The sequence below is a fragment of the Peromyscus maniculatus genome, chromosome 21 (genome assembly GCF_049852395.1).
Source record: "Peromyscus maniculatus bairdii isolate BWxNUB_F1_BW_parent chromosome 21, HU_Pman_BW_mat_3.1, whole genome shotgun sequence".
Taxonomy (NCBI): Eukaryota; Metazoa; Chordata; class Mammalia; order Rodentia; family Cricetidae; genus Peromyscus; species Peromyscus maniculatus.
Genome location: NC_134872.1, coordinates 626,526 through 698,614, shown reverse-complemented (window position 1 = coordinate 698,614; position 72,089 = coordinate 626,526). Strand labels below are relative to the sequence as shown.

At 38.9% G+C, this 72,089-nt stretch overlaps 4 protein-coding genes and 1 pseudogene across 19 annotated transcripts; 3 read left to right on the top strand and 2 right to left on the bottom strand.

Moving 5' to 3' along the window:
• Positions 1-25,709: 25,709 nt before the first annotated feature.
• Positions 25,710-26,585, top strand: LOC102921327 (olfactory receptor 12D1-like). The gene has a single exon (XM_015991204.2). It carries the CDS (start codon positions 25,710-25,712, stop codon positions 26,583-26,585), a length of 876 nt encoding a protein of 291 aa, XP_015846690.1.
• Positions 26,586-40,031: 13,446 nt separating this feature from the next.
• LOC102919485 (olfactory receptor 1f45-like) lies at positions 40,032-40,961 on the top strand. The gene has a single exon (XM_006998342.3). It carries the CDS (start codon positions 40,032-40,034, stop codon positions 40,959-40,961), a length of 930 nt encoding a protein of 309 aa, XP_006998404.1.
• LOC107400369 (olfactory receptor 11A1-like) lies at positions 40,847-44,821 on the bottom strand (annotated as a pseudogene).
• A 118-nt stretch (positions 44,822-44,939) lies between these two features.
• On the bottom strand, positions 44,940-50,767 carry LOC102919789 (patr class I histocompatibility antigen, A-126 alpha chain-like). 16 transcript variants are annotated; one of them, XR_006066861.2, is made up of 10 exons: positions 50,632-50,767; positions 50,156-50,425; positions 49,669-49,944; positions 48,437-48,712; positions 48,228-48,332; positions 47,279-47,311; positions 47,096-47,143; positions 46,639-46,838; positions 46,373-46,493; positions 45,016-46,045 (listed from the first exon to the last, which is right to left on the bottom strand). XR_006066861.2 is itself a non-coding variant. In XM_015991209.3 (8 exons), the coding sequence occupies exons 1-7, from the start codon at positions 50,702-50,704 to the stop codon at positions 47,100-47,102; spliced, it is 1,077 nt and encodes a 358-aa protein (XP_015846695.1). In that variant the 5' UTR covers positions 50,705-50,767; the 3' UTR covers positions 44,940-46,045; positions 47,096-47,099. The 16 variants fall into 16 exon arrangements, 5 of the variants coding, with proteins under 5 accessions (XP_015846695.1, XP_076414185.1, XP_076414182.1 ...); XR_006066860.2 differs by lacking the exon at positions 46,373-46,493 and having other exon boundaries at positions 44,940-46,045; XR_006066863.2 differs by lacking the exon at positions 46,373-46,493 and having other exon boundaries at positions 44,940-46,045; positions 46,639-46,714.
• Positions 50,768-61,541: 10,774 nt separating this feature from the next.
• Or12d3 (olfactory receptor family 12 subfamily D member 3) lies at positions 61,542-62,513 on the top strand. The gene has a single exon (XM_006998346.1). The coding sequence runs from the start codon at positions 61,542-61,544 to the stop codon at positions 62,511-62,513; it is 972 nt and encodes a 323-aa protein (XP_006998408.1).
• The last annotated feature ends 9,576 nt before the right edge of the window (positions 62,514-72,089 follow it).

Below are 72,089 nucleotides of genomic sequence, written 5' to 3'. Positions count from 1 at the left end.
TGAAGAGAGTGGACAGCCTTGTCTTGTTCCTGATTTTAGTGGATTGTTTTGAGTTTATCTCCATTTAATTTGATATTGGCCATTTGTTTGCTATAAGTTGCCTTTATTATGTTTAGGTATATCCCTTGTATCCCTAATCTCTGCAGGGCTTTTATATTGAAGGGGTGTTGGGTTTTGTGAAAGGCTTTTTCAGCATCTAATGAGGTGATCATGTGGTTTTCTTCTTTCAGTGTGTTTGTATGGTGGATTACATTGATAGAATTTCATATATTAAACCATCACTGCATCTCTAGGATGAAGTCTACTTTATCATGGTGGATGATTTAAAAAAAAAAACAAAACATGTTCTTGGGTTCTGTTTTGCCAGAATTTTATTGAGTATTTTTGGATCAATGTTCATGAGGGAGATTGGTCTGTAATTTTCTTTGTGTTTTGGGTATCAGGGTAACTGTAAGCTCATAAATAGAATTTGGCAATGTTCCTTTAGTTTCTATTGTGTGGAACAATTTGAGGAGTATTGGTGGTATTAGTTCTTCTGTGAAATTCTGGTAGAATTCTTCACTGAAACTATCTGGCCCTGGGCTTTTTTTGAGACTTTTAATGACTTTCTATTTTGTTAAGGGGTTATAGGTCTGTTTAAATTGTTTATGTGATTTTGATTTACCTTTAGTAAGTGGTATCCCTCAAGAAAACTCTGTTTCTTTTAGATTTTCCAATTTGTGGAGTACAGATTTTTGAAGTATGACCTAATGATTTTTTGGATTTCCTCAGTGTCTATTGTTATGTCCCATTTTCATCTCTGATTTTGTTAATTTGGATATTCTCTCTCTGCCTTTTAATTGGTTTGGGTAAAAGTTTGTCTATGTTGTTGCTTTTCTCAAAGAACCAACTCCTTGTTTCATTGATTCTTTGTATTGTTCTCTTTGTTTCTTTTTCATTGATTCCAGCCCTCAGTTTGATTATTTCTTGCTGTTTGCTCCTCTTGGGTGTGTTTGCCACTTTTTGTTGTAGAGATTTAAGGTGTGCTATTAAGTCACTGGTATGAGAACTCTCCAATTTCTTTATGAAGGTACTTGGTGCTATGAAGTTGCCTCTTAGCACAGCTTTCATTGTGTCCCATAGGTTTGGTATGTTTTGCATTCATTTTTGTTTTACTCTGGGAAGGCTCTAATTTCTTTCCTTCTCTCTGCCTTGATTCAGTAGTTGTCCAGTAGAGAGTTGATCAGTTTCCATAAGTTTGTAGGCTTATGTTTAACATAAGTTTCTTATTTCTGTTGTTGTTGAAATTCATCTTTAATCTCTGGTTGTCTGATAGAATACAGGAGTTTATTTCAATTTTCTTGTATCTGTTGAGATTTGCTTTGTGTCAGAGTACGTGGCCAATTTTGGAGGAAGTTTCATGAGGTGCTGAGAAGAAGGTATATTCTTTTGTGTTTGGATGAAATGTTCTATAGATATCTGTTAGGTCCATTTGTTTCATAATGTCTATCAACTCCCTTATTTCTCCATTTCCTTTTTTTCCCCCGAATGTCCTGTCCACTGGTGAGACAGGACATTTAAGTCTCCTATCATGTATGGGGTTCATTGTGTGATTAAAGCTTTAGTCATGTTGTTTTTACATGTGTGGATGCCCTTGCATTTGGGGCATATTGTTCAGAATTCAGACATCATTATGGTGGGGTTTTCCTTTGATGGATATGAAATGCCTTTCCACATTTTTTGATTAATTTTGGTTGGAACTCCATTTTCTAAGATATTACAATAGCTGCACCAGCTTGCTTCTTGGGTTCATTTGCTTGGAAAATCTTTTCCCAACCCTTTACTCTGGAGTAATGTCTACCTTTGATGTAGAGGTGTGTTTCTTGGATGGACTCTGTTTTTTCATCCATTCTGGTAGCCTGTTTTTTTTTTTTTTTAAATTGGGGAATTGAGTCAATTGATATTGAGAGATAGTCATGGCTAAGGATTGTTATAATTCTGTTTTTGGTTGTGTGTGTGTGTGTGTGTGTGTGTGTGTGTGTGTGTGTGTGTGTGTGTTGTTCCTTTCTTTTGGTTTTGTTGGTGTGAGATTATTTATTCCCTGTATTTTCATGGGTGGAGTTAGCCTCCTTGTGATGGAGTTTTTCTTCTAGTACCTTCTGGGTGCTTCTAGGGCTGAATTTGTGTATAGATATTGTTTAAATATGACTTTGTCATGGACTATCTTGTTTTTTTTTTGTATATATGGTGATTAAAAGTTTTTCTGGGTATAGTAGTCTGGGTTGGCATCTGTGATCTCTTAGAGTCTGCAAGACATCTGTCCAGCCCTTTGGCTCTTAGTCTACATTGAGAAGTTACATATAATTAAGTTACATATAATTCTAAAAGTTCTGCCTTTATATGTTCCTTGGCCTTTTCCCCTTGCAGCCACTAACATTCTTTCTTTGTTATGCATGTTTAGTATTTTGATTATTATATGCTGGTTTGGGGCTTTCTTTTCTGGTCCAATCTACTTGGTATTCTGTAAGCTTCTTGTACATACACAGGCATGTCATTTTTAAGGCTAGGAAAATTTTCTTCTATAATTTTGTTAGAAAGTATTTTCTGGATTTGTGATTTGTGATTCTTCTCCTTCTTTGATTTCTATTATTCTTACGTTTGGTATTTTCATTGTTTCTCAGAATTCCTAGATGTTTTATGTTAGAATTTTGTTTAGATTTAACATTTTCTTTGACCAATTTATTAATTTCTTCTAATGTATCTTCTCTACCTGGGATTCTCTCTTCCATCTCTTGAAGTCTGCTGATGATAATTGCATCTCTCGTTCCTGTTTGCTTACCTAGATTTTCCATTTCAAGAACTCTGTCAGTTTGTATTTTCTTTGTATCTTCTCTTTACATTTTCAGGTTGGTCTTGAATAGTTTTATTAATTTCCTTCACCTGTTTGTTTGTTTGGCTTTCTTTAAGGGATTTATTCATTTGCTCTAATTGTTTACTTGTGTTTTTCCTTTATTTTTTTAAGGAATCTATTCATTTCTTCCTTAAGGAGCCCTATCATCTTCATAAAGTTGGTTTTAAGGCTTTTTTCCTTGTGCTTCAGCTGTGTTGACCTATTCAGAGCTTGCTGTAGTAGGATAGCTGGGCTGTGGTGGTGACATATTGGCCTGGCTGTTGTTGATTCTTCTCATGCTTGCTTCTAGGCATCTGAGTTTGGGGTAATTGGACATTTAGGTGCTGTGTTATTCAGTGTTCTCTAGAGTCACAGAGCTTATAAAATTAATCACTCTCTTTATATATACATATATATGTATATATACATACACACATATACATTATTTATGGGAATTTAATGAAATGACTTACAGGCTTCAGTCCAACACTGGGTAGGTGTGAATGGAATATCCAAGAATCTAGTAGTTTCTGAGTCCCATAAGGCTGGCCATCTCAGCTGGTCATCTGTAAATGCTGGAGTCCTGAAGAAGGAGGCTCCAATGCCAGTGAAGGGATGGGTGTAATGACAAGGTGAGGGCAAGCAGGTGAAGAATGAATCATCCCTTCCTTCTTCCATTGTTCCTACATGAGCTTCCAGCAGAAGGTGTGGCTCAGATTAAAAGGTGTGCCTTCCCACCTCAAGATCTGGATTAAAGGCATGTGTCCTCCTGCCTCAAGATCTGGATCAAAAGCCTGTGCCTTGTAGCCTCAAGATCCAGATCAAAGGCATGTTGTCTTACTGCTTCAAGATCTGGATCACAAGTGTGCCGCCCATTTCTGGATTTTAGTTCATTCCAGATATGGTCAAGTTGACAATCAAGAATAGCCATCACAATATAGATGTTAATTTTTATACATACATAGTGGCAAATATTTTCTCCTGTTCTATAGGCTGTATCTTTATTCAAGTAATTCATTCCTTTGTTGCAATTTCATGAAGTCCCATTTACCAATTATTGATCTTATTTTTTGAGGAACTGGAGTCCTACTGAGAAAGTCCTCACCTATGCCTATATACGTTAGTGTTGACAATTTGACAGCATCTAGAATCAGCTGTGAGATGGACCTCTTTGAGGGTATGCCTTTGGGGGATTGTGATAATTAGGTTAATTGACATGGAAAGACTCTTCCACTGTGGGCCATGCCTTCCCAGGGATCGTTGACTGTATAGAAAGCATAAAAAGGGATGAACATAGGCATTCATCTTTCTCTGCTTCCTGACTATGGACACAGTGTGATTGTCTTGTTTTGTGCTCCTGCTACATTGACTACCCTGCAAGGATTGACCATGTCCTTGAACTGTGAGCTGGATTAAGCCATTTATCCTCTAAGTTATTTTTGATATTTTTATATATTAAAATATAATTTTAAGTACCAAAAATAATTAAGTTATTACAGAAACAGGAAACACAAGTAAGACAACTTATATTTTAAAGTGTGTCCCCTATTCTTTTCTCTAATTCTTTCAAAGTTTCACATCTTACATTGAGGTCTTTGATCTATTTGAAATTTCTTGAAGGGTAAGACATATGATGTAGTTTTATTTTACATATGGATACCTTGTTTTGAAACACCATTTTTGTCTAATGTGTAGTTTTGACATGCTTGTAAAAAACCAGTGGGTTTATATCAGGATCTTTTATTTTATACCACTGAACTATCTGTTTCTGTGTCAGTATTATGCTATTTTTTCCTATGGCTCTATAGTATAACTTGAAATCAAGTATGGTAATATGTCCAGCACTATTATTATTTTTTTATAGAATTGCTTTCCATGGGTCTTTTGTGGTTTCATATTCCTTTTAAGACATTTTTTTTTCTATTTCTGTGAATAAAAGTTTTGGAACTTTGATTTGGATTACATGGGATATCTAGTTTGCTTTTGGTAAGATAGCCATTTTTACAGTATTAATTCTTCCAATCCATTTGCATGGTTAACCTTTCCATTTTCTAGTGTTTTTCTCAATTTCTTTCTTCAGTATTTTAAAGTTTAATTGTAGGGCTCTTTTACATTTTTGGTTAGCTTTATCCAAAGATATGTTTTTTTGAGGCAATTATTATTATTTTTTGTTCAATAGGATTTTATTATTTCATTTCTTAAGCTATAGTTTAGATTTAGTTAATTTATTTGTATGCATCTAGTCTATTATAAGACTCTTCCTTGTATTTTACAATACCTTCCATCATTACGGTATTATAGTAATAGGAAACAGGGAAGTAACAGAATATGAAAAATGCTATCATTTCTTTTTGACAAATAAATAGGAGTGATGATTTCTAATTGGAGGTTTTTATAGCTGAACCTGTTATGGAAGATAGAGAATGCAATGAAAGACAGGCGTTCTCTCCTTCTTGAACTTAGAATAGTAATACATAAGAAGCCACCCTAGAATACAAGAATAATAATAGTTTAAAACATTTTAAACTGTGTGTTCCATCCTTGTAAATTTCATGAACATTTTATTAATAATACAAGAACAATTGCATTTACCTTTGAGAAAGAGAGGGAGAAGGGATAGGGAAAGGCATATTTTTACTTATAAATGCCTGGCCTTAGCTTGACTTGTTTCTAGCCAGCTTTCCTTAACTTTAAATTATCCTGTCTACTTTTAGCCTCTGGGCTTTTATCTTTCTCTGTTCCTGTACAACTTTCTTTGTTTCTTACTCCATGGCTTGCTGTGTAGCTGGGTGGCTGGCCCCTGGAGTCCTCCTCCTTCTCTCACTCCTTCTTCTTTTCCTCCCAGATTTCTTCTATTTATTCTCTCTGTCTGCCAGTCCCACCAGCCTTTATCCTGCCTCACCTATTGGCCATTCAGCTCTTTATTAGTCCATCAGGTGTTTTACACAGTCACAGTAACACAGCTTCACAGAGTTAAACAAATGCAGCATAAACAAATGCAATACATCCTTGCATCATTAAACAAATGTTCTACAGCATAAATAAACTCTGTGTATGATTTATTTGGGAGCTGGGTGGCAGGCCCTCCAAAGAGCTGAAGAGCCAAAAGAGCAAAAATAACCAACAACAACAACAATTATTGAAAAAATAGGCCGTACATTTAAAAGGGAGAAAGGGATTGGGGTGCTTCTAAATTCTTAACAAATCTTGAGGCAATTATTAATGATATTGTTTCAGTTTCTTTTCCTCAGCATGTTTGTTATTAGTATACAGGAAAGGTGTTTTTTTAAAATTGTTAGTGTTGTATCCTTCTACTTTGCTGAAAATGTTTGTCAGCTCCAACAGCATTCTAGTGGAGCATTTATGCTATCATTTATTTGAACTTTATCACCTGAAGATAAGCATATGTTCTTATTGGTACCTCTTTAATTTGCAAAGGGGACATTTTAATCAAGTGACCAGGCAGTCTACCAAATGGGAGAAAGATCTTTGCTAGCTGCACATTGACAAAAACCCAATAATAATAAACCAGTCATCCAATCCAGTCAATAAATGGTTTAATGAAATGAGCAGACAGTTCTCAGAAAATGACATACATATGGTCACTAAACATACGGTGAAGTATTCAGCTTCACTAGCCATTAAGGGAATGCAAATTAGAGCTACATCAAGATTCCATCTCACTCCAGTCAGGATGGCAATCATTAAAAAAAACACAATATGCTGGTGAGGACAAATAAGGACCATTATAAACTGCTGGTAGGAAAGTAAACTTGTTAAGAATTGGTTTTTAGCATAGAAAAGAAATGCACACTTAATGATAATGGATTGGTGGCCCTGTCTTCATGAATTAACTTCACCAGGTGCATTAGGTTTGTAAATGACACGAACTGCAATTTTAGGACTGTCTATCCTTCTTACGTCTTGTCCTACTCTCAGAGATCAAGAAGGAATATGGCTAACTTTACAACAATGACTGAACTTCTTCTGGACCTTTTCAGAAAACCTGATGTAGACATAGTATGTAGTGCACTTTTTTGGGCTTTAGATTTGGTGGCTTCAATTGGCATTATCTTCATTATTGCTATTATTTCTACAGACTACAGTCTCTGTTTACTTATGTATTTCTTCTTGAAACATCTCCTACTTGGATCTCTGCTACATTTCTGTGATGGTGCCAAAGTACACCTGCAGCTCATTCATGCACAGTGCCTGCATTTCCCCGTGGGAGTGAACACTGCAGGGTTTTGCATTCATGATCTGTAGTTGTACTGCACTGGCCATACTCACAGTTATCTCCTGTGACTGTTAGGTATCTGTGTGCTATGAAGTCATCATACATGTCAGCATATTCATACAGGGGGTATTAGTTATCTGGGCCAGTCATGCACACAGCTGTGACATTCTCCACTTTGCTATGGGCCCAATATCATTCATCAGTTTGGTGTTTCCTCCAGGTCTCAAAACTTTCTGGTTCCAGTGATTATATATTATATATGACACATATATTCTTTACTGTGCTAAGTATGACATTGGTGGAAAGCAGCACCAGAGTCACCTTCAGCAATGGAATACTTAGATTAACATTCCTTCAATCTCAGAAATGAACCATAAACCAATTCATGTTTCTGGGAATAATATTATTAGACACTATAAAAAAATAGTCACCAACTATTCAGGCTATACAAAAATATGGCACAATAACTGTTAAACTCTCAGAGATACTAATAACCCTACCCTTAAAATGGTTAACTGACAAACCTGACTGGGTTGGACAATGGCCTATGACATCAGAGAAACTACAGGCCTTAGACTAGCTGATTCAGGAGCAGCTAAATGCTCAACATCAACCAGCCCTCAGAATTCTCTATATTTGTTATTAAAAAGAAATCTGGAAAAAGGAGGATGCTGACAGACCTGAGAGCCATAAATAAAATGATACAGCCAATGGGCTCTCTACAACCTGGAATGCCTCTACCTTCTCTGTTACCTAAAGAATGGTCTATTATAGTTATTGACTTAAAAAACTGTTTCTTCACTATAACTCTATAAGAAAAGGATAGGGAAAAATTTGCCTTCATGGAACCTACTTGTAATAATTCTTAGCCTGTTAAGAGATACCAATGGAAGGTTCTCCCACAAGAAATGTTAAATAGTCCCACTCTGTGTCAATATTTTGTGTAAAAACAATTGGAAACAATTAATGTACAGTTTCCACAATTATATATATAATATATATATATAGATATATAGATATATATATAGATAATATCTTATTAGCTGATTCAAAGGTGGGTACTTTAGAAAAGATGTTTGAAGAAGTAAAAATTTTTGCCTCACTGAGGATTAGAAATTGCTCCTGAAAAAATACAGAGGAGATTAATTACTTAGGATATAAAATAGGCCTACAAAAATTAGACCCCAAAAGGTAAAAATCTGGAGGGATCAATTGTGGACTCTTAATGACTTTCAAAGATTGCTAGGAGACATTTCCAATTACAGCTCACAATTGGGGCAAGTCCTGATGAACTGAATAATTTGTTCAATACCTTAGACAGAGACAAAGACTTAAATAGTCCAAGAGAATCATCAGCTGAAGCTGAGACAGAATTGGCTTTGGTGGAAAAGAAATTACAGAGTCCATATATGGATCATGTGAATCCAGAGCGTAACTGCATTCTGGTTATATTATCCTCTAAGCAATCCCCTACAGGGATTTTGATGCAGATGGAAGATATTATATTGGAATGGACATTCATACCACATAGACAGAATAAGAAATTAAAGACACATGTGGAAAATATTTCTGATTTGATTTTAAAAGAAAAATTAAGACTTCATCAATTGACAGGAATGGACCCAGCAGGAATTATAATACCTTTAACTAATGAGGAAATTTCCTCTTTATGAAAAGATAATGAGTATTGGCAAAGAGCCTGCAATAATTTTTGGGGAGAGATTGATAACACTTATCCCAAAAGCACGAGAATTAAATTCACAAAAAGAACTTGTTGGGTCCTTCCTCACAGTGTATGGAGAACACCAATATCTGGAGTCCCTACATTCTTAACCATGCAAAATAAATCAGGAAAGGCAGGATATAAATTACAAAACTTAAACAAAATGTTTCAAAGCACTTACATTTTTGTACAAAAGTCAGAATTGTATACCATTCTTATGGTACTAATGGACTTCACAGAGTTACTGACTCAATACGCAAAAAGAGCTGTTTTACACATTGAAACCACTGAATCTATTCCTGATAAACAGAATTAACTTTGTTATTTATACAATTACAGGAAATAGTCAGGAATAGGGATCATTGTAGTTGGAAGTTTTTCTGTGTCCCAGCAGGTCAGCGGTTGGGACAAATCTCTCCCATTTGTGACCCCAAGTAAGCACACAGTTATATTAATTATAACTGCATATAATATAATATAATATTGAATTGAAAAGATGTCAGAGGCTTCAGAATTTCATAAAAAATGTCAATAGCATTTAAAAAAGAATTCTCCATCACTTGGCAACATTGTAAAAAAAATGTCATACTTGTTCCTTCTATAACCAAACTTCATTATCGGCAGAAAGTAATCCTAAAGTTATACATAGAAATGAACTTTGGCAAATGGATGTGTTTCATTTTATAGAATTTGGAAAATTAAAATATGTACATCATACAATTGATACACTTTCAGGATTTCAGTGGGCAATTGCTTTGAGTTCTGAAAAGGCTGATTCTATAATTATATATCTATTAAAAGTTATGGCCATAATGGGTATACCTGTACAAATTGAGACTGATAATGCTCCAGCATGTGTCTCTAATAAAATAAAAACCGGGGGCTGGAGAGATGGCTCAGTGGTTAAGAGCACCAACTGCCCTTCCAGAGGTCCTGAGTTCAATTCCCAGCAACCACATGGTGGCTCACAACCACCTGAATGAGATCTGGTGCCCTCTTCTGGCCTGCAGGGATACATGTAGGCAGAATACTGTATACATAATAAATAAATAAAATCTTAAAAAAAATAAAAAAAAATAAAAACCGTTTTTTGCATATTATAAAATAAAGCATATTATAAGTATACTGCACAATCCTACATGACAAGCAGTTATAGAAAGATCTAATCACACTTTAAAAGAAATGCTTAATAAACAGAAAAGGAGGAACTAAAACCCCCAAAGATAGATTGCATAATGCCTTATTAACCTTGAATTTTCTTAATGCTGATGAGAAATAAATAACAGCTGCAGAGAGACATTGGACAATAGAAAAAACACAGAAAAAATAGACTTTAACATAGAGTTAAATCAGCCTATGTACTTTAAAGATAATTTGATCTCAGAATGGAAACTGGGATATGTGTTATGTTGGGGAAGGGGTTTTGTTTTTGTTTCCACAGGAGAAGAAAAGCTATGGATACCATCAAAATTAATAAAGATTTGATTCGAACAGGAGAAAACTCTTGATAAAGAGAAATGATAGCTCATCCACCGATACAACAATTCTACAAATTGTAAAGAAAACTCACCAAAGAAGGATCAGGGCAGGGTTTTGTTTTTGTCTTTACAGGAAAATAGAAATACCCATCTTCAAGAAATCAAAAGACCTTGGATATCTAGACATCTAAATAAGAAGGGAAAACTTACAGAAAAAAATATAAGGCAAAGACAAATTTGACCTAATGCTACCTATATTATCTATGGGGTAAAATCGCACTACCTAAACATTCATATCTCCTTCTATAAAAGTTGTAGTCCTGACTCAATTATAGTCAAAGCTGGCCTTGGAACTGGAGCTTAGCTCTCTCCTTCTCTAAATCCAAGCATGTTGTTAAAAGAAAAAAATCAAGAGTTTCTGTCTCATATCAGAAGAGCCACCTGTTTGGGGACAGAAGAAAATCAAAACTCTAGGGACTATTGTTGTCAAAATTCTATTTCTCCTGATATTTATTTTTGAATCTTTGGAAATTTCTTTAGATATACTACTATCCTAAAATTTAAACTTTCCACTTTGATATTAATAATGTTTAAGTTTTCCACAGGAAACAATAAATTTTCCTAACAGTGATCTCTGAAGTTTTCAGAAGGAAGATGGGGCCCCACAACAATGATTTTATCTGGTTCATATGATGCCATGGAGCTGATAAACATCACTCAAAGATTGGTGTTGGACTATAAACTGTTCAGGACAGTTCCAAGGTGGGTCCACCATCTTACACATCTAGGGAGAACATCAGATAAGCTTTACTCATAACTCTGAGACTAGCTACAGCTAGTCCTAATGAGACTTAACCATTGTTTCAGTTTTTCACAGGATCCCACAGAGATACCATCACCCCTAAACAGCAGGAAGCAATTTTAAGAAAATGATGTCGCCTCTCCTTCTCCCAAAAGGTTTTGTTTTCTCAGGGTTATGGATAATTGTCATCTGTTATGAGTTGGTTAAAAGTTTTAATAGGATTGGGGAATGGAATAATAAAGTTTAGACTCAGGAATTTCATTTGAAAAAGAAAAAAAAGGAATACATAGGATAGGATAATAAGATAGACTAGTGTATCTACTTGTAAAATAATTTAGTAACTATTAGGTTTAGATAATTTGCATTGATATGGATTCTTGTATATTGATATAAAAGTAAAACTATTTTTGTATTTCTGTTTAAAATAGTTTGTATATTGATACAACTTCAAAACTATACATGTCTTATTGTACACATGTTCCTACTTCTGTTTAAAGTATATATATATATATATATTATATTTGTCATGCTGTATGTTTGTTCTACCTCTATTTAGGATATTTTGAATATAGATACAAATTAAGGAGATTGTTGTCATACCACACTATACATTTCTACCTTTTATTAAGATTTTTATTGTATATTGTCACAAATTTGAAGTTATTGTCCCAGTACTGTACATCTGTTTACAGATTGCTTATTTTATAATGTAAATCTTTAGTCTTTATACTATGTAGATTTACAGGTCAATAGTCACCCATGCTTGTCATAGTCATGTTAGCTAGGTTTTTTAGATATACAGAAATATATGTCAGATGGATAGGTAATCTTCAAACACTTCATAGACCTAGAGAATGTGTCATTTAAATCTTTTAATAACTTAGAATTCTGTTGAAATGAGATCCAATTACTACTGGCAGCACAGATCTACTCCCAAGAAGATGTTGGGCATTGAAGACACTTCATATGGAATTTGTCTTCTTCTTGGCACTAATGTCCTGTTAGGCATAGAACTGCCCTTGCCTTGGCTGCTGACAGTAAGCATGCTGTCCTTTCTGGACAAGCAGGACACCAGGAAAAGTGACTGCTGAACCTTGCCAAGATAGAGTAGGACAGTCTCTCAAAATTTCCCACTTTTGAAAATGGTCTGTCAGATATTCAAGGCCTGTAGCCAAAAGTGGATGCCCCAGTGTTACAGAGAAACATTGAGTGACTGTTCAGGCAGCCAGCTGTCTCTGTCATTTCTTGCATTTTTTGGAAGTTGCTTGCTTGCACTTCCTGTTCACCCAGGTAATATTATTTTCTTTCTCAGGTCTTTGATGGTGTTGAAGACTAGAATATTACAGTTACATTCCTCTCATATTCTAGCTTACAGTATATCAGATACTAGATTCAGATTCTCCAGGATAGGACAGCTATTGCAGTGATCTCTGGAATTTGCCATTTACCTATGGTCCTGACATTTAATATGTGTTTCTTGCTTGATGTTGTTCTTACTGGTTGTAGTTCCATTTTTGTTTATGTTATTACCATTTCTTTCTCCTGGACAATACTTGATAATTGTTCTTATTGTATATAGTTTTGTATTAGGTTTAGAACCTTCTTATTTAGACAAAAAGGGGAAGTATTTGGGAATTCACTCTGCCAATGACCTTAGTGTACCTGGCTTGATAGAGGTGTGTTTTTTCTCTGGGTAAGTAGCTGCTTAAAACTGAGGAGAGAGCATGTGCTCACACTCTCTGGTGGTGGTTGGATTTCAGACTGCTACTTCCATTCACCCTCAGAGTGGGAGCCTGTTCTCAGGTTCCTTGTGGCTTTACCCAGCAGGTCTGCATAGAGAGGATGATTAGGACCACGGGCTTGAGTGCAGGTGTCTGAGATGGTCTGCATTGGCTGTACTGGGGGGAGGTCTTTTGCTCCACCCCTTGGAGTCTCTATAAATACCCTGGGGCAGAGACAGTCAGGGCTGTTGGAATAGGTTCCAGGCCCTCTCGAGGCTATCCTTTATTTTCTATCTGTTTATTTCCAAAATCTAAATCCTTCTATCTAGTATTTCCTGCTGCTTGAACTCAAGAAAACTCTGGGGAACCGTGGGGTTGGTGGGTAAATGCCCCGCACCCCAGGCAGAATGGAGGACCATGGTGGCTGTTTACTTTGTTCTATATTTATAAGTACATTTTCTCTCCATTTTATATCTTAGTAAATCCTTGATACCCTTTTAACAGACTCTCATGGCTTACGTTTCTACTTGCCTGTGCCACATATCTGTAGTCATTTTGCTTATCCCTACCGGTGTCTTGGAGTTTCTAATCCAAGTTCAGAATCTCCAACTGTATTAGACTCTATACTTACTATTTTTTTTACTGTTATTCCCCCAACACTCAAGATGAGACTCACATGGTAGAAAAAGAAAACCAACTCTTGAAACTTGTCCTCTGACCTACACATGCTGTAGTTTATGTACACCCAAATACATACATATACATAGACACACACAAGAAATAAACAAATTTAATAAAATATAAAATAATCAAACAAAGTCATTGTTGTATTAATAGACTCTAAATAAGAAAAGGAGGGAGTTTAGAGCTATATATGTATACTCATAAACACAGTAGGTTAAAATCTCACAAATCAGATATGGAAAAAAGTAATTATCTCCAACTTTAAAGAATCCAACTTCTCTTCTTGGCTTTCTTGCCCCACACACCTCTTTGGGCAGAAAGCAACTGGCTGAAGCATGACTGTTGGAGGCAGTGGGCACCACCACCTGACGCTGCTGTTGAGGTCAGAGGCAACTCTTAGTACAGGCTTCTACATTGCCCTCTCCAACAGTACCATCACTGAGAGTTGAACTTACAAGATTTCTACCATGTGACTGCAGCAATTCTACTCTGGATATTACAAAAAAAATTCCAAGTCAGCATATCACATAGACACTTGCACATCAATGTGCAATACTACTCACAATATGTAAGTTATGGAACAAACCTAGGCATCTGTCTACAGAGAAACGTATAAAGAAAATGTTATATATCACACACACATATAAAGGAATTTTTTCAGCTATAAAGAACAAAACTATGCTATTTGCACAAAAACCTGGTAATTAGAAATAAACATTAAATGAATTAAGATAATGTCAATTGTGATTCTCATATATATATGTATATATATATATACATACATGTTATAAGGATACAGAAAATCATGTGTGTATATATGACATGAAACAGAAGCAATACTATCTAGACTCTAGATTCTAGAGGAACCAGGGAGAATAATGGAAGGGGGCACAAGGAAGAAAGAATAGAAGCATAGGAATGTTTAGGACAGAGGAAGTGCAACAGATATCACCTATTTAAATGAAAAGATCCTTAAATAGCCTAATGCATTCAGTGAATAAATACTACTGGAAAAGAATTTAGAGTAAATATATGGGTTAAAGAAATCTACAAATTAGAGTCAACTGTGGCTGATTAACTCATTATATAAAAAAATAACTTGAAATGTGTAGATGTAACCAATCGTATTATTAAAATAAGAAACACAGAGCCAAGGTAAAAGAGAAAAGCCCAGAGGTCAGAGCTCAGAGATAAAATCTTACCTCCTGCAGTGCTCCTAGCTTCCCCGAGAGAGGGAGGTACTTCCTGTGTCCCTGTTTAAATATTCTTTCTGTTCTGCCTTCTCATTGGTTGTAAACCCAACCACATGACTGCCTCATCACTGCCTGTAAGTACCGCCCTCCAGGTCTTAAAGGCGTATGTCTCCAATACTGGCTGTATCCCTGAACACACAGAAATCTACCTAGCTCTTCTAACCACCACGCTCTTACTATGGCTCTAATAGCTCTGACCCCAGGGCAACTTTATTTATTAACATAAAATTAAAATAACATTTCAGTACAAATAAAATATCACCACATTTCCCCTTTTCTATTTTAATAAAAAGAAAAAAGGCAAAAGGTTATAACTAACAAAAGAAAAACTATATACAAAAGTACAATAACTATATACAATATATACAAGTAACAAATACCTAAACGATGTCTAGTCCATTTGTATTTGACAAATCAGAGAAAATAATTCCCTTATCTATCCTATTTTAGTAAGTCCAAAATGTATCTAATTCACTTTCTATCCTAATTAATCTTCAACTATAACTAACTAATCTTCAACTCCCTCAGAGACCCAAGAAGGAAATAATATTAGCTAACAAAAATAAAAACAGGAAGTGCACAAAAGCAACTTCCAAAAATTTTGTGAGTTGACAGAAACAGCCAGCTGCCTGGACAGTCACCTGAGGTTTCTCCACAGTGTTGGGGCATCATCTTCAGCCTATAGGCTTATGGTATCTGACAGACTCATTTGTGAAGTAGGTTGTACACAAGGTCAACAGTTCAACCTCACACTGGGTGAGAGCAGTCCATGTACCAGAAACACCTGAATTCCACTAGTGTCATGTCATGATTCAGGATTTTAAATTCTGGAAATTGTTGATGGTTTTTGAATTCAGCTGTCCATTCTTCTTGGCTGTGTATATATGGCTTCATCTAAGCATGCCCTTCTCCACATCCCTCTATTAAATGCCAGTCTACTATTGAGAGGCGTGAGCTTTCAGTTGCTGTTCCATTGCACAACAGAAGCCATCCGCCCACTGCCTGTTCAGCTGCCTTCAAAGAAAAGGGCACTGTACCTTTTCCAGATTGTGAAGGCCACTTCAGGGATGGTGCCATATTGTCCTGGCCTCAGAAGATGCCGTCTGATAAAGCCATAACCACACTTGTTTTGGCAGGAATTGGTAGTCCTTTGTTTCGTGTTCTGTCTGTCCATTTTTTCTGTTGATTTGAGGATACTTTGTTGTCCAGTGGCTAACTTTTGCCACAATGAAAGTTAACTCCATATGCAGTTTCTTCAATGCCCATATTTTCTCTGAAGTAGATTGGTACTGCCAGGAGCCGACATGTCTCAAAAAAGAAAAATTTCTAAGTTATTAAAACATTTTAAATGCCATATTCTGTAGATCTCTGAAGGGTTTGAAGATGACCTGTCTAAAATATATCTGCTCAATTTTTAAAACATATCTAATATGACTACAATTTCTATTGTAATGTCTAACTACTAACTTTCATTTCTTTATATCCTAATAGTTGGTAATAATGTAAAGTATTTAAAACTAGTAATTGTCTTTTTCTTTTCTTTCTTTCTTTTTTTTTTTTTAAACAAGAACCTTAAATCTAATCTCCTTTGCTTAGCCTTTTTCCTAACCCTTGACAACTTGTAACCTACCCCCCTAAATAATGAAAATTATCCCAGACCCAAAACCCATTAAAAAGAACCAAAAAAAAACCACCCGCCCCACACCACCTCTTTGGGAATGTGGGCGTCATTCTTAAAATTGCTTCCTGCTGGGTATGGGCGAAGTTATCTTTATTCTGAAAGAAAAATTTAGGTTAATTGTCAAATTCTAGGAAAGGTAACTATATCCTTCATTATTATCCAGTCTGTGTATAAAGCCAAAGTTCAGGGTTTATCTCAAGTCCTTATTCAAGTAGTCTTTGAGACTGGATCATCTCAGCTAGTCATCTCAAAATTGCTCTGAGCACCTTGTAGTTCAAAGCTGATCTATAGATGATGTTTGTCAGTTCAGTGATATTATTATTGTCCACGTGGAATTGTTGTTGTTGTGTTTGTTGTTGTGGGGCCCCATCTTCTTTCCGGAGACTTCAGTTGATGTTAGGCCTGGCCGTGATTTCCTGCAGAAAACTGATAAGAGACTCGAACACAAAGACATATATATGCAGCTAACTGAAGCTTTTTTTCTAGAATTAGTTAGTACTCTATATGATCATTCATATCTTAACAAAGTTTACAATGTATATATATATTAATCTTGTAAATTTTGATATAAAATTTATACTTTAAGAAAAGTTTAAAGAATCAGAATAGAATCAAAGAGTTGAGATTAGTAATAGAATAGTCCCTTAATTAATTTGGCTTTTGTCCTGTCCCATAGCAGAAAATGGCTCTTTCTGGCATGATACAGGGAGTTTGCGTTTTCCTTTTAACAACATGCTTGAGTTTGAAGAAGGAGAGAGCCATTCTCCAACTCCAAAGTCAGCTTTAAATTTTAATTGAACTGGGACTATTAGAAAACCAATAGTGTTAAATCTTTAGAGAAAAGCAGAAACAAACATTTAAGAAGACATAAAATTTTTCAGATAATATATACCCATATGCCATATACTCCCATATACTCTGTTTCCTGGGATAGATGATTTGTCCCTTTTCTTCAGTTGTCTCATTTGTCTTGTGTCCTTCAGATTCCTTAACCTTCATTCTCCTAAAAGACAAAAACAAAAACCTTCCCCCAAGACTAATTTTGGGGATGTTCCTTTTTGGCAAGTTATTATCTGATTAAATGAAAAGACATGTGTTACAGGTACAAGTTAGTTTAAATTGGATGTTCATGCTGATTGATGAACTATCACCTCCTCTAATTAAGAGGTTTTTCTTGTTCAAATCGAACCTTTATCAATTTTGATGGTATCCACAGCTTATCTTCTCCTGTAGAAACAAAAGCAAAACCTCGTCCCCAACGTAATACATACCCTGGTTTCCATTCTGAGGTCAGCACATCCTTAAAGTATATAGGCTGATTTAATTCTGTAGTTTTTTCTATTACCCAATGTCTCTCTGCAGCTGTTGTTCCTTTCTCATTGGCATTCAGAAAATTCAAAGTTAATAGAGCATTATGCAGTCTATTTCTGGGGGTTTTTGTTACTCCTTTCTGTTTATTTAGCATATCCTTTAGAGTTCTGTTTGACCTTTCTATAACTGCTTGACCTGTAGGATTATGTGGTATACCTGTAATATGCTTTATATTGTAATAAGCAAAAAACTGTTTCATTTTAACAGAGACATATGATGGAGCATTGTCAGTTTTGATTTGTGCAGGTATACCCATAATGGCCATAACTTCTAGCAAATGAGTGATTACAGAATCAGCTTTTTCAGAACTCAAAGCAGTTGCCCATTGAAATCCTGAATAAGTATCGATAGTGTGGTGTACATATTTCAATTTTCCAAATTCTGCAAAGTGAAACACGTCCATCTGCCAGATTTCATTCCTCTGAGTACCCTTTGGGTTACATCCTGCTGGCAATGGCGTTTGATTATAGAAAGAACAAGTAGGACATTTCTTTACTATTTCTTTGGCTTGTTGCCAGGTTATGGAAAAATCCTTTTTTAAACCTTTACTATTGACATGATGTTTTTTATGAAAGTCTGAGGCCTCCAGCACATTTCCTATCAATAATTTATCAATCTCATCATTGCCTTGTGCTAGAGGGCCTGGCAGACCAGTATGAGATCGGATGTGAGTTATATATAAAGGATGACTCCTTTTCCTGATTGTATCTTGTAATTGAATAAATAGTGAAGTTAATTCTGAAGCATCAGGGATAAATTCTGCAGTCTCAATATGTAACACCACTCTTTCAGCATACTGAGAGTCAGTTACTATGTTGAGAGGTTCTGAAAAATCCATTAATACCAACAGAATAGCATACAATTCTGATTTTTGCACTGAATTATAAGGACTTTGTACCACTTTACTTAAATTTTCTGATTTGTAACCTGCCTTTCCTTGTTTGTTGGCATCTGTATAAAATGTACGAACTCCAGATATGGGTTTTTGCCGTACAATTCGAGGCAAGATCCAATCAGCTCTCTTTATAAAATCAATTCTGTTGCTTTTGGGATATTTGCTGTTAATTTCTCCCAAAAAATTACTGCAAGCTCTTTGCCAAGGTTCACTTTCTGTCCATAATTTTTCAATGTCCTCCTTAGTTAAAGGTACGACAATTTCTGCTGGGTCTATTCCTGCTAATTGACGAAGTCTCAATTTTCCTTTCCAAATCAAGTCAGAGATTTTTTCCCCATAAGTTTTTAATTTTTTATTTGGTTTATTTGGTAAAAATATCCATTCCAATATAATATCTTCCCTCTGCATTAATATTCCAGTAGGGGAATGCCTAGAAGGTAAAATAACCAAAATGCAATCCAGCTTTGGATCAATACGATCCACGTGCCCTTCATGTACTTTCTTTTCTACCAAGGCCAATTCTTTCTCAGCTTCAGGTGATAATTCTCTTGGACTATTTAAGTCCTTGTCACCTTCTAAGGTTTTGAACAAATTAGTCAGTTCATCATTTTTTACCCCAACAATAGTTCGTAGATGAGAAATATCTCCAAATAATCTTTGAAAGTCATTAAGAGTCTGTAGTCTATCTCTCCTAATTTGCACCTTTTGGGGTCTAATTTTTTGTAGCTCTATTTTATATCCTAAATAATTAATAGAATCTCCTCTTTGTATTTTTTCAGGAGCAATTTGTAATCCCCAGCAAGGCAAAATTTTCTTTACTTCTTCAAACATTCTTTCTAAAGTATCTGCATTTGAGTCAGCTAGTAAAATATCATCCATATAATGATAAATTATAGATTTAGGAAATTTTTTACGTATCACTTCCAATGGCTGTTGTACAAAATATTGGCACAGAGTTGGGCTATTTAACATTCCCTGTGGGAGGACCCTCCATTGAAATCTTTTAACCGGTTGAGAATTATTATAAGTAGGCACTGTGAAAGCAAATCTTTCTCTGTCTTTTTCTTGTAAGGGTATTGAAAAGAAACAGTCTTTTAAATCAATAACTATGAGAGGCCATCCTTTTGGTAACAGAGTAGGCAAAGGAATTCCAGATTGTAGAGAGCCCATCGGCTGAATTACTTTGTTAATTGCTCTAAGGTCTGTTACCATTCTCCATTTACCAGATTTCTTTTTAATAACAAATACAGGAGAATTCCAAGGGCTGGTTGACTGTTCAATATGCTGAGCATTTAACTGTTCTTCTACCAGCTCTTCTAAAGCCTGGAGTTTCTCTGTTGTTAAAGGCCATTGCTGAACCCATACAGGCTTGTCTGTTAACCATTTTAAAGGTAGAGCTGTTGGTATTTTTGGAAGATTATCAGTTGTTGTGCCCTGTTCTTGTATAATATGGATGGCTGGTGACCACTCAAAATAATGCCTTCTAATATTTCTCTCAGAAACATGTGCTAGTTTATGATTTGTTTCTGAGATTGGAGGGATTTTAATCTGAGTATTCCATTGTTGCAACAAGTCTCGACCCCACAGGTTCATAGCTATGTTAGCCACATATGGTTTTAATTTTCCTCTCTGTCCTTCTGGACCTATACATTCCAGCCATCTTGCACTCTGTTTCACTCCAGATAATGTCCCAATTCCTAACAGTTGAACGTTTACCTCCTGAAGAGGCCAAGCTGGATGCCAAAATTCTGGTGCAATTATGGTAATGTCCGCACCTGTGTCTACCAGACCAGACAACAAAACACCATTTATTTTTATCGTTAATTTTGGTCTCTGTTCATTAATAGAAGTTTGCCAAAAAATTTTCTTTATGTTTTCTCCTGAATTTTCTATTCTCTCTTTTTCATCATCCTGACCAGCATGATTTATTCCAATAGTCATTTGGTTATTTAATCGCTCAGAGCAGGGATTTCCTCTACAGCTGCAGGAAAGGTTTGAACTGGTTTTGCTATGGGGGCCTGCCTGAGGCCCCTCCGGGAGTTTCCCGAAAACTGAGGCAAAGGATTACCCTGTCTGTCCTTTGTTGATCTACATTCGTTGGTCCAGTGTTTTCCCTTACCACACCTTCTGCATACTCCAGAAGGAAGGGGCATTCTGTTGCCATTGTTCCTTGAAGAAACATTGCTTCTAGGAATGACCTGTTTACAGTCCCTTTTAAAATGTCCTTGCTTTCCACACCCAAAACATCTAACACTCCTCAAACCTTTTGAAATTACTTCTCCTACCCACGTATCATGCTCATCAACCTCAACATTAATTGTTTCTCTAATCCAATCTTCCAAAGGTGCAGATCTTGCCCTTAACGGCCTGATTATTCTTTTGCATGCTGCATTCGCATTCTCAAATGCCAAAGCTTCAATTATTGCCTTACTAGCTTCTGATCCTGAGACCATTCTGTTTACTGCTGAAGCCAGTCTTTCTAAAAAATCTGTGAAAGATTCTTTTGGGCCTTGCATAACCTTTGTGAATGACTCATGTTTTTTTCCTGGTTCATCAACTCTGTCCCATGCATTCAAGGCTGCCATTCGACATAAAATTACGGTTTGAACATCATATAAACATTGTGTTTGTATTGAAGCATATTGGCCTTCTCCAATAAGCTGATCCTGACAAACTTGTATTCCTTTATCCCTCCATTGTGTTTCTACGTTTCTAGCTTCCTCCTTAAACCACGTTAGAAATTGAATTCTCTGGCTGGGTTCCAGAACAGCTTGTGCAAGGTCCCGCCAGTCCTGTGGTATAATCCTATTATATGTTGACCAAGAGTTTAACATTTGCTTTACATATGGGGAATGCATGCCATAAGATACTATTGCCTCCTTAAACCTTTTAAAATCCATCAGTTCAATTGGAGCCCAGATATTTTGTGTAGCCATTTGATCAGGCATCTGCTGTACGGTTACAGGATAAATTAAGGATGACTGTGTGAAAACAGGCTTTCTTTCTGTAACCTTATGATCCAAACTTGAACCAACTTCACTGTTAAAATTAACAGGTTTTTCTAAAGCTGTTATCCTGGCACTTAAATCGACTATCTTTTTAAATAGTAAAATGAGAATAAGCATGGTGATTAACTGCATAATTCCCATAATACTAATCTTTTCATATAGTTGTTCCATTGTCAGACTGCCTAAAATTTCAAACAAAACCCAATTTTTTTCCAATGTACACAGGAAACCCATTTTTTTAAATGTGGAAAAAATTTGTCTTTTAAATAGTTTCCTTTATGACTTACCAAATCTGCGTAGAACAGTAGAAATCCGAGCGAATTTCAAAAAGGCCACCTAGAGTCCTAGGTGTAAATCCAGAGAGAGAGAGAGAGAGAGAGAGAGAGAGAGAGAGAGAGAGAAACAGAGAGACAGAGAGAAAGCAAAAGCGAAAGCGAAAGCGAAAGCGAAAGTGAAAGTGAAAGCGAAGGGGTAGCTGGCTAAAGCTTAAAGCCAGCCACTTGTTCCCTCTTGAGCCGAGTCAAGGCTTGGCTTTACAGCCAGGGGCCCTGTTTAGCAGGGCAGGCCTGAGCTGTTTGTAGCACTGGCTTTAAACAAGCAGCTCACAGTCCAGCCTGAGCCCAGACCTGGGCCGGGGCTTGGGAGCCGGCTGCTCCGGCTAGGGAGCCAGCCCCAAGCAGTTTTTAATGGATTCTTGTCACGTTGGGCGCCAGATGTAGATGTAACCAATCGTATTATTAAAATAAGAAACACAGAGCCAAGGTAAAAGAGAAAAGCCCAGAGGTCAGAGCTCAGAGATAAAATCTTACCTCCTGCAGTGCTCCTAGCTTCCCCGAGAGAGGGAGGTACTTCCTGTGTCCCTGTTTAAATATTCTTTCTGTTCTGCCTTCTCATTGGTTGTAAACCCAACCACCTGACTGCCTCATCACTGCCTGTAAGTACCGCCCTCCAGGTCTTAAAGGCGTATGTCTCCAATACTGGCTGTATCCCTGAACACACAGAAATCTACCTAGCTCTTCTAACCACCACGCTCTTACTATGGCTCTAATAGCTCTGACCCCAGGGCAACTTTATTTATTAACATAAAATTAAAATAACATTTCAGTACAAATAAAATATCACCACAGAAATGACTTGAACTTTAGCATAGCAAATATAATTGTTCATGTAACAAATGGAGAAGTTGCAACATTTGGAAGACTAAGGGAAAAATAAACATGAAGGGCCCCATGCTAAAAGTATTACTGAAAATTTCAAGATGATGTCCACAAAGCACGAGGCTTAGCTGATGTGGCTCATAGGGCAGGTGCCCATGAAGCTTGTGAAAAATGGAGGACCACAGAGGAATTGCCCTAGATTATGCCTTTCTTTTGCAAGCTGGGGAAAGTACCCTGTTTATTTTCATATCCACTCTACTCAGTACCAGGGGACATGCTCCCTTGGGGTTTTTTAATGTCTGCAGATCTGTCTTATTAAAACACCAGCAGAATTGTGAATGTCAAAGGGTTTCTGGAGAGGAAGTGTAGGCCAGAACAACAACATGAGCTGTTACTTCAAATATTTTACAACCTGTGAAATTTGTGTATATAAACCTGAGAATCCTTTGGTCTGAATAATCAGCCAGGTAAGAGAATCATTAGCAGTAAACTTGAAAGTTTTCTGTATTTTCTGTTCTTTAGGGGGTGGTTTGTCTGTTTACAACATTAAACATCGATACCTGGAGTTCAGAGTTAGTTTCCTGTTTTGAGATGGACTCTTTTCTGTGTGTGAGGATTGTGAAGGTTCTTTAGTTTTTGTACAGAATTACCACATCTCATCTCAAGTCACCCTCGTGGTTACTTTAATACCCTAAAGCCAACCTGAAATCCCCAAATATTGAAAGGTCTGAACAAAATCACTGGTATTCACTATTCCATTTGCTATTTTTCCTTAAAAATTAGGTAAATTGGTTTTTTGATATATAATTTTAGAACTGTTTTGTTTTTTGGTCCAAAGACTCATAAGTAATCTTGGTCATATGGGTTGAATTTTTAAAAAGAATGTCTGTTGTGTTTATAAACAGACAAAATAATCAAGACTATCAAAGAAACTACCCTGAGTTGTTTGAATTACACTAATGATTACATCATTTCTCAGATTCTCTTCCAGCTATAAAGTTTAGAACCCCCTGGGGCCCTTTCAAGTTTTCTCTAGTTCATTAATTTTCTTTCTTTAGATGAACAATTGTTTTCTTCACCCAATGATTTCTTACACCTTGAGTAGTTCACTATTTGTAGGAATCACCCCAGTGTCAGCCTCTGTCCAAGTCCAGTGCAGCTTGGGGATTCTCTCAGTGTCTCCCAGCAACATGGGCCTTCCACACGCTGATTCTGATTCTTCTCTTCTGTACACAGAGTGGATCCAGCACATCATTAAATGAAAGGAACCAGAGGAAGTTACTTCTCATAGCTATGTCTGCTCTGACCAGTGTACCTCAGGGAGGTAATTCAGGTACTTTCCTAACATTGAGGAGAAAAGCAATTTTAAAAAGTTACTTGTCTTTTAGTAAGTGATTATTGTACAATTAGATATGAGATCTTTGCAATCAACTTATTCATAATTCTTCAAAAATTTTAACATTTATTGAAAAATACTGCTATTTTGATTATGCTAGTAAAATGAAAAGTATTCATTTATTTAGGAGAAAGTAAGACTTTATTTGGTAGGAAGGAATGCCAGGAATTAATTTCATAGAGAGGAATCAGTCTTAAAATGAAGAGAGCTGAACATTTTTGGTAACTTTGGAGTAGGTTGATTTAAGGCCAGAGAGTTATTAACCATGGTCCCATTAGTGGAGCTAGAAGAGAGGCAAGTAAACCTTCTCAATATTTGAATAATGAATTTAAATAGATAATAGAGAAGACAAGATTTCAGAGACTAAAGCCATAGGGATTGGCAGTTCCTCCTAATGAAATGACGGAGGGATTGCTGGGTCCACAGAGACAGAGGTTTTCTTATTCAAATAATTTGGGATCAGGAAAAGGTTTTCTTTAGTCTTAGGATAACCAGGAGAATAGAAATGTCATGAAATGCAATTTATAATGCAAAAAGTTCATTTGGTCAGCATGGCAGTATGACTATAACTCCAGCACTCAAGAAACTAAGGCAGGAGACTGCTTGAGTCACCGTGGTCTTCATTTGCAGACTCTGTCTCAAAAAACATCTTAGAAATCTATTTCTAAAGTTCTTAATGGTTCAGATTATTGGAAGACACTAAGCCCATCATCTGCTACAGCACTGAAAAATGTTATGCACTTATCTGGTCAGACTCTTGAGGTTAATATGGTCATGTTTCTTACCTCATCTGGCTCAATGATGTTCTTACATCTTCTGGCTTGATTATGAATAAGAAACAAATCAATACAAAGATGTTTCTGCCCCTTGTACATTCTTAAGATAAGGTGGAGTTACTATGTTTTGATAAAGCTGTCTATACTTTCTGTAAACTCTGTAATTGAAACAAATTCATTTCTGCCTATTTTCTTCATGTTAAAGCCCTTCAAGATTGTTCTTACTTCTCAGAGGTTGTTTGCCTGGTAGAATATTTTAAAAGCTGCTCCATGTTAGAGACAACTTAAGGGATGAAAAGAAAGTTGCTCACAACTGGAGAAAAATGGTAGGATGATACCTGCTCTGAATCTTTAATAAAAAGGCATTATTAATGAAAAATATAATAAATGAAAAGATGTTTGAAAGGAATATACAACAGAAACATAGACTTAATATTTATTGGGCTGATAGGCAAATATTATATAAGATCTTCGCAAGATCTTTGTGTGGTTATAGAAAACAATTTTCATAGACTATGTTTGTGTTGGCAAGAAAATTACTGCCTAGAAAGACTGATGGACATGAAGGTTAGTGTTCCACAAACTATCCTATCTTTTCTTTTAAGTGTTATTGAATCAAACCTTAGTCACTGAATTTCTCCTCTTGGGAGTGACAGACATGCAAGAATTGAACCCTATTCTCTTTGCCATATTCCTTACCATGTACTTTGTCAATGTGGCTGGAAATGGAGCCATCCTGATGATTGTCATCTTGGATTCAAGACTCCACTCTCCTATGTATTTTTTCCTGGGAAACCTAGCATGTCTAGATGTCTGCTACTCCACTGTGACAGTGCCGAAGATGCTGGAGAACTTCCTCTCCACCAGCAAAGCAATTTCCTTCTTGGGATGCATAACACAGCTTCATTTCTTCCACTTCCTGGGGAGCACAGAGGCCTTGCTGCTGACAGTGATGGCATTTGATCGCTTCATGGCTATCTGCAAACCACTCCACTATCCTTTCATCATGAATCGTCAAGTGTGTATCCAGATGGCTGTCACCATTTGGGCCATTCCTTTTCTCCATGCTCTGCTTCACTCCATAATGACATCTCGTTTGAACTTTTGTGGTTCCAACCATATTCATCATTTCTTCTGTGATGTTAAGCCATTATTGGAGCTGGCCTGTGGTAACACTGAGCTCAACAGGTGGCTGCTTAATTCTCTCACAGGTACCATTGCCATTGGCCTCTTCTTTCTGACATTTCTCTCCTATTTCTACATTATCACTCATCTGTTTCTCAAGACTCGTTCTTGCAGCATGCTCCACAAGGCACTGTCCACTTGTGCCTCTCACTTCATGGTTGTTATTATTTTCTATGCCCCTGTTCTCTACATCTATATCAGTCCAGCTTCAGGGAGCTCCCTGGAAGAGGACAGGATCATTGCTGTCATGTATACTGTGGTCACTCCTGCACTCAATCCACTGATATACACTCTAAGGAATAAGGAAGTGAGAGGGGCTTTTAATAGAAAAATCAGAAAACAGCTTTGACTTGAGGAAATACAGTAAATTCTTCTGAAATACAATCAATTAATGCAAACACTGAAGTGTGAAATTACTTGATTCTGCAGTTGTTTATTATATATGACAGAAATGACCAGGTAAAAGAATACATATATGAGAAAATATGGCTCAATTGTATTTAAAATCACAAACTATATAAAAAAAAATTGAAACAAACCAGGTACTTAATATAAATGCCAATGCAGAATTTGTTTGGGAGATAACAATTGATGAAAATGATTTGGTATCCTTTCATATATATTGTATATAAAATCAAGTATGCAAATATATCTGTATTGCCCATGTTTTGAATAGATGGGTATGAATAGGTACATTATCTATAAGGCTACTTTAATTTAACATCCTATAGTGTGATTAATACAATCTCTTTAGAAAGCAGTAAGTACTGGGGATTGAAACCCATCCTTCACACATGCTATGCCTGTGCTTTGTTACTGAACTCTCTCCCTAGCCCTCTGTTCTGTGTTTTTCTCTCTCTCTTTTTCTCTCTCTCTCTTTCTTTCTTCCTTCCTTCCTTCCTTCCTTCCTTTCTTTCTTTCTTTCTTTCTTTCTTTCTTTCTTTCTTTCTTTCTTTCTTTCTTTCTTTCTTTCTTTCTTTCTCTCTTTCTTTTTTTGAGACAGGGTTTCACAAAAATTTCCAGGCTGTCCTGGAACTGACTGTGGCCTAGGAAGACTTTGAATATGCTGTTTTCCGGGTCAGCCTCTCAAGTTGATAGAAATATAGTCCTTGTCATTGGATCTATCTACAATCAAGAAAATATAATTTTTGGAACTGGATGGGGCAAAGAAGAACAAAGTATAATGATATATGCATATGAAGATCACAATAAAACCCATTACTTGTACACTCTAAAATATGATAACATTATAATGATTTTACATTTTGAAGATTTTAATGTAAAGACATTGCTGTTCAACTAGAAACATAAAGTTCAATTTGACATAGGACTTAAGGGTTAATTTAAAAAGTATGTCCTAATTTCATATTTATAAAATAGGAAGGCAATTAAGAATTGAGATAAGTGGCAGAGTTTCCTGAGAGGTGAATGTGGATTCAGATTTGAAATCTGAATTTTTTTAAGTTAATTTATTTGAATTTCTGCAACCATCCACCTGCCCTCAGTCCATTTTGGGTCATTTCTAAATATAAACCTGTCAATTTTAAATTTCTTCTTCAATTTTCATTATGTGTTGTGAGGTTTTGTCCTTAAAAATTAATTTTTTTTAAATTTTAATCCTTAATTTTTTTTTTTTTTTTTCGAGACAGGGTTTCTCTGTGTAGCTTTGCGCCTTTCCTGAAACTCACTTGGTAGTCCAGGCTGGCCTTGAATTCACAGAGATCCGCCTGGTTCTGCCTCTCGAGTGCTGGGATTAAAGGCGTGCGCCACCACCGCCCAGCTAATCCTTAATTTTTTAATGTTTCATGACTTTAGAGAGTCTGTATCTGGGCCACAAACCACATGTAATGTGAAATTTGGGGATTTGTATTTCCCGGTGGTTTCCCACCAGCAATATCCACAGCCTAGCCTCACCTTGTCCATATCAAAACATTAAAAAAAAAAAAAAGAAAGAAAAAGAAATTAAAAATTTCAAGTTACATCGAGAATTTTGGTGTTCTATGGTGGAGATGTGTAAACTGAAAAGTATTATTTCATACATGATGGCGGAGATTGTCTTATTTCTCCACAGAGAGAAATTCTATAGTTTTATAGAGTTGTATAAAAAAAAATTGTGAATATCTACAAAAATGTGAAAAAAATGAGATTTTAAATGGAGAAAAATATTTAAATTTTTTTTTTTTTGTTTCTTGGGCTTCTATTGATGCGGGGTGCCAACAACCTGGAGATTTATGATGTTGCAAAATTCTGGGTTTCATTTCAATTTTAATTCAATTTTAATTTTGCCTTAAGCGAGGATAGAAGCGGTATGTGGCTGGGTACATATGTATAAAGTTTTCAGCATCATTTTTAATAATAAAACATCATGGTGTTTTCTATGTTGAAAAAGGAGAATTGAAATAGGTGACAGAGAGAATTGTAAATGGTAGATGTTAAATAATTCTGGGCATATTCACAAATCTGAGGCAAATCAAGTGTTACCCTCAGGAAGAGGTAGACATGGTACAAAGGTTCGGGAGTGCAGTGGTGAACAGTAGGCAAATAGAGAGAGCAGAGAGCAAATAGATCCAGAAATGTTGAACTCAAGGTCTGTAAAAGAAATAACAGACTCCAACATAGGATGCTAATCAAAATGATGGGAAAGGGCACATTTCTCTTCAACAGTGGAATTTTAAGCAAAAGACAAAAGAAAAGCCTCTGTGGGCTCCACAGGTACACTATCCGACACTTTAAAAACACAGTTTAAGATCTACTCAGCAAGAATATGCAATAGAACAGGACTTTGGCCCTTCCTAGCTTGCTCACTGGTGTTATAGAGGTGTTCACTTTGAGAAGTCTCACAGTAAAAGCCTTTGCCCAGGGAGAGCAAAAGCCCCTATTTTTACACCTCCAAGCTCTAAAGACCTTCAGAGGTCTTTGGATTCTCTACTCACTAAGTGATAGCTCTGAAAGTCAGGGTGAGCCCAGGAAACTGTCTGTGATGTGGCTTAGATTCACAGATAAAGATATATGTGGTTGGAAGTGCAGACTATGCTGCAGAGGGAGACTGAGGGTAGTTACATTTGGCAACAGCAGATCAACTTCTGGGAGGAGGAGAAAGAGCAGCTGTGTGGTACTATTTGTGAGGTGTTCAGGGTGATGACAGAGACAAGCACTGAGTGATTGTGAATTCCCTGGTGATGCCTATAAAACTTCTAAAGACTAACCTTCACAATCTATCCCTTGTAAGCTTGACACAAGACACAACGTTTATACCATAACATTCCACCCTAGCCCCTGAAATCTCACATTCATAACGCAAAAGCACCATTTTGGGGCCTTTGAGTTTCAAAAATGAGGCCACTGGCATGAACACATGATTTTCAGGCAATGGTACTGTTTTGAGAGGCTGTGGAAACTTTGGGAGGTAGAATGAAGCTTGAGAAAGTAAGTTTATAGAGATGTGCCTTTGATAGTCACTCCAGTTCCTACTCTCCCCTCTTTCTGCCTTCTGTGACCACAAGGAAAGAACTTCTTCCACCACTCTCCTGCTGTCACAATATTTTGCTGAAATGACAGAATCAAGAAACTATGCCCTGAATCCTCTGATCCTCTGAAACTGTGAACCAAATTTCCTTCTTCTTCTTCTTCTTCTTCTTCTTCTTCTTCTTCTTCTTCTTCTTCTTCTTCTTCTTCTTCTTCTTCTTCTTCTTCTTCTTCTCCTCCTCCTCCTCCTCCTCCTCCTCCTCCTCCTCCTCCTCCTCCTCCTCCTCCTCCTCCTCTCCCCATGTCTCCTCCTCCTCTTCCTTCTTTAACCAGCTTAGGATACTAACTAACTTTCATTGACTCCAGGCTGAATAATTCCCCTAGGTTATCACAGACCCTGTTTAGCATCAGAGGAACAGATCTGTCTGGGGCATGGAAAGAAGAATCCTGAATCCACATGCCAGTGGAGAGGAAAGAACTAGAAAGTGAATTGTTTTAATATTTCCAGAATATTTGATGAACTGACAGATATAAGTAAATAAATGTGGAATATTCCTTTACACTATGTGACTATATGTTGCTGTGATTGGTTTAATAAAGAAGCTGACTAGCCAATAGCTGGACAGAGGTTAGGTGGGGCTGGCAGACAAAAAGAGAGTATGAAGAAGAGAAGGAGTCTCAGGAGTCTCAAGGAGATGGAGAGGAATCATGAGATGAACTTGCTATACTGAGAAAAAGTACCAAGCCACATGGCAGAACGTAGATAAGAAATATGGGTTAGTTTATGTTGTAACACTTAGCTAGTAACAAGCTTGAGCTATTGGCCAAACATTTATAATTAATTACAAAAGTCTCTGTGTGCATATTTGGGAATTGGATGGTGGGACAGAAAAGTCCATCTGCTGTAAAGCAAAGGATAACTAGGCTATAATCAATAACCTCAGAGAAGCTAGGTAACAAGGAGGACCTTTAGAGAAACATACATGGATTCCCCCCTAGGAAGGGGAAGTAGATAAGATCTCCTAAGTAAACTGGGAGTGTGTGGGGTGAGGGGGAGGGGAAGAAGGGGGGAGAGACAGGAACAAGAGGGAACAGGATGGTCGAGTTGGGAGAGGGACAAAGAGGGAGAGCAAGGAAAGAGATATCTTGATAGAGGGAGACACTATGGGGTTAAGGAGAAACTTGATGCTAGGGAAAGTCCCAGGAATCCACAAGGATGACCCCAGCTAAGACTCCAAGCAATAGTGGAGAGGGTTCCTGAACTGGCCTTCCCCTGTAATCATATTGATGACTACCCTAATCATAGAACCTTCATCCAGTAATTTATGGAAGTAGATGCAGAGATCCACAGCTAAGCACTGGGCTGAGCTCTTGGAGTCTAGTCAAAGAGAGGGAGGAGGGATTAAGTGAGCAAGGGAGTCAAGATCATGATGGGGAAACCCACAGAGACAGCTGACCCGAGCTAGTGGGAGCTCAAGGACTCTGAACTGACAGCTAGGGAACCTGCATAGGACTGAACTAGGCCCTCTGAATGTGGGTGCCAGTTGTGGGCTTGGGCAGTTTGGGGACCCCTAGCAGTGGGGCTAGGATCTATCCCTAGTGTATGAACTGGCTTTTTGGAGTCCTTTCCCTAAGGAGGGATACCTTGCTCAGCCTGGATGCTGTGGGGAAGGGCTTGGTTCTGCCTCAATTTGATATGTCAGACTTTGTTAACTCCCCATGGGAGGCCTTAACCTTTCTGAAGAGAGGATGGGGGGTGGGTAGAGTGGGGGGGAGTGGGAGGAAGGGAGGGAGGGGGAAATGTGGTTGGTATGTAAAATGAAAAAACACTTTTTAAATTAAAAAAGAAAAATCCATCTACAATAAATAATAACTAGCCTAAGTTATCTAAAGTGAATTATGCTCCTTGTAGCTAGCAACATAGCAAGAAAATCTACTCCCCTTCTCAGTGATTCACTCCTCATTTTATCTACACATGGAGAAGATGGAACTTCATTGACTTGTAGCACATCTAATTTATACTGTCTAATTTATTACAGTTGTAAAAGCTTCTCTATCATGGCCACACCTTGTCCATGCATAAAAGAATCCTTCACAGATTCTGTTAAAATAACTTACCTTGTATGACCTGGACCAGAAGTTCCATCTTAGGGATTGTTTCCTGAGGATGAGGAAAATAAAGAAGACAAGAAAGTTGAGGTTAAGAGATTTTTCATGAGCTGATGGATCAGGCCAAGTAAGTTTATTAAAAATTGTAACATTTTATACTTGCAAGGTAAAAATGGGACAGAGGGCAGAAGAAATCCATCACATAATGAGATGAAGTCAGTCAGAGCTAATCAAGCAATGTTGCACAATGAAAACAGGGCCTATTTCAAGTATATCACAGACCAAACGTACAGCATCTTGGGACTGGTAGCCACAACTCTTCCTGGGGGAAAATGTCAGGTTTCCAGTAACTGAACCATAACTCCTTCAAGGCCCTGACCCAAGTCCTAGACTGCACCTTGCCAAGTCCATCCCTAGGCAAGGCCTTTCATCAGGGCCTCTGAGAAAACTTTGGATTGGCTTGACTTTCGACATGTTAAACTCTGCATATAATTCAGTAGCTTATACACAGCTCATTTTTTTCCCTTTCCAACCTAGTATCTAAGTAGCTGACCCACTGCTTCCATGGTTCACTGTTTCCTCAGGATGCCTCCCATGCCATGCTAAATGTACATCAAATAAGTTTTACACATTTTCGTCCTGTTAATCTGATCAGATCAATTTGATTCTTGAACTCAGTCATTTTTGTAAGAGGATGGAAGAAGTAGGATAATTACTGGAACTTCATGGTTCCAGCAGGTGATCAGGTGCTCAGAATATACAGGAGATCATGGTCTTGGGGATGCACTAGCTCTTCTCTATGCTACTAACCTCTGGATATCTTTTTCTTTCCCTTTTTTCCTCCCTCCCTCCCTCCCTCCCTCCCTCCCTCCCTCCCTCCCTCCTTCCCTCCCTTCCCCCCCCTCTCTCTTTCTATCTCTGAGACAAGGTTTCTTTTTGTGTAACAGCCCTGACTGTCCTGGAACTCACTCTGTTGACTAGGCTGGCCTTAAATTCACAGAGATTCACCTGCCTCTGCCTCCTGAGTGCTGGGATTAAAAGCATGCACAACTACTGCCCATCTGGATATCTTTATTAGAGAGAAAAAGAGACTTTTTAACATATTGTCTTGGTAGTCCCTAATAGTTAAATATGATTCCTAGATGACATCAATGAATGGTACACTGTAGAGCTACTGGTGAATTGTGAAATTCATCATCAAATATGGTAAAAATGGAATGAAAAATAATTAGGAGAATGGACCAAGAATTCTCATTTAGAATTGGGTTTGCAATACTGTCAGAATCTAGGGGTAGGTGATTAGTGAGTAAGACAAATTTTGAATCTATATTTATTTAGAAAAGTGCAATTTAAAACTCATACATCAGAGTGGTTGTTTTTTGAAACCAGGAAATATTATGCTCACATGTACACTATTCAAGTTTTCCATAGTCAAGGAGGTACATCAATGACTAGAAAAAGACCATGAGTTTCAAATATCTTTCTGATTTCACATCTGAATCATGGTCAGTATTTTACCACTGTTTAATTAGTGACTTTATTCTTCAAATACATCAACAGGCAAATTTCTCATTGGAAATTTATTACAGATTTTCCACTAATGAGTAACTCTGGGAACTGGCTCTCAAAGGCCAAGAAAGATTTATTCTATAGGTGAACCTTTTCTGATCCCAAGAGGCATAATACAAATAATGCTAGGCTTCCAGACTTCATCATCTCTGCTTTCATATATGACCTCAGCAATGTAGGCAAAGGGCAGAATGCTCTTAAGTCTAAGAACATTGGGTAGAGTGGATGTTTCCAAGTCCATTATTTATTGGTGGACATTAGAGATATTAGAAGGTAAGTGAGAAATGTGGTATTTTATGGAGTAAAATGAGCTCATATTTCAGACTGGAACACAGAAAGTGTAGTATAGGACATCATTCTGTTTGTATGTTAGTTTCCAAAGTTACATGTAAATAACTCCACCTAAAAGAAAACATCTTTCACAGTAAAATTGCTCCTACAAAGATATATATATATTATATATATATAATATAATATATATAATGTAATATATATATAATATATATATTACAGACACATTCATCTATCTATCTATCTATCTATCTATCTATCTATCTATCTATCTATCTATCTATCATCTATCATCTGTCTATCATCTGTCTGTCTGTCTATCTATCTATCCAATCTAGAGTTGAGGAAAGAAGCTAGAATTGAAAACTTGAACAGAGTGATTTGCTTACAGATATGTGAAGCATGAAACTGGAAATAGAAAAGAGTTACAACAATGAATTTAAAATAAATTTAAAACAGGAAGAGAAACCAGATAAGGAGACTGAGGATGAGTCAGAGAGATCACTAGAAACCAGGAGACTTTTGTGGGTAACTTGGAAGTCAGACAAAGAAAGGGTCTAGAGTAAGGTAAAGAGGATTTTCAATTGAGCTGTCTTTTTGAGAAATTAATAACTTAAGGACTGAAATTTAAAACTGACATTGATGAGTTATTTTGGGAAATATAAGTGTAAGTATTTGCTTTAAGATGGTTCAAGAAAGCATGAACGGAAAACTATTGAATTAGAAAATAACTAGTGATTGAGATGGGAGTTTTCGGATGAATATGATAAGAAGTAGAAAAACGAGGCAATAGTTCTACAAGCCAAGAGACTCATCCCATATTACCATGTATCCCATCTGAAGCTATGTCTTTAGACACAACCATAGATGCTGAACCAGTTTTCAGATAATCTCAGTACTGAATCTCAGTTGCTCTGAGAGCTGACATGATCTATATATTTTAATAGATAATACAGCAGTGAGAGTATTTAACATGGGGGAGTGACAGCATGAGAGGCATGTCATTGCCTGATGGAGGGGAGGATTTTCCCTAAGAAATGAGAGTGTAAGAGTAGACTTCATCTTGTATGAGAATAATCTCCCCATTCCCAGTACAAAGGGAAAATGGGATAGATGGGAAAGTGAGTAATGCAGGTATGACTGACAGAACACTGCCTATTTTAAAATTCAATATAGCTAACTTGCAGCATCAGCATGTTGGAAATACAGATTCTCCTATCTCGGCCCCGGTCTCCTCTGTCAGAATCTCTGGGGTGGAGTGTGATGCCTGTGACTTAACAGCATCTCCAGATGAGTGTCAGCTTTGTGAAAGTTTGAAGTTCTCTGTTTTCATTTAAAAGCATATTCAAGGAAAAACTAATGCCTCCTTATTCTAAAACATTTGTCTATTAGGACATCTATATACTGTGAGCAGCTAGAAGTTAATGAACATATAAATGAAAAGAAAAGTGCAAAAAGAATACTGTGGTCATACTACATGGATTTTTTGTCTTTCAGATATAGTTTATCATTTCCAGTTAGCATAACATGACTCAGCTGCTTTTAAAAGTTTAATTCTTAACTTATATGCCTTTACTGTACAGCACAAAGTTACAACCAGAAACAACTAAAATTACATCTTCCAACTAGGACTCAATTCCCCACATTTTTTGAGTGAAGAATATGTGCTCCTAAAGCACCACAAAAACAGTCATTCTCTCTTTCTCTTAAAAAAAATTCTGCTTGGGTCCTCTTTATGGTATTTAAGGCTTTATCTACATACATTTACACTAATTCAAACACTTACATATGTACATTACAAGCTAGAATCTACATTTGAGGAAGAATTGAGGCTTTAGCTTTTCTGAGCTCATACCACTTCATTTAATATAATAATTTTCAGAACCATTACTTCCTTGAAAATTTTATCTCATTATTATTTATAGTGATTACAATCTCATTATGCACATGTACCATATTTTCTTTCTTCATTGAAAATAGATCCTTCTTTCATATAATACATCCCGACCACACTTTCCACTCCCTTCGTCTTACCCTTCTCTCCTCTCCACTTCAGAAAGGAGCAGGCCTACAAGATACAATAACCACACATGACAAAACAAGATACAATAAGACAAGGCAAAGGCCCTTATATCGAAGCTGGACAAGGCAACCAAATAGGAGGAAAAGAGTCCCAAGAGCAGGCAAAAGAGCTAGACACACACCCACTCCTACTGTTAGTCCCACAAAACATTAAGCTAACAACCATAACATAGAGAGGACCTGGTGCAGACCCATGCAGGCCCTGTACTTGCTGTTTCATTCTGTGAGTTCATGTGAGCCCTGCTTAGTTGATTCAGTTGGCCATGTTCTCCTGTGTCCTCTATCCCTTATGACTCCTAAAATTTTTCATCTCCTCTTCCATGGGTTCCCCAAGCTCCAAGGGTAAGGATTAGAGGAAGATCTCTAGTTTAGACTCTCTCTGCATAATGTCTGGCTGTGGGTTTCTGCATCCACTCCTGTGTGCTTCAAGAGAAAGCTTCTCTGATGATGACTGGACAAGGCACCCATCTATGTGTATGGTAGAATATCATTAGGAATCATTTCACTGATTTTTTTTGTTTTTGTTTTTGTTTTTGGCGAGTCATGTTTGGCTCTACTCTTGGTCTCTGGGGCTATCCAGTCTCTGGTTCCTGGCCATCCAGGCAGTGTTGGGCATGTACTCCCTTTTGTGATGTAGGCCTCAAGTTAAAGCAGCCATTGGTTGGCCACTTCCATAAGTTCTGTGCCACCGTTGTCCTGGCACATCTTGCAGGCAGAACAGATTGTAGGTTGAAGGTTTTGGGGCTCAGTTGGTGTCCACATTTTTCTTTCAGTAGCCTGCAGAATATCTTCCTGCATCGAAGAAATTGAAACATAGGGATGAAAGTTTCATGTACATATCAGCTTAACCTCTCTACATTCAATGAGATGCGTGGATATTGTCCTTGCCAGTGGGACCCTGCTGTCAGTTTTCTGAGAGTGACCCTCTGTCTTTGCATCAGCCTGTGTTGTTTGGGGAGTCTCCCCCTTGGCCAACAACTCAACCCCAGGCTTCCACTGGAAGCCTTGCCTGGCTACAAAAGATGGCTAGTTCAGACTCCATATCCTTCCTTACTAGGAAGAAAGAGTAAAAACACAATTAAGTAGAAAATACAGTAAAGCAAAAACACTGCTGAGGTGTAAAAAGAAGGGGAAATATACAAAAAAGAAAGAAAGGAAGGAAGGAAGAGAGAAAAAACAAAGAAAAAGAAAAAATGATAAAATAGATAAAAAATAAAGAAGATAAAATGGGACAAAGTGTTGGAGCAGCCTCTCTGTCAGCTTACTTCTCAGTAGTGCATGATATATTTCCCCACACTTTAAAGGTACCCTTTCATTTCCTTGGTGGGTTTTCAAAGTCATTATTTTCTTTGGAACAGAATAACATTTTTCTTATTCTGACTTTCCTTGACAAGATCATATGGAGGCAACTTCCAGACTGACATCTTATACTGAAGACCAGTAATACTCCATACAAAAGGCATGCATTCATTGACTTTAAAAAAATAAATTATGGTTTTTATTTTCAGGAAATTCACAACTTAACTGAAAAGAGAAAATTTATATGTTACAGTAATTGGAAAACCCCTTCAGACTATATCAACATAAGCACCAGATCATCCTGTCTATGTATTTAAGAAGAGATAAGATAATAAAAGGTAAAGTATTAAATAGTGATTTAATCATGGGGAAGAAGATAAAATTATAACATAGTCTTGAAGCCCTGGTAATAATGGGTTCAGGTTAACAAGAGTGCATGATGTCAGGAATGACAATTAGTGAAATGATGGGTGACCAGCCAGAAAAATACTGCCTCACTCGCGGTGGAAGAGGTAGGCAGAGGCACACATAGGAGTTCCTGGTAACCAGGCAAATAGGTATGTAATTAATAGGAAACAAGAGATGCTAGAGGTATTTGAGCAATAGAAAATCAAGGCAAAAATAGAAAGTACATAATTCTGTAAAATGTTTGCAGCTTGAGTTATAGTAGTCTGCCTACAATGAGTGTAGCCATTTATACTGTTGGTGTAATAAGCTTTGAGTGAATTAATGAGAAAATATCCAGTTAAGGTAAGAAAAGAAAAGGTGAGCAAGGGACTTAAATGAGGAAAATTTTATAACACTGAAATGTTATAACATCGGAGAACAATGTTATAACACTGTCTAGATATGAGAGAATGAAAGAAATAGATGCACCTATGTTTTCAAGTCATGTTAGCAGGACAATGCCTAGAACAAAGGTGTTTCTTTCCTGAATTACTAAAATAAAATGAACCACAGAAGAGGACAGTGAAATTCCTACTTCTGCCTCTAATCTCTGTTAGCCAATTTATCCATTTCTTGGTAAGTATTTTTTTTTATAACAAGCATTTTTTTTAATGACAAGCACTTTGAAGAGGCAAATAAGATTTTGCTCTTCAGCCGGGCGGTGGTGGCGCACGCCTTTAGTCCCAGCACTCGGGAGGCAGAGCCAGGCGGATCTCTGTGAGTTCGAGGCCAGCCTGGGCTACCAAGTGAGTTCCAGGAAAGGCGCAAAGCTACACAGGGTAAAAAAAAAAAAAAAAAAAAAAAAAAAAAAAATTTTGCTCTTCAATCATAATATACCTCATTTCCTTGGGAAGGAGACACATACTAACTTAAAACTTACTAAATATTTAAACAAAATATATATGGTTACTTTCTCCCTATCACACTTGTGGTAATCTGTGGGGGCGCATAAGAAGACATCCCAGGAAAGAAACTGAGCTTGTAAGGATGAGCCCTATGGTTGAAACCAGGTGTTTTCTCTTCAAGTCATCTAAAAGCTCAGTGAGGTACTGAGATGGTGGAAACTGAGTCTGACTGTGGTAGAACTTTTGGTTGTCTCTTGGATTAGGTAAACACACCATGATTAAATAATAATGGCGTAAGAAGAGCTACCAGAAGTCTTTCTCTCTCTCTCTCTGTCTCTCTCTGTCTCTGTCTCTGTCTCTCTCTCTCTCTCTCTCTCTCTCTCTCTCTCTCTCTCACACACACACACACACACACACACACACACACACACACACACACACACACACACTTCCCACATCTTGCTGTGTGTTGCTCTCGCTGTCTCAGACTCCACCAAAATGGGTTCTCCTATCTTTTTCCTTGACCTATGATTCAAAATAAATCTTTTTTTGTTACTTAGTTTGCAGCATTTCACTAGCAACAGAAACTGACCAAGATGGAAAACTGGTAACGAGAGTTGCAGTTAAGAGTTTTTTGTCTGGCCCATGGTCAGGACAAATCTCTCTCACCCGCCAGTCCTGCAGCTGCTCAGACCCAACCAAGTAAACACACAGAGACTTATATTACTTATAAACTGTATGACCATGACAGGCTTTTAGCTAGCTGTTTTTATATCTTAAATTAGTCTATTTTTATTAATCTATAAGTTGTCACATGGCTCATGGCTTACTGGTGTCTTAACATTTTTTTATGGCAGCGGCTGGCAGCATCTCTTTGTCTCTGTCTTTTACTTTTTAGAATTTTTTTCCCTTGTCCCATTTATATTTTTTTTTGCCTGGCTACTGGCCAATGAGTGTTTTATTTATTAACCAATCAGAGCAACACATTTAATATACAGAACATCTCACAGCAGAGAGTTGTGACTTGCTGATGACACATTGAATGTGGACAGTGAGGTATGATAGAGTTGATAAGACATCCCCAAATCAAAACACTGAGACCGTTAGAAGTCACACAAAGACTAATAAAGTCTCCTAAAAAGTATAGTTACCCAGGTAACTGCTTGTAAGCAAGTAAGTTATGTGATTCTATTTTTTGAAGGAACTGTCTTGGCAGCACTGTGAACAACACGTTAGATGAGGCAACTGTGGTCACAGCAAGTCACTCAGGAAAACAGCAGTACTCTCCCTAATCAGCTGGAGCTGCAACCAGAGCGATGACTCTGTGGATGGACACTGTGTGCAAAGCACTGTTAAGTACTAAGATGTAGCCTCTGCCTTCAATGGAATCAGAGTAAAAAAGATTCACAGGAAAGTAGTTATTCTATCACGTAACACACAGTTGAAAAAGCACAGCTTTCACCTAGAGAATTCCAGGAAGCCACTGCCCATCCACAAATTGTCTTATGTCTCCCCATTTTTAATGAACTCCAAGTCATGTCCTTGTTAGCTATTTTAGTTTCCACTGCTCAGTTGGTGCTGTGAGAGAGACCCATTGCCAAGGGACCAGGTCTGGGTTGATGTCCATTTTTGCCCCCAGTGAGTGAATTGTCTCCATACCAATTTTTTCATGAAACACAAGACTCAGTATGAACTGCAGTCAGGCTCCTGGCTTTATCCTCTTAGGACTGTCCAGAGACCAAGAGAGATGGCAGCCTCTCTTTAGCATCTTTCTAGCTCTCTACTTGCTGGGCCTCCTAGGGAACCTGCTACTTCTATTAGCTATTGGTGCTGATGTCCACCTCCACACCCCTATGTATTTCTTCCTCAGTCAGCTCTCCCTCATTGATCTTTGTTTCATTACTACCACAACCCCCAAAATGCTGGAGACTTTGTGGACTGGAGATGGATCAATCTCATTCTCTGGATGTCTGACTCAGTTGTACTTCTTTGCTGTTTTTGCGGACATGGATAACCTACTTCTGGCGGTCATGGCTATCGACCGCTATGCTGCCATCTGCCACCCACTGCACTACCCACTTCTAATGACTTCTTGCAGATGTGGGGTTCTGGCTAGTGGGTCATGGGGAGTAGCTCATTGTGTGTCTCTGGTCCATACCTTGTTGATCTCCCAGTTATTTTTTCCTAACAACCAAGAGATTCCTCATTTTTTCTGTGATTTTGGCCCTCTTTTACGGCTTTCCTGCTCCAATACCCAACTCAATGAGTCCCTGATGATGGCTTTGGCTGGGGTTTTAGGACTAGGTGCACTTCTCTGCATTTTAAGTTCTTATGGTTGTATTTTCTATGCTGTGGCTAGGGTTTCATCAGCACAGGGGAAAAGGAAAGCCCTGGCCACATGCAGTTCCCACCTCTCTATGGTCCTCCTCTTCTACAGTACAGTCTTTGCCACATACCTGAAGCCCCCATCTAGTTCTCACTCATCTGGGGAGGTGGTAGCTGCTGTCATGTATACCCTGGTAACTCCCACTCTGAACCCCTTCATTTATAGTCTGAGAAATAAGGATGTTAAGAGTTCACTGAGAAAATTTCTGAACATGGAGAAGTCTCAGGGCTAAGGATCATCACTCAGAAAGGATCACACCCCACATCACTACCACACATGCAAAGTGAGTCAGTTAACACAATGGCTCATGGGAGAATTGTATGATTGCTATGACTAATCTTCAGTGTTAACTTGACTGGATTTGTAATCATCTAGAACATACATATCTGGGCATGTCTGTGAGGATTCTCTGGAGGGATTTCACTGAGGAGAGAAGACTCATCCTGAATGTGGGTGGCATCACTTGTTCCATAGAATGGTCCTGGACTTATTATAAAGAGCAAATGGAAAAACCTACCTTAATGTCATTATATTCACCTCTCTTTGCTCGTTGACCACAGACATGACCTGCCACCCCATCCTCCTGCTGCCAGGCCTTCCTCATTCTCATGTACTGTATTCTTCAAACCATGAGTAAAATAAAACTTTCAATCCTAAATCACTTCTGCCAGGTATTTTGTCACAGCAACAAGAAAAGTAACAAATCAATGATCTATTGGAAATAACACTATGTTGTGTTTGCCATTCTTTGTCTTACACTCATGTTCTTGAAGCATGAATATCCACTGCAACCAGTACAATCATTTGCTAATTATTAGAATTTCTACCAGTGCTTTAGTAACAACATCTCCCTGATATCCTTATTGTCCTGAAATTGGATGCTACTGACAAATCATGTTAAAGGGAGCTGTAGAGTTCACAGAAATTAAATCATAAGTAAGAGGCCAGGAAGCTGGTGAGGCTGACCATAACCTAGGTCAATATTGGAGAATATCTTACAGGATTCCTTTTAATATAATTTATTACTGTTGTTGTTGTATGTGTATATGTATGATATGTGTAAAGTTACTTATGATGTAACATTTTGTGGGAAAGCAAATTGCAAATTCCATCATCAAATTTGCATGCTCAAACCCAAATACACACAATAGGAAAGAACACTTCTGTGGTGGTATTTTATTTGTACTGAAATGTGATTTTCAATGTATGTTAATAAATAAAGTTTCCCGGGGTCAGAGCTATTAGAGCCATAGAAAGAGCGTGGCGGTAGTGGCGCACGCCTTTAATCCCATAGATCTCTGTGTGTTCAGGGATACAGCCAGCATTGGAGACATATGCCTTTAAAACCTGGAGGGCTATACTTACAGGCAGTGACGAGGCAGTCATGTGTTTGGGTTTACAACCAATGAGAAGGCAGAACAGAAAGACTATATTAAGGACAAACACACAGGAAGTAGCTCTCTTTTCACAGAGGTAGAAGCACCGCAGGAAGGGTAAGGTTTTAGCTCTGAGCTCTGACCTCTTGGCTTTCTCTTTTACATTGGTTCTGTGTTTCTTATTTAATAAGATAGTTGGTTACATCTACACACATCAAATGTCATACTACAATAATATAAATGAGCATTGCTCTAGATTTGTTTCTGTATTGGTGTTTTGTTTCTATAATTTTCCTTTCACTAATTATTAGTAGCAGTACCACATATAGCAACAGGCTACAGAGTGACAATTTAGTACATGTCTACACTAATGATTGAATCAGTGTACTATTTATGGTGTATCCAATAAACAACTCAAAGTAGTTTACATAATTTTTTAAATTAACATTTGAAAATTGTTGAACTATTATCTTTCTCTTGGGCATAATTCAGAAGACCTAAAGGGAAATTCTGGGAAAGAATGAAGTACTCATCCCCAGCCCATTGTGGGAGACTTTTCAAGCAAGACCCTTAAAGTCCAATAGAAAATCTTCACTGCTCTCCTTAGGTCACTTCAGTTGCTTTGCAGTAGAGAAGCCTTCTTAGTGCCTGATGTACCTCCTGGTTCCTCAAGGTATAGATGACGGGGTTGAAGATGGGAGTGACCACTGTGTAGAGCAGGACAACAACCTTGGTGAGGAGCTGGGAATGGACAATGGGCACAATATGAAAGACCATGAGTGTTCTATAGACTATGGACACCATAGTCAGATGGGAGGAGCATGTAGAGAAAGCCTTTGTTCTTCTGGCTCCAGAGAAGCCAGACTTTCTTTGGACCAACAGCTCCCAAATAATGACACAGAGACTTCTTATTAAGTATGAAAGCTTGGCCTTAGCTTAGGCTTGCTCCCAACTAGCTCTTATAACTTAAATTAACCCATTTATATTAATGTACATTCTGCCACTTGACTCATTACCTTTCTTCAATACAGCTTATGTCTGACTTTCACCGAGTCTCATTGGCAAATCTCTTATACCAGATTCTTCCCCCAAGTTCCTCTCCCTCCCCAGAAGTCCCACCTATCCTCTCCTGCTTAGCTATTGGCTGTTCAGCTCTTTATTAAACCAATCAGAAGGTGCCTTGGCAGAGACACATCTTCACAGTGTACAAAAAGATTACCACACAACATAGCACAGTCACTACAATCTGAGCATAGGATATCAGAACCTGCCCAAAGGGGACAGTCAGGAAGAAAACAGAAAGAACAAATGTAGTCACCTAGGCCACTCCAGTATCTGAGCAGGCCAGGACCATCAAAAGTGAGAAATCATAGTAAAAGTGGTCAACTTGGTTGGGGCCACAGAATCTCAGGGGGACCACCATAGCAACAATCAGTCCTACTATGAAGCCAGACAGCCAGACTATGAGCACCAATCCCAGACACCATTGAGGCCCCATCAGGAGTGGGTATTGTAGGGTAGTGATCAAATACCACAGACAGAAGAAAACACTCATCCATAGCCTGAAAGCCAAAGATGAAGAACTAGAACAAGCAGCCGGTCACAAAGATGGCAGACTCCTGTAGGAAGCCCTCCAACATTTTGGGCACCACTGTGGAGGGCTAAAGGATCTCAAAGGACAGGCTCACCAGAAAGAAATAAATGGGGGTGTGAATCCTCTGAGAACTGTCTACCACCACTACAAAGAGCATGTTCCCTGTGATGGACGCATAGATGATAATGAACACACAAACCAGAGGGTCTTCATGGAAGTCAAGGGATATAAACTCAGTGATAGTTTAGTTTCTTGTGGAGACATTTTCCATGGAGTCATTCAGTTTTCTGCTTGATAGTAACTGGAGAAATTTTAGTGTATCTCTGCTTTCCATTGCAATCCTATAACTGATAGGGCTACAAGATGATGCAGAGAATGTGCAAAATGAGGATGGCTTAACTTACCTTGCACCTATTCCTGTTCTTTCTTTCTTCTTTAATTTTTTTCCTTTTATTTTATGTACAAGAGGGTTTTTTTTGGCCTGCATATATGCCTGTACATCATATATGCATGCCTAGTACCTGGAGACTAGAAGAGGGTGTCTGGAGTTACAGATGGTTGTGAGCTGCTCCATGAGTGCTGGTAATCAAAACTGCTTCCTCTAGAAGAGCAGTCAGTGTTCTTAACTGCTGAGCCATCTCTCCAGCCCCACATCCTTAAAAAAAATTACTGCTTCCCTAGATTTCATCCTTCCTCCAACTCTTTCATTGTATAAACTTCTTGTTTAACCAAACTCATAATTCTGGTATTTCCAGACCTTTAAATGCAATTCTAACACCATAATCTGTATAGTCAATCACAGTTTCCTTCATGTATAACTTGTAACATCTTCCAAATGCCCACTAAATGTATCTCTCAACCACAAACTTTCACCTTGCAAAAACCACCCCCAAATGTTACAAGTGAATAAGAAATTCTGCTGAGATATCATGGTCACTGTTTCTTAGTCATCTTTACTTCAACAACTTCTCTGGACTCCATGTTGTTGTTGCTGAAGTCTCATCAACTCCCTTGACAATGTCTCTTGTCTTTTTCTTTTAAAATAGGTTTTTAATTGAAATAGAACTACATCACTTTCTTTTGTCCTCTTCCTCCCTTCCAATGGTTCTCAACCTGTGGGTCATAACATGACCCCCTGGGGGTTGCATATCAGATATCCTGCATATCAGATATTTACATTATAATTCATTATAGTAACAAAATTACAGTTATGAAGTAACAACAAAATGATTTTTAAAAATAAATTTATTTTACATCCCTGTCAGTTTCCCCTCCTTCCTGTCCTCAATCCCTTTCCCCACACCCCCCCCCTTTTCCCACACCTCAATTCATTCCTCTGTTTCTGTTTAGGAAAGGGCAGGTCCCCCATGATAATCAACAAAATATGGCATATCAAGTTGCAATAAGACTAAGCACCTTTCCCATGTATTAAGGCTGGGCAAGGCAACCTAGTATGAGGAGTAGTGCCCCTAAAGCCAGTAAAAGAGTTGGAAAGAGCCTATGTTCCCACTGCAACAAAATAATCTTATAGTGTGGCTTGCCATATTAGGTGCTGCATTAAAGAGTCACAGTATTAGAAAGGTTGAGAACCACTGCTTCAGCCCATTCCAGTTTTACCCTCCCTTGAACTCTCCTGAATCCCTTCTCGATGCTCAACTTGATAGCCACTTTTTCTTTGATTATTGTTAAAATACTATGTATGTATATGTTTATATATACACATATGAAATCTTCCAAGTCCATGTTTGTTGTTTATGTATATGTGGTTTCAGGGCTGACCACTCTACATTGGATGACCAATGAGTGGATTCATCTGTTTAGTTACTTTTCTATTGTCATGCAAAAATACCATGACAAAGTCAACGTATAAAAGAAAACAATTAATTGGGGGCTCACAGTTGCAAAGTGTTAGAGCCATGGTTACCATTTTGTGGAGCATGGCAGGAGGCAGGTTGGGATGGTTCTGGAGCAGTAGCTGAAGCTTACATCTGGAGACACAGTCAGGAGGCAGGGAAAGCTAACTAGGAATAGTGTGGACATTTTAACCCTCAAAACCCAGCCCCAGTGACACACCTCTTCCAACAACGCCACACCTCTTAATCCTTCTCAAACAGTTCCACCACCTGGGGACCAAATATTCAAATACTTGAGCCTATGGGGGCCATTCTTATTCAAACCACCACATTCCATTCCATGAAGCCCATAGGCTTGTGGCCATATCATATGCAAAATGTGTTTAGTCCAATTTCGAAAGGCCCCATAGTTTTTCACAGTCTCTATACAGTTTAAGATTTCTAAGTCCAAAGTTTCTTCTGAGACTCAAGGAGATTTCTTCTTTGGAATCCTCTGTAAAATCAAAAGCAAAAAGCAAATCACATACTTCTTATATACAATGGCACAGAATTTACTCTACCATTCCAATGGAGGAAATGGGGCATAGTGAAATCCTGAAGCATTAAAATTACTAGGGTAAAAAATCCATGAAAGTTATAACTCATCACTGTATTTTAGATAACTGTCAATACAAAAGCTCTGTACAGACAACAACCAAGATCTAATGAAACTGCTAGTACAAGAGCCTCAGGGCTCAATCCTTGTTCCCTTTCTCATCTTAGTCATTCCTTAGGTGGCTTCATCAATTCTCTAGACATTAAATATGTTACATGATATCACCTGCCAAATCCATTTCATTCTGCTGAGGTTCAAGGGCAGAGGAGATGACTGCATCCACGCCCACATATGCAGCACTGACAAAATCTAGCCACACTCTGCTCTCCAGACTTCTCCTGCCCACCTATAGCAGATTAAATATATTAAACACATGGGTTTTGGAAGTTTTCAGGTTTATTTTCTGTCAATTTTGCAAATCTTCCTCTCTTAATGACCCAACAAACCACACCTAGAAGTTAAAAACAATAAAGCTATATCTACATCCTTACTTTCAGTAGGGAAATAGGAAGCCACAGCTTAGAGAAACCTGAAGTTCCATGAGGAATGGGGAAGTCCCATCTCTGCCTGTGGTAAAACAGGAGAGACTGGGGATAAGACACAGGCATGGGGAAGAGACTCAGGCCTCAGAGTTGGTGTCAGCTGCCCACTTCATCACATTGTGCTGACAGGAGACAGAGTGAGATGCCAACTGCAGAAAGAGAAATTGGGAGACTCCTGGAGTCCTAGTGGAGAAGGAGAGATCTGAACACATCCTATAAGACTCAGAACCACACAAGGCAGCAGTTTCATACTGTAGAAAAAAACAGGAAGAGATTCAGACTATTCTCTGGGAATGGTGACACTCTGAAGAGCTCAACTCAAAATGTCCCAATTTTTAGAGTTATAACCCAGGAGTCTGTGCTCTGTCCCACTACATGTCACAGGTTAGTCCCTGCAAGATCTTACCTTTCTAAATGGTGACAGAAGCATCAGAGCCTTCAGCACTGTTCCTGCCTGGGGCGGAACAAATGGGACTTGATCAGAGCCCACAGAAGACGGGGATAAAGAAGGAGTGATGGGCTGGCTCTGCTCCCCCACAGGCTCCTGTCGACTCTGCCCCATATCAGGACCATATCCCACCATACTTACTGGCAGTCTGAGTATAACTGATGCTTCTTTCACCTGTGGAAAGAAAAAAGTGAGTGAGAGGCCAGGAAAAGCAGCAGGGCCACGAAGATCTATTGAAAGGGGTTACTCATAACCCAAGGGAAGCTGCCAGAACTAGGACTGCAGACCAGGGAAGGATGTGGAAACATGGTGAGAGAGGAAGGAAGAGCAGCAAACTCTTCTGGAGGACTGTTCTCAACAGTGAGCTTCTGCTCTGACTTTTGACCCTGGAAAAAGAATATGGCCTTTATTTCCCATGCACTTTTCAGTAGATCGCCAGCACAGAGGCTTAGGCCAGGTGAGTATTTATTTGTGATGCTGCTTCCTAGTTTGTGTTGCTCAGTGTGACTTTCATTAGTGTATCTGAGGGCTTGTGCATGCAAACATGTAAGCTATTGCCTGCTTTATGGGATACAGTGGCCTCTGTTCTGTAATACTTTAATGTACCTTAAGTAAAAACCTCTTAAAAATGTAAGTAAATGTCTTTAAAAAATATTTTCCAAGAATTGTAATTTTGACCTTTTGAGATTTAAATATTTGGGATTTAGAAGTAAATTGTTTAAATTGTGTATTTTGAGTCTGCATGTGGTTGGTTTGCATCTGTAATCCTAGTACTAGGGAGGCACAAATAGGAGAATCCCTGGAGTTTACTGTCTAGCTTTTCTAAGCAAATTGGTGAGGTCCCATCTCAGAAAAGATAAAGGAAGATACACAGTACACCTCTGGCTTACACACACATGCTGCACTGAATAGCTAGACTATACACACAAGCACCCACATCATACACTCATAGACAGACAATAAAATACAATGAATTATGTCATTTGAGAAGGTGGGCCAAAGGCCTTCCCAGAGAGGAGGCAAGGAAAATTCTACCTAAGACCTGGAGTCCGCAGGTGTGAAAGGAGACTCAGGCCACCCCTTTGCCTACCTGAGCTCCTCTTCTTGCACACCACAGCCGTAGTGACCACAGTTCCGAGGAGAACCAGACCAGCAATGATGATGATGATGAGGATAGAGGATTGAGAGGATCTCTCTGGGAAAGGAGTTGAAAGTCAGGGTCATGATCCCCAGTTCTCAGCCCTGATCTTGATCTAGGCTCTTACTTTCCCTGACTCTGTTGCCCTTACCCATTCTTACCCCATCTCAGGGTGAGGGGCTCAGTTAGGCCCTCATGGTGCACATGACATGTGTATCTCTGCTCCTCCCCGGAAGGCACCACCACAGCTGCCCACTTCTGGAAGGTCCCATCTCCTGAAGGCCTTGTCTCCACAAGCTCCATATCCTGAGTCCAGTCTTCCCCATCCCGCTGCCAGGTCAGGGAGATCTCAGCAGGGTAGAAGCCCAAGGCCCAGCATCTCAGGGTGATGTCACCTTCAGATCCAGGGTGATAGGCCACATGTGCCTTTGGTGGGTCTGAGGGGAAGAGTTGGAAATTTCAAGCATTTTTCATTTTTTTCAGAGGTGGGGGGACTCGTCAGGGCTCATTCTGGAACAGACAGAATTAGGGTGAGGGAGGGGTGCAACCACTATATCGGAGCCTAGATTCAGATGTCTAGCATAAACTATTTATTGGAATGTTCTAGAATCAGGGTGAGTATGCTGGATAGTTTTATGTCAACTCGATATAAGCTAAAGTCACCTGAGAGTAGGAAATCTCAATTAAGAAAACGTCTCCATAAGATCGGGTGTAGGCAAGCGTATAAGTTATTTCTTAATTGGTGACTGATGTGGGAGGGCCCAGTCCACTGTAGGTGGTGTCATCCTGGGCAGGTGGTCCTGGGTTCTATAAGAATGCAGGCTGAGAAGCCATGAGGAGCAAGCCAGCAAGCAGCACCCCTCCATGGCTTCTGCATCAGCTCCTGCCCTGTTTGAGTTCCTGTCCTGACTTCCTGAGATGATGTTTCTTTGTAGCAGTAGAAACCCTAACTAAGAAGGTGAGACAGTACCAAGTAGGAGACTCCAGGTTTCTCGCTTCTGGTCCTGATTGGGTTGGGCTGAGAGACTCGGCATTGGTGGAGCTTGACCACCAAAGACATTAGGGTGGGCAGAGAACCAGGCCTGGGAGAGGACATGGTTCACAATGGGCTGCAGATTGAATCGAATTGCTTGGTTGCTTATTTCAGGGATGTTTCCTTCTTCTATTCTGGGGCAGATTCAACTGTTCAGAAAGAAGGGTGAGCTCTGGGGAGAGTTACTCTCTGATGTGGGATCAGGAAAGTCAGGAGCACTCTTTCTCCTCCAGATGCAAGAGGCAGTATTCCAGCTGATGCTGCACTTCCTTCCTCCCCAGACAACTAGGGCCTCCCTCACTCCTAGGGTTGAGAGGATGTCTTTGCTCACTAAAAGTGGTTCCTAGTTGTTCTTCATACCAGCTCGCTGCAGAGTCTCCTTCCCATTCTGCAGGAATCTGTGGAGCAGCTCCAGGCACTCCCCCTCCACATAGGCCCTGAAGTACTCTGCGGCACCATCGGACTCCAACTTGCGCCTTGAGATCTGAGCCACCATGTCCCCGGCAGTCCAGGAGCGCAGGTCCTCGTTCAGGGTGATGTAATCCCGGCCATCGTAGGCGAACTGATAGTATGCGCCAAGAAGGTGCATGTCTGACCCCACATCGCAGCCAACCATCCACTGCAGGATGTGAGAACCTGGCAACAACAGGGCTGTCAGCCTGGGCCACCCGGCCCGCTCCACCCATTTGCAGGATTTGGATCTAAACTGAAAGTGAAACCGGGTTCAGGGTTTCTGAGGGCTCTGAAGCCTACCTTCATACCTCGAACCTGGAACCCAGGGCAACTCGAGCTGTCTGTGGGGACATGTAGGAGTTGTGACCTCCGACCCACGCCTGGGGTCACTCACCGTCTTCACTCTGGTTGTAGTAGCGGAGCAGGGTCCGAAGGATCGCTCTAGCCTCTTGTGCAATGTTCTTCACTTTGTGTTTCAGCTCTTCCCAATACTCCGGTCCTTCCCGCTCCATCCACGGCGCACGTGGCTCCATTCTCGGGATCTCCTCATTGCTATCGCACCGCTGGAACTGCTTGTCGTCCACGTAGCCAACAGAGATGTACTGGGGCTCCCCAGGGCCCGGTCGTGACAGGGCGGTGTGGAAATAGCGCAGAGAGTGGGAGCCTGGGGGCGGCTTGGGGTGAGACTACGACCCTCTGAGAACCCGGGCAGGTTAGCGTTGGCGCGGAGGTGGGGATGCGGAAGCTCAGGCCGGGTGGAGAAGGGAGCAGGAGGGCCTGACACCCCCCGCCCCCCCGCCCCCCCCCCCTCCCCGCCATGCGGTTGCTCCTCCCCTTAGAGGTTGTTTCCCTCCGGACTCCTGAACTCACCGGCGCCAGTATGGGTAACAGCCAGAGCGACCACCAACAGCAGGAGGAGGGCCCTGTAGTCTAAAGTCGCCATCCTTCCGGGGTATCCCGGGCGTCACTTTAAATCCCGGAATTGGGGTAACGCTGATTGGATTCTCTGGGTATCCGCCACCCAATTGCAATGAGAATTGGGGAGGTGTCATCAGTGTCCATGCAAAAGTATACGACAAAGGTTGAGTTATGAAGAAGTGAAAACTGCGAGGAAATGGGGAACTCTTCAATGCTGGGTTTCCCCCTTCTTTGACCCACTCTCTTCAAGTAGAGTCAAATGCTGCAACCTGGGTTTTACCTTGGCTGCTGTTCTCCTGCACTGAGTACGTCTTGTCATATTTCCTGGAACCCTTGTAATATTTCAGGATCTTTGTATGCTCTTTTTTTTTCTTTTATTTTACAATACTATTCAGTTCTACATAACAGCCACAGTTTCCCTTGTTCTCCCCCTTCCTGCCCCCCTCCCCTTCCCCCCAGCCCACCCCCCATTCCCACCACCTCCAGATCAAGGCCACCCCGGAGGACTGAGATCGACCTGCTAGACTCTCTTAAGAAACAAACAAACTAACAAACAAAAAAACCAAAACAGTTTTTTGTTTTATGTGTATCACTGTTTTCGTATATATGTCTGTGCTTTATGTGAGTGCCCAGTGCCAGCAGAGGCTAGAAGAGGGCATTGGATCCTCTGGAATTGGAATTACAGACCCCATGAATTGCGATGTGAGGGCTGGGAATAAAACCCGGGTCCTTTGGCAGACTCCACAGATAACTTTTTTTTTTTTTTTTAAGATTTATTTATTTATTATGTACACAGAAGAGGGTACCAGATCTCATTACAGATGGTTTTGGCCACCACATGGGTACTGGGACTTGAACTCAAGACCTCTGGGAGAACAGTCAATGCTCTTAACCTCTGAGCCATCTCTCCAGCCCCCCACAGATAACTTATATGAGTTAGGTCTGCCAATAACAGTCACATTTGGAAGTTAAAACTGTTAAGGCCACATTTGGAGGCACACACCTGAAACCCAACCCCAGGAGGTAGAGACAGGGGCCTTGGAAGGAGTTCAAGGTTGTTTCCAGTTCCATAAGGAGTTCAATATCTGTTGTGGAATATTTGTTTAAATAGGCAAAGATGTGTTACATTTATTTATGTTGTGAAATATTACTTTAATGATGTGAAGATGTGTTACATTTGTTTATGTTGCATTTGTTTAATTATGTAAAGAGGTGTTGCTTGCCTGAGGCACCTGATTGGTTTAGGAAAGAGCTGAACAGCCAAGAGCTAGGCAGAGAAGGGATGGGCTGGGCTGGCAGACAGAATAAATAGGAAGAATCTAGGCTTGGTAGGAGGGAAGAAAAGGAGAAAGAGAGGAAGATACCAGCCAGACAGGGAAGAGGCAGGAAAGTAATACATACAGAAGGAAAGAAAGGTAAAAAGCCCCAAGGCAGAACATAGATAAAGAGAAACAGGTTAATTCAGGTTAGAGAAGCTGGCTGGGGGCAGGTCTGAGCTAAGGCCCAGCATTTGTAACTAAGAATAAGTCTTTACATCTTATTTGGGAGCTGGGTGGCAGCCCCAAAAGAAAGTCTACTACAAATACCATAGTGGGTTATATGAGATGAGAAGAGAGGGAAGCACAGAGGGGAAAAAGAGAGGGAGGGAGGGAAGAAGGAAGGAAGGAACGGAGGGAGGGAGGGAGAGAGGGAGAGGGACAGGGAGAGAGAGAGAGAGACATGGGGGAGAAAGAGAGCAGAACTTGTTGATTCCACCAGCAGAGCCTTCAACTCTGCAAATCATAGTTTAAGATGGGAGGTCTGCAATCTGATCAGTAAACACACTGGAAAGGAGGACCTCTGTTTCTCTAGCATGTTCTTTGGTGCTCTGGTGGGAAATCTTCAAAGAGGTCTTGCAGTCAAACCTTTTGGTCATCAAAAGTAGAAGCCCCTGAGTTTTTCATATCTGCAAGCTTTAAAGTCCTCCCTTTCTACTGGCGATCCAAGTGAGAGTCTCTGGAGTCAATGCAGGGACAGGAAACTGACTTGAATACAGATTGATTAACACTGTTGGCAAGCTTGGCTGCACTGCAGGGAAAATAGTGCTGGGAGGCAGAGAAAACAAGGATAACATTAAAATGAATCTAAAGTTGATTTTAGTGATGTTTGATGAATTGACACAAGTTATATTATTACTCTATTTACACTCAGAAATGATATTAATCACAATTTCACAAATGAATTTATTAGATGGCTTGCAGTATTTCAATAGGTCCAGTTGCCACTTCTGCCAAGTGTTTATATAAACACCAATCCCCACAAGTTAGCCAAACACTCCCATTGCTCAGTCTTCTGTGTTTGACTGTAAATGATCAACAGTGTTTGCAGAACTCAGTTTAAAGTGAGGAATTTTAATTTGCAGTATATTACTCTAAATTTCATGACTTTTTGCATTCACTAGTTGTTAGATTTCACAGGGAATGTGGTGGTACCACCTCATCTTTGGTATTATTGCCACTCTTTTCTCCGTCATAATTGGCAAAGCATTTTACCAAAATTTTATTACTTTTAACATCAATGGAACTGTTTGACTAGAACAAAAAGAAAAGGAATAAATTAATACTTATGGGAAAAGGAATTTGGACAGAATGAATCCTTGGAGAGACGACCCCAAGATATTAATGCCCAAGACACTGCTGGGGAAGTATGAGAGGGTTCATCCTGGTTTTCACTGTCAGAATAAAAGGTGAGGTCTGCTGAGATTTAGTACTGTTTTTATAAATAAGTTCTTATATCCATTCTAAAGTATGTACAACAGCTTGGACTACTGGGCAAATGTAATATTGGCAGAAATATTCTTCATTCCCTCCTCTTTCTATTTCTCTCTCTTTTCCTCCTCCCCTTACTCCTTCCCTCTCTCCCTTCCTTTCTTAGACAAGTTGTCATATAGCACAAGCTTGTCTGAAAACCACTATGGAGCCCAGGTGAACTCTTTGAACACTTGATCCTCTACCTCCTCAGAGCTTGACTTATGGGGAATGTGCCTTCACATGGACTGTTAGGGTCATTTTTTTTCTTTCTGATGAAAGGAAGTTCAGACCACAGCAATGGGTGAGTAAGGGCAACTGGGGGTCAGCTTTTACTACAGTTTGTGAAAATTTCAGTATAAACTGAGTAGGTTCACTGTACAAGTCAGTATCTGGAAGTCTTTTATTTTTCTAATTTGTTTATAGATTTTTTTTGGCATGCACACATGGTGGGGATGGGGGTGTTCAGATCTCAGGGTAGGCTGTGTGATCAAGCATATGATATGTTGTAAGTATATGTCAGTCTGTGTGACTTTAGTAGATCTGGGGGTGGAGGTGGGCATGTGTGTGCATGTAAGAATGAGGATTAATCTCTTAGTGTCTGTCAACATCAGTGCTCATCAGAGAAGCAGGTTCCATTTCAGTGTTGGCAACAAGGTAGGTTGTATTTGGTGTTAAACAAACAGATGACTGTAGGAGTGTTTTTAGTGGAAGAGGGATGATTCTATTTCAGAAAAAATGAAAATAATTTGTGAACTATAGTAGGATGTACGTCTTACATTATTTCATGTGTGTAGCCCCAAATCCTTGACCATGTGTGTTAGTTATTATGTCCTTTTGCTCTGTACATGTTTTTTTTGAAATTCCCCGACATCAACAGTTACATTTAGAATATTTCTCCTATGTATGTGTCCATGGAAGGCATCTTCTTGCTGCCTGTGTTGACTCATTTATCATGTAATGAAATTTTCACACTGCTTCTGATGCTAACTAATCCAAACAGGTTAGCCAGACAACGAAATGCGAAAACAACTGTCCTTCCCTTGCTAAAGCTATTTACTTAATCCAAGACATAAATCACTCATGCTCTGATGTGTTGCTCCGATGTGCTCCAATGTTCAGTTTAGCATAACAGTTAGGGGAATCTGTTGATAAAGTGCAGATGCAAACTGTTATAAAAGGTAAATAAGACCTCATGAGGTTTGTCAATGAACACTGAATAGTTAATATTAAGCTGTTAGTGAACCTGTAAGTAAGTAAGTGCACAGAGGGCAGGTAAAATGTTAGGTATTGCTTTGGATGCTAGGGTTACAGTATTAAAGAAAAGAGAAAACATTTTGTTTCTTTCTAGAACTTGCATTTAAGTTGAAGATAAGTAAGATGCAACACATCAAATTAATATGCATTCCATTTATCAACAGAGCAGGGAAAGGCAACGATGTGTGTGTGTGTGTGTGTGTGTGTGTGTGTGTGTGTGTGTGTGTGTGTGTTTGTATTTGTGTGTCTCTGTGTGCATTATTCACATGAGGTAGCATGAAAAACACAGTTTAAGATGAAGACCTAGAAAAGATGAGGGAATTATCCATGCAGATTTATCAAGTGTGAGAACATTCACCCCAGTGAAGAACTGGTGCTTACTTGGAGGTCAGTGTTGTTGAGGCAGGAAGTTGAAGAGCAGACAGAGATGCACAAGTCAAGAGGAGGAAGGTGTTGCGGGGTCTTCTAGGTCATCATGGTGAGTTTCATAGGAATGGGAATAATATCATTCCAAGACTCTATATGTATTTTATATTTACTAGTAAATGCATTAGGAACATTGTTTATTCTAATAGTCACATGATAGCAATTTGTGACTAAAACACATTGACTAATTTAATTCCATTCAATTTTTATATGGTGTAGGAATTGCAAAAATTTGAAAGAATATACTATAACTAAAATCTTCAATGACATTATGCTGTGGTAAAGGAGACAAATATGAATCTATACTTATAAGAATAACTGACTACAGAATTGGTGAAATTTCTACTTTATGCCTTTTGGTTTATTGCTCTTGAGAGAAAGAGGTGTGCAGAAGTAATCTCTCTTTCATAGATTGCAAAGTATAGACCATGACTCACTCCAAATCTCAAAGTTCTTGAACGGAGTAAGTGAACTAAAAATTGTGTATTCTCAGTCCATGTCTCTATTTTACCACTTTGTCTTGAACAGTTTCCCCTTCCTATTTTTAAACAAATGATTTTATTTATATTTTAAGTATGCTATGTGTAAATATTTAACAAAAGAAAAAAGGTTCCAAAAGGAGTGCATTCTCTGTACCTTTGTATACTTGCTATCCGGGACCTTTTCCAAGAGGTCATGACTGTTATTGGCTTCTTCTGGTATGTTCAGAGGGACTGACTATCCACAAAAGATTCAATGAGAAATCTCAGCACATTGATCACCTTGTACTGAATCTTGATTTTTGTCATTCAACAAATCATCCTGGAATTCAGGATGTATGTCCCTATGTGTGCATCTGTATGTATATGTACCTGGAAATATATATGGATATATATACATATACATATATATACATATATATATATGTGTGTGTGTGTGTGTGTGTGTGTGTGTGTATGATTTTTACATTTTTTTGAGTTTATCTGGCGGTTAAGCTTTATTTTTGAGCATATTTATATACACATATTTATTTAAATTCTACATACTAAATTTCCTTTTATAAATGTAATAATTTGGTCATAGTTTTGGGTATTTGGATTCTTTTAATTCACTTGTGTTTAAAATGGTCAAATGAACTTAATGGTATAATATATAATTTTTAACATGCTGAGGGACATGTGCAGGTAAATTGTAAAAATACTGTATTTGATTAAAATATTTCAGTTCTTATGGAATTGAAAATTTATCTTCATATAAATAATACAAAATTTCACCATGACAAATTCCTATTTAAGCATCCTCAAAAAATAAATTTGTTTGTAAATATTTTGATGTTGTCAAACATGTGAGCTACAATCCTAACTGTAATCTTTATAACATGCAGTTATGACTTTAAACAATGCAGAAATGCTGTGTTCCTGTACTCCATTCTTCCAGAGGTAACCAATTAAAACAGAGGGTCACAGCCAGGTTATTGAGATGCTGCAATTCATCAGTATAGTGATCACCCAGCCATCTTTGCACTCACCCATTCTGTTTGTGTTTACTCCTTCAAAAGTTCTCTGTGTGTCCCCACAGCTAGCACTGCACTTAAAATACAGAATAATGTCCTCACTATGGGGATCAGTTGTTATTCTTTTTATGTTCACATCCACACATCTTCCCCTTTTTACACCTCATTCTGCAAAGTTGGGAACTACTTATCTGTTCTCAGTTTCTAAATACTATCCACTTAAAAACATGCTACATAAACACAAAACCAGAGTGTAAAACCTCTTGGGAGAGTCTAACATTAAGAGATTTCATTGAACTGTTCATTCTTTCCTTGTAATTATTTTTGGCTTTAAAAGACAGTTTCACTATATAGCCCAGACTGGACTGGAACTTACGGCAGTCCTCCTTTCCTGCCTCTCAAGTGCTGGGACTGCAGACATGAGGCATTACATCCAGTTTGTTCATTCCTGTTATGCAGAATTGTTTTCTCTGGTATATACAGTTTGCTTTGCTATTCATTCATTGGAGGACTTTTGCCCTCTGAGTTTTTGTTTTTCATAAATGAATATTCTATAAACATTGATGTGTAAGATTTTATGTGACTATGTTATACATCTTCATTTTACTGAGGAAAAAGCTGAAGTTTGGAAGGGACTACAGTGCAACTGTGGTCGTAAATTCTTTTTTTTTTTTTTTACATGACACTGTGTTTGTTGATATTTGATTGATTTGTTTTCCGTATTCTTAACATTGATCATATCTGCAGAGACTGTCTTTTAAGTTGGTAACATACATCTGGTGGAGTTCATCATTTCCATAGCCTTTTAAAATGTTATCTTTGTTTAATTTTCTCTGTTGTTCATTTTTTTATTGTAAAATTTCTATTTTTATTATTTCCATCTTTTCTTCAGGTTTAACCTGGCTTATTTTATTTCAAGTTTCTAGCATTCATTCATTTACTTATTAACTTTAGGAAGTGAAAATTTATATAGTTAAAATTTTTGTTTTGTTTTTATTAAGGCATAATTGTGCATATTCATGACTGCAATGTGAGATTTCTTTTTTGAGGTAGGGCCTGACTATGTTGTGGGCTGGAACTTGTTATGTAGACCAGTCTGGGCTTGAATTCACAGAGACCCACTTGCCCCTGCCTCCTAAATACTGGAATTAAAGGCGTGGGCCACCACACCCAGGCCCAGTGTGATGTTTTGATATGTATGTTATTTTATAATGATCCAGACATGGTAATTAGCATGTCCATCTCCTCTAATGTTTATTATTTCTCTGTGGTTTTTCAATATTTATCTCTTTCTTATATAAGAATTAAAGGTTTACTGTTTCACTACATAATAAAATTTTGATATGTCTCATTTTCCTAATCAACGAACGTATTTTCTAGTTTCTATTTGGGTTTCTCCTTTTATATATGGAATATTTAAGTGATGTTGCTTAGTTTGAAGCGTTTTGTAAGCTTTTTAGATTTCCTTCCTTATAATTTTCTGATTCTGATGGAGTTCATCATTTTCATAATCTTTTTAAATAGTAGATTAATCTTTGTTGAATTTTCTATATTGTATGTTTGCTTTTTATTGTAAAATTCCTATTTATTATTTCCATCTTATTTTCTTCAGTTTCAAAGCAATGTTTGAATAGTTCAGCTTTCTGAAATAAAAACAACCAAGATAGCTTGGTTTAAGCCTCCAGCTTTAAGATAGACTCAGTCTATGCTTGACTCAGTAAATGTTCAATGTGCCTGAGCAATATCATGACTTACTTTTGAGCTCAGTGCTTTACATGTATTAAACAAATGTGGAAGTTATGTTGTTCAGATTTTCATGTCTAGTTATGTAATCAGTTGTATAGAGAGGTATATTAGAACATCTCCTGATTGTAGATTTGACTGCTTATTCTTCATTCTTTTAGTATTTAAAGCTATTTACTGGGAGTCTGTATTGCATTCTGATATTCTGGATCACTAACTATCAGAGACTCTTCCTATGGTGCCAAATTCCTTTACCAATGCCTCAACTCCATCCAAGGGCTCTCCCTTCTGTTTGTTGAGTCTGTGTGGTTGTTTTCTTTCTCAAATGGCAGTTTCCTTTGTGTAGCAGGAATCTTAAAAGTTCTTATTGATAAAATCAAACCCGGAGCCAGATATTGGGGTGAACTGGAAGGTCAGAGAACAATCCACAGCTAACCTCACCTGGTCAACTTCTCAGCTGGTCTTGTTTCCTCAAACTGGAAGCTTCTGTGTCCTCATCCCAATGGCTCTCAGCTGAACTGCTACTCAAAAGCCTGAAGCTTAACCAGCCAAATGCTTCTAGTTTCTGGTCCTCACGCCTTATATACCTTTCTGCTTTCTACCATCACTCCTTAGGATTAAAGGCTCGCTTTCTGGGATTAAAGGCATGAGTCACTATGCCTGGCTGTTTCCAATCTGGCCTTGAACTCAAAGAGATCCCAGATGGATTTCTGCCTCTGGATTGCTAGGATTAAAGGCATGTGCTATCACTGCCTAACGAGTGGCTTTTTTGTTCTCTGACTCCAGATAAGTTTGGGGAACACAATACCACCACATTTCCTCTCTTTTTGTCTAAAATTAAAGAAAGCTTATAATTAATACAAGAAAAACTATCCAATAAGTATATACAATATATATATAGCCAAAAATTACATTAATGATGTCTAGTCCATTAACATTTGACAGATTCAGATAAAAACTCCATTATATATATAAACAATGATCAGTCCAGTAACATCTGATAAACTCAGACCAAAAAATTTTCATTACTTATCTTATTTAAAACAAGTAGTTCCTTTTTAAAAGTAGATTCCACAATCTCCCTTTTTATCTTATCATATCCATATTCTCTCTTTTTTCTTTTCATAATACATTCAGTAGTCTACCTTTTGTCATTTTTATATCTTCCCCTTTTTCTTCAGTGTAGATTCAGTGATCTACCTATTTATCCTATTATTTCTTTATCTTTTTTCTCATAGTAGATTAAATGATCTATCTCATATCTTATTCTCTTTTTCTTTTTTCTTTCTAGGGGTGAAGATATCTTTAGGGAATCTTGAAAAGAAAAAAAAATAGGTTAATTGTCAAGTCCTGTATCATTTGTCCAGTCTCTGCATAAAAGGAAAGTTCAGGGCTTGTTTCAAGTCTTTGTTCAAGTAGTCTGTCAGGCTGGATCATCTCAGCTAGCCATCTCAAAATTGTCCTAAGCAGTTTGTAGTCCAAAGCAGATTTTTCCGTGGTGTTAATCAGCTTAATGGCTTTACCATAGTCCTTTTGAAGATTTCAAAGTTGCTGTTGGGTGTGGTCATGGTTCCATGCAGATTTTTTTTTTTTTTTTGTGCCTCCTCTGTGGTTTGGAGCAACCACAGTCTGATAAATGTCTGTCTCTCGGAACCCTGAACATTCTTCCCTAGAACAGAAAATCTTCACAACAATTTTTCCCCACCATTTGTCTTGCCAAACTTTTCCAAACTGACCTTTGCCGATGCTTTCTTGTAACACAATGGTCCTGGCAATTCTTCTCTGAACCAGCAGCAGTAAACCCTTCATCCCAGGTAGCAGCATCACTGCAGTCACCAACACAATGAGAAGGAGCTGGCAACGTGGAGCAGTAGCCACTGCTTCCATGGTCCCACCACTGTTTGTGGCTCAGTCCAGGCCAAAGCTTCTCCCAAGCCTCCTAGGCAGGCCTCAAACTCGGGAACCTACTGCCTCTGTCTCCTTCAGCAAATCCTACCGGCGTGTGCCACCACAACCGGCTGAGTGTAGCTTGGGCCTGAGCTGGGGCTCACAAGGTCACAGGCAAACAGCTTTTTCATGAATTTGTAACATGAACGTTGTGCGTCAGATGTAGATATAACCAACCGTCTTATTAAAATAAGAAATACAGAACCAATATAAAAGAGAAAGCCGAGAGGTCAGAGCTCAGAGCTAAAACCTTACCCTTCCTGCAGTGCTCCTACCTCCCCGAAAAAGACCTACTTCCTGTGTGTATGTCTTTGCATAGTCTTTCTGTTCTGCCTTCTCATCCTTTGTTCTTAATTTACTCTGCCCTTCTCTTCACCCTTGGTGTTCAATGTTGTACTTTGTCTTCTTTGTGCTAGCTTCCCTCCTCTCAACAAAATCTCGCTGTGGGGTACTCTCCTGGGCTGGAAATGGTGTGTTGCCATACTGCTAAAATCTTAATATTTGGAGGTTTTCTCAGCTACACTCAGAGCCCTACAGCTGTGCTGCAATCCTGTGATGCAAATTATTCTGCTTTTTCTTTACTTACAAGATATTTGAAGTTTGTGGGCTCTCTCTTCTGCTCCCTGTCCCTATAATTTCTGTCACCTTGTCCCTTTCTATTTCTTTTTCTCTCTCCCTCTCTTGAAACATGGTCTCACATTGTAGCCCAGGCTGGCCTCAAACTCACAATCTTCCTTTTATCACACTGAAGATTTAGGTGGTCAGAGGAGATCCCTTGTTGAGTGTTTGGGTTTCAGAAGTGGAGAAATTTCCACTGGGCCATGTCTGTATGATTGTCAGAACTTAAACCGCAAGATAAACAAGTACACCCTTAGTCTATGTGCTTTCAACAGGTCTAAACCTTGATTATGATACAATGTATGGGGTTATGGTCGGATACTGTAAAAAGTGCCCTTATCTAGATCTGGTTTAGTCTTAACATGCTTCTCTTATTAGTCACACACATTTTCACAGGTTCAGAATTTATCATATATACTGATCTCTATCTTTGTTGTAAGTAAAATAGTCATGACTCCTAAATATTCTTTTCACAGTAGCTCACCCTAGGTTCCTCCATAGAGTCAGCTTATTTTTCACACTTAGTCCCTACAGAGTAATATTTTAAATTCAGAAAATACAACACATTGCTTTCCTTATATTTTCCCTTAGTGATGGAGAATGCCACTTCAGCAGATGAGTTCCTCTTGCTAGGTCTGACCAGTGTTCAAGAGCTGCAGCCCATCTTTTTTGTGATGTTCTTAATCATTTACTTGCTGAATTTGGTTGGAAATGGAGTGATATTAATGATCATCATTTTGGAGAGAAGACTTCACTCCCCTATGTACTTCTTCCTAGGAAACCTTTCCTGCCTGGATATTTGTTACTCTTCAGTGACTCTTCCCAAGGTTCTCATCAACCTCATCTCCAGGCACAGAATCATATCTTTCCTTGGCTGCATCACCCAGCTACATTTCTTCCACTTTCTGGGAAGCACAGAGGCCATCTTGCTGGCCGTGATGGCCTTTGACCGTTTTGTGGCTATCTGCAGCCCGCTCCGATACACTGCTATCATGAATCCTCAGTTGTGCATCCTGTTGGCAGCTATGGCCTGGATCACCAGCTTCTTCTACGCTCTGATGCACTCTGTCATGACTGCTCACTTGAACTTTTGCCACTCTCATAAACTCAGTCACTTCTTCTGTGATGTCAAGCCCCTCTTAGAAGTGGCCTGTGGCAACACAGTGCTGAACCAGTGGCTTCTTTCTGCTGTTACAGGCAGCATATCCATGGGGGCCTTCCTCCTTACACTCCTCTCCTATTTCTACATCATTGCCTTTCTTCTTTTTAAGAACCAGTCCTGCAGAATGCTAAGGAAGGCTCTGTCCACTTGCACCTCCCACTTTATGGTGGTTTGTCTCTTCTATGGACCTGTTGGCTTCACATATATCCGCCCTGCCTCTGCATCAGCCTCCTCCATGAGTGAGGATCGGATGGTGGCCATCATCTATAGTGCAGTCACCCCAGTGCTGAACCCACTGATATATACCCTTAGGAACAAGGAGGTGATGCTGGCTCTGAAGAAGATCTTTGGGAAGAAGCTGTTTAAAGACCACCAGGTACATGGAAGAGACCAATGTACATGAAGACATTTCACTCTAATAAATGGGGAGTTAACTTTTCTCCCTCTCTCAGGATTCTTGAGGATTTCAGGCAAAATAGGAAGTTCAAATGACATGGGAATAAACAGAACAATTTATAGTATATTAAAATAAGAATTTTAATGTGTCAAGGGGGTTTCACAATATCCATAGCACATATACCAGGGTAATTAAGTGATGTGGAAATCTAAAGGAAAGCAGGAGGGACTGAGAGAGATGACACCAGGTTATTGATATATTAGACAACTTGTCTGGTCTTTGCCAAAGGTTCCTGGAAGATAGCTGCAAAAACCTTAAGTGTCTTAGTAATTCATGGGCCATCTGGCTCACGCCTGAGTTTATGTTCACAATAAGTTTTATGATAGACTCCAAGCAAACCTCAGGTGGGAGTTTGTTTATAACAAAAAGATTATATGATTAGGAATCTGGGGATTTGGTGACAATAGCTTGATTCTTTAGTGAGGAAGTTTAGAGATTAAATTCAGTTATGAGGCAAAAAAAAAAAATGAAGCTATGTAAGGAAGTCTTAGTAGGAACATAATACCAAGGTAAGGTCCACATGTTTGAACATCAGTGTTTGGAAGGGTTGTACACCTTGAGGACCTCACAGAACTTTCCTTCTGTCCTTTTTTTTTTTTTTTACCAGCTCTAAGTGTATCCTTGTCTATGATAAACTAAAATCATGAGTATAACATTTTTCTGAGTTCATGAGTCTTCCCTGAAACAAAGGAAAACTATTCAACGGCACAAAGGAAGAAATCTATCACTGTATCAACAGAGGCAGAGCTGGAAACTAATGTTAAATGACATATGCTGAGCATACCAAGACAGCAGGGTGGTACTGTAAGAATGGAATCTACTTGTGGGCAGAGGCATCTCCTACCTTGCTCCCTTAAGGCTTAATCCAGTGGGGCTGGTTAAGAACCTGGCTGGGGACTAACCCTAGGAAGGTGAAAAGATAATGTGCTTTTCCTTCTCAGAATTCCTGATCACTAGTGCAGTCCCTAGAGCCTAGCCTAGCCCTCCATGAGACTGCTCACCTTTCTGACTGCTGGTTCAGAAAGGTGTAACGATTTCTCTTTCTGCTCTTTAGGTTTTTTCTTTTGGATGCTGGCTAGAGCCCAGGTATGCCTAAATAAGTAAGGCAGACATTTGTATTGCCTTATCTCAAGTAACACGGCTTTTGTTTCTTCACTTCTCTAGTTCTTTCCCCCCTCTCTCCCTCTCGCTCCCTTCCTTCCTTCCTTCCTTCCTGGCAGCTGTGAGATTTGCTGTTTGCCTGCCCTGGGGTTTCCTTTTAAGTGCTAATAAATTTCCCTCCAGCTTCCATTTGAGTCTGCTCTTTACTTTATAGCTTCAGTTTGTATGTTTTTAAATTTGCTTAATAATAAACACAGATTTGCTTAATAAAAACCCCAAAGAGGGGACTCTGACTTCCCAGGTATCACATGATGGATCTGCTGGGACTCCTCAAAATTTCTGGTAACATTTCTTTCCTGACTTTTAATTCTTTAATTGCCAGAGAAAACGAACCCATTTCTGTACCCCTAGACAGCAACAATGTTTGGATATGGAACCTAAGAGCTTTTAGAAGTTGTGACTAATGGTTACCAAAGACTGGGGAAAGTACTGGTGAACGTGGGTTGGAAAGAGGTTGATCAGTAGGTACCAAGTTAGTTATAATAAGGAAGTTCTGGTGTGCTTTGCTCAGTTGGGTGACTGTAGACAGCAACTAATTGCTGTACATTTCATAAAACTGAAGATGAAGAGATTCTTGGGATTAGCAAGTGCAAGAAGAGGGTGAGGGACTGAAGATAGCCATGAGAATCATTGGATATCAGGCCCTTCTTGGGATACTCTGCCCTTCTCTACTCAGAAGAGGGAGGCAGAGAGCCATGAATGCAGAAGTTAGAGCATGAAGGGAGACCCAAGCCTTGTGAAAAGCAGGTAACTGTTTCCTAAACACTTGAGGATCCAAAGGCCCCCAAATGTTTTTTTTTTTTTTTTTTTTTCCATCACAGGCAATTTATTTTGTTCTATTCATTCACAGTTAATACAGAAAATACTTGGAAACATTTCCATATAATATTTGACACAGAAATCATCAAATAGAAGTATACAATGTTGACAGGAGGCAGTACATTTATAATTTATAACCCCAAATGTATTTATAAATTAGAAATGGAAAGATCTACAAATGAAATTATGAAGGTTCACCAAAGTCATTTAATCTGTCAGTTTCTCATTCATTTTTATGTCTTAATAATATTCTATTGTATGAATAAGCCACATTTTATTTCTCTCCAGTTTTTGATAGCTATTTGAGTTGTTTTAACTTTTTTACTATTAGCAACACACTGCTGTAAACCTTCATGTACATGTTTCATAGGTGCACATTTTCAGTAGTTTGAGGATATATTCCTAAGGGTAGAATTGTTGAGTAACAGAGTAACAATGTTTTGCATTTTGACCAACCACCAAACTGTTTTGCCAAAGTGGCACACCATTTTACAATCTCACCAAATCCTTGTTTTTAAGGCTCTGATTTTTGTACAAAAGCATTCAATCATTCTGTCAGACCAAACCAGGAAAAGTAAGCTATAGTTCAGAGCTGTTCTATTCCATTTACTATGCAAAGCCATTCTTGGCGTTTGCAACTCTCAGCCCTTTTGAGTATTCTTGCAGTGTTCACCTTTTCCTCCACCACTTTTTTTTCTTCTTTTTTTTTTCTGGTTTATTTCTATCTATTACAAATGTATAAAAAATCCTCCATCAACGCTGCTGATAGAAGCAGAACCTTGAGAAATATACCTTTGGTTTGCCTCAGAAAAGGAACACATATTGCACTGTAAAGTTTATAAAATTGGTGCAAAACATTGTGGTAATGTTACAATACCAGTTTTAAGAGTTCAATGACTAATGGGGAGCCGATGGGATACATGCAGAACTGTGAAAGCGATCTCACTTAGCCAGCTGTACACGTAGACTGTAAATCTACATTCAGATCAATTCTGAACTAAAACTATCATCTCAGTTTATCTGTTGAGGTCAACCAGGAAACCCTAGAATATACCTTGATTTTTGCAAAAAACAAAATAGGGGGAGGGGTTTCTTCAGCATTTCAGTCCACGAGTAACAGTATCCTAATAGGCAAAGTGTTTTCTCACTGTCAACATAGAATGAACTGCTGCTGGAGGTCAACTTGGGCTTTAATTTGCATTAGCACTTACATGCATAGTAGTCCAAGTTGTTGATCTCATGACTTTAAAAAGTAACTCTAAAAAATGTTTTACCCCCAGATAAAATACCAAGAACAGCTACCTAGTGACCAACTAGCCTCACAACCTCCCTCCAAACAGCTGAAGCCTTAAGAATTGAAGCAAAGAGAAGACAAAAATGTTTAGTATCCACCTGCAGACAGTTTTTGTTTTTGGCATTATTATTTCTTTTTGTTTTATGAGGTGTTAGGGGTGGGACACAGGGTCATGCAAGATAAATGACATCAAGTCACAAGACAGCATATAAGGAATACAGGAGGTGTCTATCAAGGCAGCATGTGGTCAATGTACTATAAACAAGAGTATCTGCCCTTCACCAAGGTTACATACTAATAATGGTTATTCAGTTAGAGGGAGGTGCTTCTTCACTCTTGTAGGTAGGTCTTCATACATGTTCCTATAAGCAACACTAATTCAGCTTCTTGATTTATCAAGTTAGATTTTTAGGAATAAGTTCTTTAGTCTGTTATTAGTACCCTATCTGAGGTGAACAAATATTGTTTTTTTTTTCTCATCTTCCCAAGAAGTTAATGCAACATGCAAAGATGAGTTTGAGAGGAGCTGATATAGCAGTATAGATTAAAGTATATTAGCATAATTTAATTAACAAATAAAAATTGTATATTTATTATGTATAGCAAGATGTTTGTATGTAAATGCACAGTGGAATGATTAAATAAAGCTGATTAATATGTATATGATTTTGTGCACTAGCAATACCACCAAGCTATAAATAATTTTTGAGGAGTACAATTAATATCTATTCTTTTAGCAACTTTAAAATGTACAATTAATTGTTGTAAGACTAGAGTTACTCTGTTGTACAAAATATCTCCCAAGTCTGCCATCTAATAAAAACTCTTCTTACCAACATCTCTCCATCTGTGCTGGGTTCTATTCATTGCATAAACTGGGCATGGTGGAAGAGGCCTTTATCCCTTCAACTCAGCATATCCTCTACTGACACTCTTGTCACATATACTCTGTCAGGATCCTACGCTTCTCAGCTGAAGGTAATTCCATCTTTGTAATCACGTTAACATCATTTTAATGTATTTTTTTTACCCTTTTTTTTTAAATATTCTGGATTTGGTCTAGTAATAGAAGCCATAAAATTCATCTTCAAAATGCATAGACCATGCCATCATTTTCATTATCTCAGCTGTTCATAAACAGCTCCAGGAATCAACATCACCAATTGTCATCTGGAAGACTGGATAGTTTCCTGTGCTGTTCCCAACATCGTACCAGCCTTGCCAATCTGTCTGCTTTAATTCTATTCTCATCTGTGAAGCTGGAGTGATCCTTGCAAAATAGTCACATATAATGTTTGTTTAAAACTGCCTCATCACACTAATCATCCTTCTGGTCTGTTTTAGACTTACAAGACCAGCTGTGCCTCTGAACTCCTCTCAGTGACTGCTCACCAACCCTAGAACCTATATCTCTCTAGAACATAGCTAAGATCCTCCCCTGAGAGTACCGAAGGATCCCCTTGCTTTGAGAAAAATGTCCTGAAGACATTCTTATGACCAATTTTCTCATTTTCTTTCTATTTGTCCTTATAGCTGACCTTTCCAATGAGGTGCACACTGACCACTCCAGTAAAATAGCTATCTTCCCTGCACCCACACTTACACTCTGAATGTCCTTCCCTGTAACATTTACCACCTCATAACGTGATCACCAGCCTCACTTATTACTCCACAGTGTGTACCATGTGCCACTTCTCACCAGAACACACGTCTCACGAGGGGTGGTTTACAAGCCTGTATTCAGTTCTTTGTTTTATACTATATATCAAAATTTTACATCTTGTAGACAATGTTCATGAAATGTTATCTGAATCAGTGATCACTATAGAGGCACTCCCACTCCTGCAGGCAGGATTTTTCCTGATGTGACTTAGGCCAGCCTTGCTCCGTGGCCCCTGCAGCACAGGATCCCCTCACCCCGAGCTCAAAGACACATGAGCTTCCTCAGAAGTGTTGCTGTCTTTCTTTCCCTTCTCTTTGTTCTTTCTAAGACAGTCTTCACATTCCATAGTTTATGCATACACTTCTTACTTAAAAATGTATAACTCATCTAAGCACTTAGAAGATCGAGGCAGGAAGATTGAGAGTTCAAAGCCAGCCTGAGGCATATTGTGAGACTCTGCCTCAAAATGGCTGGGAGCAGAGTGCCTAGTAGAGTATTGCCTAGCATAGTGGTGGTAAAATAAAGAATACTTGATCTATGGGTCGGGTTTTACATCCACATAAAAGTTTAAACTACACACACACACACACACACACACACACACACACACACACACACACGCATATATATATTCATGATCTTGGGATTGAGCAGGGCCTTACAAGAGCTCAGAGCAAGAAAAGGGATGGGTAAGCAAAGGAAACAGCACTTTGATATGATTGATTTTATGTAAGTTTACTAAATATCCCCTTCTCTGCTAATTTAAGATTTGGATTCATTAAAAAGATTGCAGAAGAGATGGATAATTCAATCCATGAAACAGCACTGCAGGAAGGAAAGAGTTAAAGAAGCTTGAAAATGCACTTCTCTAGTTGAGCCCATCTGCTTTTAGGACCTTCCCTGGGTCTTTTGGGGACAATGATAGACAAAACACCCCATTTTGTCAGTGATGAAGACATGCGGAGGAGAAAGAGATTAAAAGCATGCTAAGGAACTAGAAGAGGCATCATACATACAAATAAAAAGTGAGGACACAAAGATGGAGCCTGAGAGCTGGATTTAGGCCTGAGCAGAGACTGAGAGCTGTTTCTGCAAGGCCCAGGTATTTCTGAGTCCATGTGATTACAGGTCTTGGTGGAACAACATTATACTGAAGGTCAAGAATGGAGGAGGTGAAAAATGCCCTAGTTAAGGATGACTACATCTAAAACCACAGAGGACAGAGCCCTGGCCAAGCCTAGCCGCGTTCTGTAGCCCTGCTCTTTTCCTGTCCAATCTGCAACACTCAGAACATCAAACACATGGGTCTTGGATGTTTTCAGATTTTATTTCATGTCAAGTTTTGTGAATACTCTGCTGTTTTAATGAACTATATATCATACCTTATATCCAGAAGTTAAAAAGCAATCTCACACCTACAGCTGTTATTTTTATTATTTTTTTTTTGAGACAGGGTTTTGTGGTGGTAATCTAATTGTATTGAAATATTATTTTGATTTGTACTGAAATATTAATTTGATTGTATGTTAATAAATAAAGTTGTCTGGGGGTCAGAGCTATTAGAGCCATAGCAAGAGTGTGGCGGTGGTGGCACACGCCTTTAATCCCATAGATATCTGTATGTTCAGGGTCAGAGCTATTAGAGCCATAGCAAGAGTGTGGCGGTGGTGGCACACGCCTTTAATCCCATAAGATCTCTGTGTGTTCAGGGATACAGCCAGCATTGGAGACATATGCCTTTAAGACCTAGGGGGCTGTACATTCAGACAGTGACGAGGCAGTCATGTGTTTGAGTTTACAACCAATGAGAAGGCAGAACAACATACTTTAAAAATACGAACCGAGAGGAAGTAGGTCTCTTTTCGCGAAGCTGGGGCAGCAGAAGGAAGGGTGAGATTTTAGCTCTGAGCTCTGACCTCTCGGCTTTCTCTTTTACATTGTTTCTGTGTTTCTTATTTAATAAGACGGTTGGTTACATCTACATCTGGCGCCCAACGTGGGGCAGGAATCCATTAAAAACTGCTTGGCTTGGCGGCAGGTCCGCTTTCCCGCAAGGGCGGCAGGCGGCCCGCGGCGGCGGCGGTGGCGGCGGCGGCAGCGGCGGCACACGGCGGCCGGCGGCGATCGGCTTGTTAGTCCGAGCTGCTGGCGTCCTAGTCCGGGTAGCAACTTCTAGCCCGGGCCTAGGTCTGTGAGCAGCTTGCCTAAAGCCGGTGCTACAAACAACTCAGACCTGCCCTGCCGAACAGGGCCCTGCCTGTAAAGCCAACGCACGTGGTCGGAGCTTAAGGAAGCCAGACCCAAGCCTTGACTCGGCACAAGAGGGAACACGTGGCTGCATTTAAGCTTTAGCCGGCTACGCTTTCTTGTGCGTTCTCTCTTTCCTCTCTCTCTCTCTCTCTCTCTCTCTCTCTCTCTCTCTCTCTCTCTCTGGATTTACACCTGGGACACTAGGTGGCTGCTTTGAAAATCCCCTCGGATTTCTACTGTTCTACGCAGATTTGGTAAGTCATAATATATCAGATATTTTAAAGGAAACTATCTAAAAGAGAATTTTTTTTCCACATTAAAAAACAAATGGGTTTTATGTGTGCATTGGAAGAAAATTGGTTTTTGTTCGAAATTTTAGGCAGTCTGGCAATGGAACAACTATATAATATTAGTATTGGTGGAATTATGCACCTCATCACTATAATAATCCACATTTTAATATTTAAAAAGATAGTCCATTTAAGTGCCAGGATAACAGCGTTAGAAGAACTTGTTAAACCTGTAAAAATTCAGACAGAAGAAATTAACAGTGAAGTTGTTTCAAGTCGGGATCATAAGGTTGCAGAAAGAAAGCCTGTTTTCACACAGTCACCCTTAATTTATCCTGTAACAGTACAGCAGATGCCTGATCAAATGGCTACACAAAATACTTGGGCTCCAATTGAAATGTTGGATTTAAAAAGGTTTAAGGAGGCAATAGTATCTTATGGCATGCATTCCCCATATGTAAAGCAAATGTTAAACACTTGGTCAACATATAATAGGATAGTACCACAGGACTGGCGGGACCTCGCACAAGGTGTTCTGGAACCCAGCCAGAGACTTCAATTTCTGACTTGGTTTAAGGAGGAGGCTAAAAACATAGAAAAACAGTGGAGGGATAAAGGAGTACAAGTTTGCCAGGATCAGCTTATGGGCGAAGGCCAATATGCTTCAGCACAAGCACAATGTTTATATGATGTCCAAACCCTAATTTTATGTCGAACGGCAGCCTTGAATGCATGGGACAAAGTTGAGGAACCAGGAAAAAAATCTGAGTCATTTACAAAGGTGAAGCAAGGCCCAAAAGAGTCTTTTACAGATTTTTTACAAAGACTGGCTTCAGCAGTAAAGAGAACGGTCTCGGATTCAGAAGCTGGTAAGGCAATAATTGAATCTTTGGCCTTTGAGAATTCGAATGCAGCATGCAAAAGAATAATCAGGCCATTAAGGGCAAGATCTGCACCTATGGAAGATTGGATTAGAGAAACAATTAATGTTGAAGCTGATGAGCATGATGATACATGGGTAGAAGTAATTTCAAAAGGTTTGAGGAGTGTTAGATGTTTTGGATGTGGAAAGCAAGGACATTTGAAAAGGGACTGTAGACAGGTCATTTCCAGAAACAATGTTTCTTCAAGGAACAATGGCAACAGAATGCCCCTTCCTTCTGGAGTATGCAGAAGGTGTGGTAAGGGAAAACACTGGACCAACGAATGTAGATCAACAAAGGACAGACAGGGTAATCCTTTGCCTCAGTCTTCGGGAAACTCCCAGAGGGGCCTCAGGCAGGCCCCCAGTGCAAATCCAGTTCAAACCTTTCCGGCAGCCATAGAGGAAATGCCTGCTCTGGAGAGCGATTAAATAACCAAATGCCTATTGGAATAAATCATGCTGGTCAGAATGATGAAACAGAGAGAATAGAAAATTCAGGAGAAAACATAAAGAAAATTTTTTGGCAAACTTCTATTAATGAACAAAGACCAAAATTAACGATAAAAATAAATGGTGTTTTGTTGTCTGGTCTGGTAGACACAGGTGCGGACGTTACCATAATTGCACCAGAATTTTGGCATCCAACTTGGCCTCTTCAGGAGGTAAACGTTCAACTGTTAGGAATTGGGACATTATCTCAGGTGAAACAGAGTGCAAGATGGCTCGAATGTATAGGTCCAGAAGGACAGAGAGGAAAATTAAAACCATATGTGGCTAACATAACTATGAACCTGTGGGGTCGAGACTTGTTGCAACAATGGAATACTCAGATTAACATCCCTCCAATCTCAGAAACAAATCATAAACTAGCACATGTTACTGAGAGAAATATTAGAAGATATTGTTCTAATGAGTGGTCACCAGCCATCCATATTATACAAGAACAGGGCACAATAACTGATGATCTTCCAAAGACACCAACAGCTCTACCTTTAAAATGGTTAACACACAAGCCTGTATGGGTCCAGCAATGGCCTTTAACAACAGAGAAACTCCAGGCTTTAGAAGAGCTGGTAGAAGAACAGTTAAATGCTCAGCATATTGAAGAATCAACCAGCCC

Excerpts from the sequence above, each read along its gene's own strand:
- Or12d3 (XM_006998346.1), top strand. The coding sequence starts at position 61,542 with ATGGAGAATGCCACTTCAGCAGATGAGTTCCTCTTGCTAGGTCTGACC.
- LOC102919789 (XM_015991209.3), bottom strand. The coding sequence starts at position 50,704 with ATGGCGACTTTAGACTACAGGGCCCTCCTCCTGCTGTTGGTGGTCGCT. Across the intron at positions 48,713-49,668 it reads GGAGACTCTGCAGCGAGCTG|ACCCACCAAAGGCACATGTG; the intron begins GTATGAAGAACA and ends TCTTCCCCTCAG. Across the intron at positions 48,333-48,436 it reads GCCCCTCACCCTGAGATGGG|AGAGATCCTCTCAATCCTCT; the intron begins GTAAGAATGGGT and ends CTCCTTTCCCAG.
- LOC102919485 (XM_006998342.3), top strand. The coding sequence starts at position 40,032 with ATGAACTGCAGTCAGGCTCCTGGCTTTATCCTCTTAGGACTGTCCAGA.
- LOC102921327 (XM_015991204.2), top strand. The coding sequence starts at position 25,710 with ATGCAAGAATTGAACCCTATTCTCTTTGCCATATTCCTTACCATGTAC.